The sequence below is a fragment of the Papaver somniferum genome, chromosome 2, assembly GCF_003573695.1.
Source record: "Papaver somniferum cultivar HN1 chromosome 2, ASM357369v1, whole genome shotgun sequence".
NCBI lineage: Eukaryota > Viridiplantae > Streptophyta > Magnoliopsida > Ranunculales > Papaveraceae > Papaver > Papaver somniferum.
The window spans coordinates 38,280,911-38,339,114 of record NC_039359.1 but is presented as its reverse complement, the minus strand read 5'-3'; the positions used below and the strand labels follow the sequence as shown (position 1 = coordinate 38,339,114).

Below are 58,204 nucleotides of genomic sequence, written 5' to 3'. Positions count from 1 at the left end.
AGCCTAACAAGCTAAACCCAGATATAATTAACCTCATTCCCACTTTCATCTCCCCTTAAGACAACCATACCCTAAACTAGATACCAAACATGCAAGAAATCAAGACTACTTTATTCAGTATGGTGGGTGATAATGCCCCTGGCCCTGATGGATTCCACCAAACTTCTTTCAGGATAACTGGGATATTGTTGGAAATGATATTGTTAGTATGGTCTGGATATATGCTAAAAGAAATGAACTCCACCTTCATCTCTTTAATACCCAAAATTGATGATCCCTCTTCCCCAAGTCACTTCAGACCCATAACCCTTTGCAACAGAACCTACAAAATCATGTCCAAACTAATATCCCAAAGAATGAAATTATTCCTCAATAAGATCATCTCTCCTTATCAATCTGCGTTTATCCCTGACAGACAAATCTTAGACAACATAACTATTGCCTATGAAATCATACATACAATGAGATCCAAAAGTGGAAAGAAAGGTGCTAATGGAAACCTGGCTATTAAAATTTATATGGCAAAGGATTTTGACAGGGTTGATTGGGAATTCCTGTTAGGCATTATGAAGAAGATTGGCTTCAATGACCAATAATGCAGTAAAATATATTAATTTATATCTATTACTACTTTAGCTGTCCTTATAAATGGATCCCCTGATACTTTCTTCAAACCTTCTAGAGGGATCAGACAGGGTGATCCTTTATCACCTTACCTATTTCTATTTTTCATGGAAGCTCTATCAAGGACCCTAATCCACTCAGATATATGATCTCATTTCTAGTATCAAAATTTGCAAAAGAGCCCCCTCTATCAACTACCTTCTATTTGCTGATGATTATATGGTCTTGTATAAAACCAACAAAGTGGGAATCCAGAACCTCATGGACAATTTCAGAATCTTTAATACCACCTCAGGCCAACCAATAAACTTCAACAGATTTGGAGTCTTTTTCAGCAACAATGATGATGTCAGTATCTGCAACCAAATCAGTACCTGCATGTGAGTTCAAGTTCTTGAATTAAATGATAAGTATGTGGGTTCACCTTTGTTCACTCACAGAATAAACATTCTCTCCTTCAAGGCCTTGTGTGGACAAAGTCAAGATAAGATTGGCTAGTTGGAAGAATGGTCCCTTAAATCCTGTAGGAAGACAAATTCTCATTAGTTATATAAATTCCACCACCAACATCCACCAAATGAACTGCTTCAAGTTCCCAAAATAAACTTATCAAGATCTAAACAAGATTCAAATAGATTTTTTCTGGGGCAAGGATATTGAATCTAAAAGGTTATTACGCAAAAGCTTGGACTTCTATCTGCAAACCAAAAGATTTGGGTGGTCTTGGTTTTATCAACATGGAATCAAAAGTGCACTGATCATCAAGATAGGTTGGAGGATTGAAACACATAAAGACTCTTTCTCGTATAAGCTTATGGATGCTAAGTATCTCCTAGGCAGATATGTTCTCAACAAGGACCTAAAGCCAAAAGGTGGGGACTCTTGGATTTGGAAATGATCTTGGAGGGAATCAACAACATCCAAAATCACAGTCAATTGAGATTTGGTGATGGAAAAATAATCAACATTTGGGAAGATATTTGGACGGACTCCATCAACACCTATCTGACCAAACCTGAAATTATCCCACTGATCTTCATCTGGTTGAACATCTTCTTCAAGAAAATGGTGACTGGAATACTCCTATGATCCATACCTGGTTCAACTCTACTGAAGCTCAAGCCATCATTGACACAGCCACCGACCCTGGTAAGGAAAACTAGATTCAATGGAATCTGACTGATTCAGGTAACTTCTCTATCAAATCTCTCAACATACTTAAGATGGATGCCCTTTATGGAGATGATATCCAAACCAGCAATTGGATGACTATTTGGCAAATGGATATTTCTCCAGTGATATAGATTTTTCTCTAGAAATGTGCTCATGAAATCCTCCACACTAATGCAAAGCTAACATCTTTCATTACATTGATCCAATATGCAAGTTGTGCAATAATGGGGAAGAAACTATGACTCACATCTTCTTAAATTATCCTGCTACAGTTTCAGTTGGGCACCAACTCCTTGGACCAAACCATGGGCCCCTTTACCACAAAGTTCCATGATTGGTTAAACTCTTGGTTTGACAGAGAAGCAACCACTTCCCACTTCAGCAACAACATTCTGGATACTGCTTGCTGGTTCATTTGGAAATCTATATATGAATTTGTATTTAAGCAAATCCAGCCAAATGCTAGTCTCACTTCTTGAAGCATTAAGCAACATCTATGCTCTCAAAATAGAATCCATCATATGAATGGCCACAATCTCAATAAAATTAATTCCCAAGTAGAGGAAAATGTGATTTTTGGATAATAATTTATAGCCTCCAAAATCTACAGACCAAAGATTGGACTTCGGAATTACCATAAAAATATGTACTCTGCAAGACCCTAAAAATTTAAATTTCTTTACTGCACAGTCTGCACTGATTGCTACTGACTTTACAGGAAACACCATTGGGACTCGAGGACATCCTTGATACCATGGAGAATGGGGAGCAGATATAGATTTTCACTAGGCAAAGATTATACAACACACCAACATATAAATCCAATCCGAAAACATCGATACTCTTGTTCGTTTCACTATGCTATACCACAATGCAGTCCAAGATCCATCTCAGTTACCATGAAATAAGTAGGAGAGAAAATGATGATGAAGGAACCAACAACATCATTTCTTTTGTTTTAGTAGATCTTTGAATCATTCAATGAACTCAGAATCTTGAAGCTTTTAATTTAACTATGGCCTGTGAAAACTCTAACTTTATGGGTAGCGGTAACTATTATGTCGTTATCTCTAGTGTTGTTTACACGTGTATCACTTAAACTTATCCAACATTCCTCAATACACTTTTTATTATCATAGGATAACACATTGTAATCAAATATTTATTAAATCCAAAAGGTCCACAATAAATTAAAGACACATTTTCTCACCCGTTCATCTTTTTCCTTAAGTTTTTCTCTTGTCAAAAATGGTTTGGATCGTGGGAAATAATATGACAGACGAAGGATTTAATCATTTTTTCGAAAAATGAAAATAAACTCTTGAAGTTTATTTTCCATTAGATCAGAATTATCATATCAAACAAAATTTACCTATGATTCAAAACCATTATTTAACGGATCTGGATCTTCGTAGAAACATGTTTACAAGAGAGATTCTTGTTGAGATTGGGACCTTGAACAAATATTTTTAAGAGACAAATAGATTCGATTTATTATACCAAAAAGTAATTGCAAATTCGGATAAGAATCCATATATCTAAAAGTGTTGGTAAACAAAATCCCTAATTTACTTTGTAAAATTGAAACAACGTTACACAGAAACGTACGGATACAATTTCCTAGGTACATATGTTAGACTTTTCACAGATTTGTAGGTAGTCAAAGTTTGAAACATACTATTATCAAAGTTTGATACCACATACAAACGTGAAATTTTAATAACCATAAAAGGACTAGGGAATTTTATACCTTATAAATTCCACTAGAACGAGGAATATGAATTGTATCTTCACGAATCCGAAACTTTCCAAGTCGAAGGTAATGCTCAGAATCCCATGGGATTATGATATTGGACCTTTAGTCCCCTTATTCTGATCATCTATCAAAAATTGGGGAAAAAGGGATTATCATAATAAGGTAAAAAACATTATGAATGACATCAAGAAGTAACAATTTACCAATAGAAACATGACGATCGGGGACAACAGAAACAAGTTTACTACTTAACTAAGGATATCAAGGAAGGAAACATAAAAATAAAGCTACAAAAAATTAAGACTGAAGACGATGGGAAAACATTTATACACGACACGACCTATACAACAAAAGATAATTCCACCCTCAACTACCGAAAAGACACAATGCATCAATGATTCTGGTCGTCCGCACCAACGTAACAACATTACCCATGTCGAGAACCAGTACCCGTGTCCAGACCAACTAACTTTGTATTAATACTCTCTTATGGAGCACCATATCAGTATGTGCTTCCTGAAGCTTATAAATATGTAATTTTGGCCTCAAAGATAAGTCCCCAACTTGAATATTCTATCAATAAAGTACAAGTTCTTTCTATTATGTTTTTTTTAATTTGTGTGTTAGCTTGTAGTGATTTTATCTCTATTTGGGATTAGTTATTAACTTATTAGCAATTACAATTACACATAGTGACATGAGTATATCAACATTTTGGTTGTTCTTATATGTGATGCTAATCTTCTTGGCATGTTTAGCCTCATAACTAGTACAACAATAATTATTCTTATGTTTTACATAGTTCATTGCACATTCTCATGGTGCTTGTAAAATTATCTTTTAAGAGATTTCAAGACCAAATGGGTCTTATTGAATCTCTTGGGGAAAAAAAGTTGTTATTGCCCAAAAATTACTTTTTGGCAAAACATATGCACCGCTGTGGTACTTTCTTTTAGGTTTGAAAATCAAAATTGAACACTACAATCCTAAACCACGAAAATAGCTGTTCCGTCCTGTTTCGGTCACGATGAGAGAAGATGGTTTGATCTTAGAGGAGGGGAGCAGAGAAAGTTAGAGAAGTTGTAGTGGTATTGAATTCTGTATTTGGGTATTGAACTATGAAGAATAGCAGATCTTTTGGATATGGAAAGCTTTTTCTGTTTCTATATAGGCTAAGCGGCCTATTTATAGTAGTTACAATACATACTGCTTTTCTCGTAGGTAGTGGACGTTGTGAGGTTGTGGAGAGATGGGAAATATGGAGATAATGGAGGTAATGTGAGATACTTTAGGGAAGTTTCTGGGAAACCCCTTTTACCGTATTTCATTATCTCTCAAACTACTACAACTGTCACGATTACTTGTAACCTCTCATCATGGGGTGTTTCCACGCCACATGTTACTATAAACCACCATACTAATACCTCATGAAGAATCCCCCATGTGACGTATTTGATATTTCGTAGGAATTAGTGGAATCATGGACTACATCTTTATTTGGTTTAATCATAGACGTTTATATGCCACATGTCTTTTATAAACATGTTGATCGACTTTTATTGAGTTGTTGTAAAAACAACTTGGCCACGGCCAACTAGGGTACCAAGAAAGTAATGTGGCATATTCTCAACCTACTAAGTTGCTAGAAATTAGTGTGTCACGTTAGTGGCTTGTGATAATGCTATCAGTTAACATGGCATGCTACTAGCATAAAAATATCATGATATGCTCGTGGCTTAAAAGGTGCTAGGGTTAGCATAATATATTTGTTCCCAACTACTTGGAGAAGAAGCTTTCATCGCATGGCGTGGCCTAATGTGGCGTTATGGTTAGCATGCCATGGCCTAAAATAACACTAAAGTTAACATGGCAGGTTGCAACCTAAAATGTCATTAAAACTAGCATAGCAAGTTGAGACCCAAAAAAGCTGGAGTCATTGCAGTACAGTGGTAAAGTAATTGGGTGATGATATCAGCGATCATGAGTTCGAAACTCACTAGCACCAAATCTTTTTCTGGATTTACCAAAAAAGAAAGAAAATTTGAGACCCAAAAGGTAACCTAATTATTTTCATCTCAACTACTGTAGTTGAGATGAAAATAATTAGGTCATAACTTGGCCGCGGGTGTAGCACGACGTGGCGTGGCCTAAAATAGCGCTAGGGTTGCCATGGTCTATAATGGCACTAAAGCTATCATGGTAGGTTGTGGCCTAAAATAACGCTAAAGCTAGCTGGGAAAGATGCGACTCAAAAAAGTCGCCTAATATGTTTATTCTCAACTACATTAGTTGAGATGGAAATTGTCGTGCCCCAAAAACGTAGCGTGGCATGGTGTGGCCTAATATGGCGCTAAAATCATCTTGACAAGCTGTGGCCTAAAAGGTGGCCTAATATGCTCAGGGCCACACAAGGTGGTTGAGACCGAGATAATGGGATCACAACTTGGACATGGTGTTCTAGGGAACATGTATACCATCATGTAATATTAGTGGACAACTATTACAGTCCAGGCTAGTGTTGCATAATGATTGCGCGTTACAGCTTAGCCGGCCAAGTATGTGATGCGCAAAGGTTGCACGTTACTGCATAGACTGTCTAGTGTTAAGATGACATGACCATGTAGGTCCAGTGAAGCGCAAATGTGGCGCTACACTGTAAGAACATTGGCCAAGTAATGAAGCTTGTTGTCCGACACAATGAAGCTTCATTGAGGTAAAGGCAAGGCAAGGACAAAGTGACAAGATGCAGCATGCGATGTTGGCATTGATGCATATCCGCGGAATTGAGTTGGCCCAAACTCAAGGATGATGCAAGAGTGTAGAATAGGCCAAGAGTGGTCTATGCATTAGTTTAAGGCTGGCCAAAGCTTGAACAGTGCAAGCAAGCTAGTAATGCAAGAGTAGCATTGCTATTGTCAAGAAAATTGGCTAAGTGAAGCATATGATGCATGAATAATCAGAATGAGCTTAAGGAGTTGGACTTGATGATTGAAGCACAAGGATTGATCGTGCATTGGATTACAACAAGAATATTACAGGGCCAAGATGGGCGTGCATTAGATGAAGGTCAAGTTCAGAAATGCGCAACAGTGGTGCAATATGGCTTAGGTGGCGGTTATAAGTTGGTTATTGGCTTCACAAGCGTGCCAAAGGTGTGAGAAAAGTTGGAAGGGTTATAAAATGAGTTTATAACCTCATTAGAGTGTCCAAAACCGTTTGGGACAAGTGCAACATCAATTGGCTAGACAACATAAAATTTAACAGTTGAAAAGCAATGTTGGCGGTTATGGAACTACCTTATAGGACACATGGATATTACATGTGTGTGCAAGTGTTGTGCACAGTGTTTTTCCCTTGTAACCACTATATAAATAGTGTAGAGACATTAGAAAATCAGTAGGTTCACATAGAGAGAGTTTTGTAGACATGTATATCTACATTAGAAGTTTGTAATCTTTATTTAGTGCAATAAAATGGGTTTGTTGCAGTATATCATTCTGTTATTATGTTGTTGATTTGTTGTGAAGTTGTCAATTGGATTGATGCATGGCAAACCTCTTATGCTTATGGGGCATAAAGAGTTAGAGATAAAGAACAAAAGATTTTCGTTGTGTAAAACCTTAAGAGTGAAGGAAGATGCATACTTTGATGCAAGTATGCAAGGCTGAGTACTTGTGGGTGAAGTTGATTCACTGAACCACAAAGTATTACTGGTCATGTGACAGCAGGTATCAGAGCGGTGTTTGGGGACATTGTTCTTGATTTTTCTCTCTTTTACTCAAGTTGGTATCATTTGTTTGTCCAATTCGGTGAAGAATCGTTTGGGTTTCATTAGTATGGAGACTAGAAAAAGTTGGTCTTGAGTGGAAAGATCAATTGGAAGAAATTTAAAGCTTGAAGTAGCAACATGCCAAGAAATTTCATGGCAAAGATGCCTGAATTCCAGCCGAAAGTGTTAGATGAACGTACAAAAGTTATTGGAAACCGGGTTTCAAGTGATTGCATGACAAAACTCAAGAGTATGCTGACATCTATGGTGCAACTCAGATGTTTAAGTAAATGTTTCTCATAAGGATGCGAAGATTATGCATTTGGAATGCATTCTTTCGTAGTGATATCAGTACCATGTACATTACATGAGGTAATGGGAATTTTGTGAAAATTCCTGAGTGCAAAGATGGTGTTTGCCTTTGTAGTGGCAAAGATAATTGAGAACCTTTGTATGCGATAAAATTTAAGGTGTCTCATTGTAGCCAATTTGATGGAAGATTAAAGTTATGTCTCTCAAATGCATATACCTTGGTGGTAATGCAAAGTCTGGTTGTGAAACATCATTTTGGTGGCGATATGATGCCATAAAAGAAGAATTGGATGGCCAACTCTTATCTAGCATAAACTTATGGAAAAGCTGAAGAAAAAAGCGCAAGTTAGAGAAAAGCAGATACACCACGGTCTTGTGTTTATAAAGAGTTCTTCATTGATATTAGATGCACATAAGGAGTGTGTTTGCTCTTGGTTTATGAGTGGGATCAATATTGTTGGACAAGGGTGTCCAAAGACCTGCATTTGATCAAAACCACAAGCGGATATTCTTGTCGACTGCAAATCAACAATTGTTTCTACTGAAGTTGATTTTAGAGGAGGGGAAAGACAAGAGTAACCAGATGTACATGGGCAGTAAAAAAATGAATTCCAAGTTTAAAGAAGAATGCGGCATTCTTGATTCATGTAACGTAGGCAATGGGTGTCTCATTTTCAAGGATTATTTTCCTTGTTCGCAACTATCCAAGAGAATTTTCCATCAAAGTCATTGATTAATATGACTTGCTGAGATCTATAGTGATGCTCAGAATCACCAAGTTATGTCCGTTCCAATTGTGCAAAGGTGCAAAAGTTTGTTTCAAGAATTTGGGCATTGACTGGCATGGCAGATATACAACAATATCATGTTACAAATAGTATTTTGGGCATGGCCAAGATACAAGATGCGGTTGGAGATGCAAGTTAGGCGAATTGTGGATGCAAGGAGAAGGAATGACAAAGTAGTGGTGATGCATAAGAATGGTATGTGGTCATTCTTGAAAAAAATCATGAAACCTAAAGCAACATGATAGCCTCAGTTTGAAGGAGTATTCATCGAAGTATCAATTATACCTTTGTTATGGGAGTTGCAAAAGAACGTTGATAGTTGGAAGAATGCATGTGTCATATTGAATTGCCACATTGGGGAAAATAGGTGATGTATCGCTTCCTTGTTTGCTGTTATAAGAGAAAATGAAGTCAGTATTGCAAGACTTGTTAGGTATTACAAGTTGCAATCAGTTGGTGTGAGTATTTTCTCAAGTTTAGGTACACTTTCAGTTTAGGTCGTGTGTACCTTGGTGTTGGGAATCGTCTCTTTATGTAAGTGTTGATGGTGGTTTTTAGCTTAGGGTTAAAATCGTAAAACCTTACATCTGACATGACGTCACTACAACCACTAGCGCATTTATTGAATCATTCAAGATACCTACATAAGAATTACCAGGGTACCTTTTTTTTATATACATGTGTCATGTTCCACGGCAGAACCCTTAGTATTGACAGACATCATCTTCGTACATACCAAATCCTAATTCTCATGCTACCGCGCCAAGGCATGCCAGCCATGCCAGCCGCACCACTGTGCCAATGGAAAACCATGCCAGCCACAACTCTGCGCCAAGGCATGCCAACCATGCCAGCCTCACCACTGTGCCAATGGAAAACCATGCCAGCCACATCTCCGTGCCAAGGCATGCCAACCATGCCAGCCACATCTCCGCACCAAGGCATGCCAACCATGACAGCCGCACCACTGTGCCAATGGCAAACCATGCCAGCCACATATCCGCGCCAAGGCATGCCAATCATGCCAGCCGCACCACTGTGACAATGGCAAACCATTCCATCCACATCTCCGCGCCAAGGCATGCCAACCATGCAAACTGCGCCTTGCCTTGGCCCCAACCATGCTAGACGCACCATGCGCCAAGGGCATGCCAAACCCTTGGCCCCACCATGCCAAGCCAACCGCACCTTGCCTTTTCCCCAACCATGCTAGCCGCACCATGCGCCAAAGGCATGCCAAACCCTTGGCCCCACCATGCCAAGCCAACCGCACCTTGCCTTGGCCCCAACCATGCTAGCCGCACCATGCGCTAATGGCATGCCAAACCCTTGGCCCCACCATGCCAATCCAACTGCACCTTGCCTTGGCCCCACCATGCCAAGCCGTCCGTACCAAACCCTTGGCCCCACTATGCCAAGCCATCCGCGCCATTGGCCTTGGCCCCACCATGCCGACCTTCCCTATGCGGCTACCAAAACGAAGGCGTGCGAAAATTAACGGCCATCCTTCCATCCTGGATGCAAATCCTAGCCGTCCAAGGTCGCCAAACAACGCATGGTAACCTTTGGCCCAAAACTCTAGTTTTGGCTACATGTGCCAGTGGCATGCCAACTACCTTGTCGTTCCAAACCATGCCGTACTTCCCTATGCGGCTACCAAAATGAAGGCGTGCGACGATCAACGGCTACCCTTCCATCCTAGATGCAAATCCTAGCCGTCCAAGGTCGCCAAACAACGCATGGTAACCTTTGTCCCAAAACCCTAGTTTTGGCCACGCCAAACCGCGCCAAGGCATGCCATGCCACATGTGCCAATGGCATGCCAACCACCTTTCCGCGCCATACCATGCCGGCCTTCCCCATGCGGCTACCAAAACGAAGGCGTGCGACGATCAACGACCACCATTCCGTCCTAGATGCAAATCCTATCCGTCCAAGATCGCCAAACAACGCATGGTAACCTTTGGCCCAAAACCTTAGTTTTGGCCACGCCAAACCGCGCCAAGGCATGCCATGTCGCATGTGCCAATGTCATGCCAACCACCTTTCCGCGCCATACCATGCCGGCCTTCCCTATGCGGCTACCAAAACGAAGGCCTGCAACAATCAACGACCACTTTTTCATCTAAGATGCAGATCTTAGCCGTCCAAGGTTACCAGCTAACGCATGGCAACCTTTGTCCCTAGTTTGGTCGCGCCCAAACAAAACCAAAATCCTAACTTTTGGTCGCGCCTAAACTGGGTCATATTAAATCCATACTGATCATACTTTCATGCCACTGGCTACCAAACGAAAGGTTTCAATAATCAACGGCTACCTTCCTCTTAAGATGCAAAATCTCGACCGTTGAAGGTCACCACCGAGCCGGAAATTCTCCCAAGCTCAATTTTCCAGAAAACAACAACATGCTACATGTTTTCCACGAAAACACTCGAGACATCAACACATGTCACAAACTGGGGGATGCTCATTGGGTATTGGTTTGGAGGTTTACAGCGTGCAACGTACACTACGCTCGTTATTAGAAAGTGTCATAAGTATGAGGCGGTTAGTAAATACATGGAGTAATGGTGAAACTCTTTCTTTTATGGAACATCAATTCCAAGCGTTACCGGTTACCACATCCTCCCATTTAGTCACCCGTTTTCCATTTCTTAATGAGAGCAGAGTACGTTTCACTTCGACTTGTATAAATAGGCATTACCTATTTCCACCCAACAACAAGTTCTGGTCAGGAGCGTACAACACTCAGAAAACGTATGCTAGCTTTCCCATCTGTTAGCTTCCCACTTTCTGATACAAGTCACAAAACAACTACTCTTCCAGAATCAACTATTCTGGTATCAACACTCTCTTCGCTTCCCTCCCCAAAACCAACCCTTCTCCTCCACTTTGTGACCGAAGCAAGTCTGGAACGACCATTTCTTGGTTTAGTCCGGACTTATACAGATTGATCTCTCGAATCTAAAGTACTCCTTTGCAGTACATTGTTTAGGGTTTAGATTTGTTTCTCACCCACATTAAACGAAATTACCGAAACCAGCTGAAACTGTTTTCACCCTCAAACAATTTGGCGATCACAGTGGCAGATTGGTCTTTCGGTTACAATGTCAATTTTCAATCCTCGATCTCATACTTTGACCCAGACGTCAGGACGGTAGAGGCAAACGATCCGATCAGGGATCGACGACTCAGCTACCATACGTCCCGATACGATCCGTTCAGGGATCGACGATTCAGCTACCAGACGACCCGATTACCAGTCATGACACGGCAAGGGGAGACTGGGGACTTCCCAGAGGTTAAAAGCAAACGATCCGCCCAGGGATTGACGACTCGATTATCAAGTGACTCAGGGACGACTGGGACTTTCCACAATTCCGGTGCTTCTCACAAAACTCGGACTTGCACCTGACTCATTTTTCATTAGCAGATCCAAAAAACGGAGTAAGTCTTGCCTAGACAAAATACATGGTTTACTATTTCAAGTTTTCATGGAAATGATAAAACCGATAGCCATGTTATGTTTCATCCCATGTCATCTACCGACAAGCAACGTTCACGGTTCCATATCTTCCCTGGGATGTTTGTGTCACTTACAATCATAACCAAAAACGACATAATCCTAAAACAGTTCATCCCGGATAATAATCCAAAACCCTCCTACGTAACACTTGTCTATCAACCCAAAAATCCAGAAAATCAAAACCATAAAGCCAGGTGTTTCATTTTCCTTTCAAAAAAAAAGAAAACGAAACAGAAGAATTTCAGAAGACAGAAGTGCATTCAAAAGAAGCCATTCAAAGGTTTTTTCTCTTCTCGAAGAAGGCGTCCTTCGTCATTTGGAGGACCGCCTGTTTTAGCTCCAACTCTTTGGACAGCCTTTCGACCTCCGCTTCTTGTTGTTTGACCACGTCCGCAGAAGGACCTTCGGTCACCTTGTCCTGCAACTTTTGGATCTCAGAGAAACCCTAACTCCCAGTTCCTCGTGGAATCACTCACCTACCCGTACGTACCTACTTTGCATAATAACGATTACTAGTCACTATTCATGAGGTAGCCGACACTACTACAGTGATATTCGAAGAGAAGAACAATATTTCTACAGATTCATAGAAGGCATACCTATGGCTAGGATTTTCCCCAAAACAAGAAAACAAATTGAAAGAGAAACGATGGAGTACATAGATGGAATACGCTTTCCCACTTTATTGCTACCGCGCTACCGCTAACACCAGGACATGAGAACAAAGATACGAGATAAAAAGGATAGCCAACCCCTTTCATACGCATAACACTTTTGGAATTTGAATAAGGAAATGATTTCCTATTTGAGCTACGTATGGAAAGAGGCAATTGGGCCCGCAAGAACAAGTCCGCGCCACGCCAAGCCAGCGCTGTGCCAAGCCAACAGTTCGTGCCATGCCCAGCCAACAGTCTTCACCATACCAAATCCAAGCCAGCATCCACGCCAAGCCAGCGCCTATTCCAAGCCGATCCAGCGCTAACAACTTGCATCTTTCCAGCGCCAGCAGCTTGCATCCTTCCAGCGTTGCCTTTTGAACGCCCAATAGAAGGGAATCATCAATCTAATTTCATCACACGTAAAGATCAGGAACGACTTCTCCAAAATCGAAGCAAAGAAAATCAACAACCCCCCTGAGTTCACAAAGAATCTCTTCCTGTCAGGAGCTGCATGATTTCCGGGGACTTCGCCCACAAAATCGTGTAGTCTATGATGAAACACTTATCTGAGATTTTGTAGGCGCAGCGTTAAGACATGTTCGCAGCCCTTAACCGCACTGCATCAGGGAAGCAGCTGTTTCCAACCAGAGAAGTCGTTCCCAAACCCCAACCTCTCCTGGAAAGCACGATTGATAGATGGAACTGGGGACTCCTAACCATTGTTCGCTTGAAGGGTGTCCAGTTTGACATCATACTGATTAACGTAGCCGCTCCGCTTCAATATTCGCTCCAACAGCCGCTTCACTTCAACGTCCTCCAGCAGCGGCTCCGCTTCAACGTTCGCTCTGATAGCCGCTCCGCTTCAACGCTCTCTCAAGCATCCGCTCCGCTTCAGCGTTCTCTCCATAAGATGCTTCAGAATCCGAAGCCGAAGCTTCAGCGTTTGGCTCCTTAAGTTTCAACATCCTTTCCAAGAGACGAAGCTTCTTCAACACCGTTTCTTCCTGCAAAGGGTCGTACCACCACGCTCCCCATGTCAAGGATCATGATCACAGCCAGCCAACCTTCGTAGTCATGACCGTCTTTTGATCCATCTCGCCAAAACTCGTGATCATTGACAGTTTGCTCGCTTACGCGTCCAGCCAATCCTTTTACTTCCATGGATGCCCATACAATTCCAGCCAACCTACTTTGTTACCATGACAATGTAGTCTCCTCTGATTACATCTGCTACCAAGAATTGTTGCCGCTCATTTGTTGATACTAGCCAGAGCTTCACCACAACAGTAATCACTACAAAAGTAACCTGTACTCCTCCACATTTTAAGTTCCATATGGAAGAAGTAAAAAATTCACCAGTACAAACGCACGATGGTGATGTCTTTATCATGGTCAACCCACTGACCATACAAGATGGAAACATGTAAACCATACTTGGGGACTGGGGATATAACAGAATCCCTTCACTGTCAAAGCTCAGAAGACGCGTTCAACCAAAAGGTCATATCCATAACAAAGTCATCTACTCTTCAAGGGTGCAGCGCAAGAAAATCATAACCTATCTGTCCAGAAGACGCCTTCAACACTTTACAAGGCCACGGAGGATCCCAAGCCTGCTCAGAGGAAAAAAACTTCAGAAACTGAAGAAAAATGCGATTGGGACTGCTCATCGCAGTCCATCCCGACGACCATCAAAGATTCATGAGATAACTCCAGAGACGCGGATGAAACATTTTCTTGAAGAAACATAGGGATCCATGATAAACAACATAAATCTCTCATTCCTACCACTTCACTATCCAGGATATTTCATCATGTGATATTCTGATCACCCCAGCGTCACATCCAGAAGAGTACGATAAGCTTATATCAAATCACGTGGACGTGGATTCAAGGCGATGCAATGAAAGTAGGCTACACATGGGGACTACCAACATGGTATGCTTTCACTCCCCTCAACCAGGTTATTTCTAATTTCAACATCATCACTGTCGAAGTTTTACGATCCGCAGGAATTTCTCAGTATGAAGCCGTACATGTGCACCGAAGACTCCAAATGCATGCCACAAAGATACATTCACATATTCGGCCAAGCCATCGGATCTAACAGAAGCATAACTGGGGACTGCTCACCACATCCCATTCCACACGATAGTCCAAGATTCGGAAGATGGTTCGAAGGATGCCACTTGGAACCAAGTCCTTGAAGACTTGATAGTAGCACATCGCCAACGAAACGTCTCCCAACTCATCTTTTTCATCCAGTGTCTCCGGAAGATTTCGACCAATACAAGCATCCACAACATATTGTCATCGCGATCAGAGGATCCATGCACTGAACAACCTACACTAGTGGAAAATAGAAATAAAACTACTGTCAGGACAAGAAGTTATATCGCTAAAAACGACTGTGTCCATCTGTTGTAATTTTGAAGTGGTTTTCCTCAAAACGACTGTGTCTGGCAAAGGTTGAATTCTTTAAAAGAACGACTTTTCTCGACAGTGGACCAACAAGTACTAATAGACACAGTAGTTTTTATTGATGATATTTTATTAAAAAAATAATAATATTGATTCAACTGAATCAACTGAATCAAAAACTAAAATCTGAATCACAATTAAATTAATAATGACTTCAAAACTGAATTTCACAAAATTAAATTTATAATGGCTATAAAGTCAATTTGTACTGACAACAACTCAATTTGTACTAAGTTGGACTTAACCTATATTCATATTGCAAGCTTAAGATAATGAATTGGCTCGACTCAGGAGCAAGGTTCTACCATCAGTTCATCATTGAGAATCCTCCTCTGACAACCAAAATGCTCAAACCCAGCTTAAAACTTCGCAGCTATTCACCATGACTCTTTTTAGCTTGTCTTGCAGCAAGCTTTGGTTTCTGTACCAATTCTATTGTTCTTTCTGTTGTAGCTCCACAACTCAGTTCAGTTGAAGCAAATTTTCAGAACCTACACATTTTCAGCTTAATATTTATGAACAACATACACAATTTTCAGAGTTTAAAGGATTTAAGGTTAATGTTCGTAGATACATGTTTATGAGCTAATCCAAGATATATGCTTAGGAACTAAACATGAGGCACTCTTTTTTTAGTAATTCCTTGTGGGTCTTTATGCTAAAACTACCAGTGAACACGATAACTTTAGTATCAGGCGAGGTAAGTGTTGAACCGCTCAAACTCGTGCCAGATCTAAGGTTTAGATATAAACATCAACAGAAAATGATAAAAATCTTCATTACTAGAAGAAAAAAAAGGGTTTGTGATATGAAAGTTTAGCATGAATGCAAACCTGGTAAGACAACTCTGGCATGTGAACACAAAAGTAGAACAACAACTTGCCTAGCCACATGCTCAATTTGCTGCATTGTCAAGAAGCCAGAGATAACAATTTTCCCCATCCCAGATCTTGCTTGACAGATAACATCCATAACCAAAAATAGTTTGAGCAATGCATTCATGTTGAACTGTTGACGGCTTGGCCCATATAGTCTTCCTATGTTTGTAAATCATGTCAGAACTTGTTTAGAAATTTTTCAACAAACTTATCTTATTAAAAGTATGAACTTAAAGAACCATGTTCACCCACCTTCGTGTAGCGATTGTCCAAATTAATGGCTCCCTTCGCTCAGGAGTCTTTGCTTATAAAAAAAAAAGAGTGCAACGGATAACATTCTGCTTCCAATCTGCAGAAGAAAAACAATTTCAATATTAACAGTATCCTCTACCACAACAATATAACTAATAACAAATATTTTACAGCAGTTAATCTGATGTCCAGCTTTGCTCAATGAATTCGCATACTTTTCTGTTGTAGTCCCGCTTGTTATCACTAAACATTCTTGCAGCTTCAGAATTAGCAGGAGAATTTGGGTTCGGGTCATATTAATTAGAATATATCACAACAATGAGTATCAAATTTCAGCATCATAAATTTTTTCTAAAACTGGAAAGTAAAATTACAAGCTACACACTGCTAACCAGAACGTTTATGTTATATGTTAAAGTTATTCTCTGAGCAAGATATGACCAGGAAGAAAGAAAAAAACATCAAATTACCTGGATAAAATTTAGAATAGAAGCTACATCATAAATAGCTAGGACTCCACGGGTTCTATAAGATATCCAAGCAAATACTTACATCCGCATAGTCTGGCACAACCGGACAAATGAATACGTTAGGAATGTGACAAAGTAACCCATCAGTTAGCAACAAATCCAAATTGACTTGTCATGCAAGGCTGTAACCATACTAAATCCATTTTCGACCAATTGAGAGAAAAAAGCAGATAAATTTTCACAGTTCAATGGAACACCCGTGAAACAAACCGAACTATTGGGGGCTTATTTGGATAGTCCTCCGAAAACTGCAGAGACAACTTAAAGGTACCTAAAGGATTTAAAACAATAATATAATTTTACTGTTATAAATAGAAGCACTGCAAAACAAATGGCAGATAAACCAACTCCCCAATGAAACATTTCTATATAAAAAGTAAGCAGTCCAATTTCAAAAGGTTTTGGATGGAGATCAGTCATAACAGTCAAAAGATGATATAAATAAGTATACCAGGGATATGTAAGTAAAATAATGGATGAACGATCTGCAAGACAAACTAATACTCCATATTCTTGATATGGAATTTAGCAACAAACTCACCTCCATCCCAAGGAGTATCATCTGGGCTGCAAATAAAACCAATTGAAGTTGTAAGAGTGATTTTTTCAAAACTCTGTCCAAATAGAATCAGCAGAGACAAAAGTCCACAAGCAAAAGAGAAGGTGGTTCCATCCTTTCCTTACGAAAATATAACAACATCCCATAGCATTATGTTATTGTCTTGTGGCGCACCGCTGATGCTTGCTGTAGGATCCTGTTGCAATCTCTTGAAATCCCACATCAACCTCTTCCTTGAAGGGTCGACATCCTCACAGCCTAAGAATAACCAAATAAGAAGCCAATAATATAATCAGTAAAATTCTCCGACACCAACAACCTGATTAAAAATTGATCCTGACTTTTTCCATGTATCAAAATTATGTGAACCTAAAGAAAAAAGCTGCTCAGGAAGTTTAAGTAAGAAAGTGCACATACTGAAAATATTCTCACATGTCATACTTGCTTCTAAAATTCTAATTTATAACAAATTTAGGTCAAAGCCTGAACAGGAAGAGCTCTTGGCTATCTCGAACTCATAAGATGACAATCCCATCAAGTTTATGTCCTTTCGATAAATATTGAGCTCTCATCATTGCACATTGCTTACGATAGATAATGATAAAAGAATCACCAGAGGTGAATTGTAGGGTGCAACTTTTGAAACACCAACACACAACAGAAATGACAATCTATGTTATCATAATGAATTCACGGCACCTGTCATTTTCATCAGCTGATCTTAATCGCTGAGTTATATTATATGTTGCTCAGGTAACCGCTCAGATCAACATTGTGCTGGTCAGCACCACGTTGACATCACATCAAGTATATTTACTTTCGTTAATATTGACCTCTCATCATTGCAACACAACCACCAAACATACTTTTAACAAATATTCACTCAGGGTACTTTTCTCATCATTTTGAAGAAAAATAACAAATACTGTTATAACAAATATAACAGTATCCTCTGTCGTATTGTAACATATCACTACATCTCTCTGCGGAGAAAAACTTTTTACAAGCTAAAGGAATAGCTGCGAATTTGCACGCTATCATGGACCCTGATGAAAACATACAACCCGAGACATGTTTAAGACGAATCCCTAATATTAGACGCCCAAAAGTAAATCTAACACACTGAAATATGATGGAGAAGTCTTTACTTACCCATGGGAATGATCAAAAGCATGAATCGGAATGATCCATTAATGCCAATGCATACTTGTCCATATCGATGTCCTGTATCAACAATCCCATTAAACAATTTTTTTCAAAACTGTAACAAAAAATGCATCAAAATCACACTTTATTTCTATTTATATTAGCATCGAGACTCACAGAGGCCGATCATCCTCATCACGAGATTTTTCTATTCAACTTCCAACCAATCAGAAAACATACGAAAAATGGTGAATATGCCAACCACGAAACAGTAGGAGAGCGGTGAACTAAAGATTGCTATAACTGATGCAACTCAAAAACCCCATTTTTAAAAAAATTGTAACAACATATACTTCCAACACAAGAACCCTAATCTAGTAACAAAGAAAACCCCATATTTATCCAATAGAAAAGGCATCATATTTACTAAATCAGCTGAAGTAATGATCTTACAAAGCAAACCACAGATTAAACCTAGCTTGATTAAACAAGAGCATGTTGTTAACCTTATCCTTTTGCTTTCCTTTGCTCCAATTCTGTACAAATCACAAGACAAAACAACTCATTATAAAGTAAAGAACTTAAATTCAACATAAAAGAATAAACCAAATATAGAGTTAATCATGAACTGATCTTCTTCTTTTGTTCACCACCACCAGATTTAGCTGGATTTGAAGATGTGGTGGAGCTTTCTACTTCTTTGATGGCTAAATGAAAAGAGAATAACACAATCAATAAAAGAAAACTAAGAAAACAAACATATAAATAAACAAAAATAAGCAAATGTACAAACTGGCAATGAATCAAAAAAGAGAGTTGATATGAAATCAAAGCTTTTAAGTTTACAAACTTCAAAAATAATTTCTTCCGAAATTCAATTAAACTTGGATAAGTTAATCGATTGAACTAAAACGATAAAGAGAGATGATATTTATCTTTTGATTAAGTTGCTACAGATGAATCTTTGATTTTAGTTGTTGTTGATCTTCATCGCCTCTTTTTCACCGATTCAGGACAAACTTTCAAGAGATGATGTTCTTATAATAGAGGAAAAGAGGAGGCAAACCCTAATAAGATTCAGTAGATTCAAAAACAGGTTGATACAGAAAAGATTAAGAGAATCAAAGTGTGTGTTGAGAGAGAGAAGTGAAGGAATAGGGTGCAGACGATAGGGATAAGGTTTGGTTTATTTTCCTCTTTCCGTAGAAAATTCTAACCCTCTCAGTGGTTCTTCAATCTAGGAGTTTTTACAAAAATGCCCTTATAGAAAACTACTGTGAATGGAACAAGTTTAATTTTTTCGAATTTTTTCCCGATAAAACAACTGTGAGTCACGGCAATATGCTTAACTACAACCCAATAACAGTGGTTTTACTAAAGCCCAGGAAGTGGTTTAAAACCCATTTTCCACTAGTGCTAAAATCAAGGATGGACCGAAAATGCAACCACATCCATCCGTCCCAAGAATGCAATGGAGTTTTATAAATTTTGGAATCCATTGGAGAGACACTGCAGACGAAAGCATGGATCCGGACGAGCAACAGAAAACAAAAGAAGTTCAATATCTATTTTCATGCGGACGGAGTTTCTAGAGTTTGTACAAAATAAAGATTCCTTATTGCTCCATGAAACAGATGACTGGGCGCGACTATGCCACCTCGGGCCCGCAACATCCCTCCTGTGTTCTTCCTGAATTTTACTGTCAAGCTGTTTTCACCTCCCTAATGAGCTCAAAACGTAAATATTCCCACGTAGGGAGATAGGAAATTCTTTTCCGTTCAGAATGGAGGGGAGGATCGTCAAAATACGAGTTCATACGAGAATTCTACAACGATTCTAGTAAAGGCTCTAATTAGGGTTTTGGCATGCCAAACCCTAATTCGGACAAAGTTTCCGTCATCCCATGAAACTGAAGCTGGTCGTCATCCTTCCACGGAACTGAAGCCAGTCGTTATCCTTCCAAGGAACTCAAGCTAGCTCCACTCCAAGCCGAGAAACGCAAGCAGCTCCATTTCAAGACGACCAATGCTGACGGCTCCCATTCCAAGCCGACCAATGCCTGCGGCTCCCATTCCAAGCCGACCAATGTCTGCGGCTCCCATTCCAAGCCGACCAAAGCCTGCGGCTCCCATTCCAAGCCGGCCAATGCCTGCGGCTCCCATTCCAAGCCGACCAACACCAGCGGCTCCGCTCAAGCCGCACCAACACCGAAAACTCGCTAATCCAGCACCTCCGCGTTCCCTAGCCCGGCCAAGATGACGCATGACCAAGCCAAGCCGACAGTCTGCATCTCAACCAGCAACCTCCTCTACCATTTCAAGGTCTAGCCAGCAACACCACGAGTAGAATTTGCGCAAGGCCGCCAACACAAGAATCACGAATTCTCCTTACTTCTCGAAAAAGGTTAGCCGGGTCTTCCTGACCATCTTTTCATGACTTGCCATTTCGATTTTGTCTTGGCCTGTCACCATCTTATGCTTACCTCGCAGCAATGATCCTGTTCCGAGCTAAGCAGGGGACTTAATGTTGATGGTGGTTTTTAGCTTAGGGTTAAAATCGTAAAACCTTATATCTGACATGACGTCACTACAACCACTAGCGCATTTATTGAATCATTCAACATACCGACGTAAGAATTACCAGGGTACCTTTTTTTTATATACATGTGTCATGTTCCACGGCAGAACCCTAAGTATTGACCGACATCATCTTCGTACATACAAAACCCTAATTCTCATGCTACCGCGCCAAGGAATGCCAACCATGCCAGCCGCACCACTGTGCCAATGGCAAACCATGCCAGCCACATCTTCGGCCAAGGCATGCCAACCATGCCAGCCGCACCACTATACCAATGGCAAACCATGCCAGCCACATCTCCGCGCCAAGGCCTGCCAACCATGCCAGCCGCACCACTGTTCCAATGGAAAACCATGCTAGCCACATCTCCGCGCCAAGGCATGCCAACCATGCCAGCCGCACCACTGTGCCAATGGAAAACCATGCCAGCCACATCTCTGCGCCAAGGCATGCCAACCATGCCATCCGCACCGCTGTGCTAATGGAAAACCATGCCAGCCATATCTCCGCGCCAAGGCATGCCAACCATGCCATCCACATCTTCGCGCCAAGGCATGCAAACCATGCCATCCGCACCACTGTGCCAATAGCAAACCATGCCAGCCACATCTCCACGCCAAGGCATGCCAGCATCTCCACTGTGCCAATGGTAAACCATGCCATCCACGTCTACCGCGCCAAGGCATGCCAACCATGCTAGCCGCACCATGCGCCAATGACATGCCAAACCCTTGGCCCCACCATGCCAAGCCAACCGCAGCTTGCCTTGGCCCCAACCATGCTAGCCGCACCATGCGCCAATGGCATGCCAAACCCTTGGCCCCACCATGCCAAGCCAACCGCGCCTTGCCTTGGCTCCAACCATGCTAGCCGCACCATGCGCCAATGGCATTCCAAACCCTTGGCCCCACCATGCCAATCCAACCGCACCTTGCCTTGTCCCCAAGCATGCTAGCCGCACCATGCGCCAATGGCATGCCAAACCCTTGGCCCCACCATGCCAAGCCAACCGCACCTGCCTTGGCCCACCATGCCAAGCCGTCCGTACCAAACCCTTCTCCCCACGATGCCAAGCCATTCATGCCATTGGCCTTGGCCCCACCATGCCGGCCTTCCCTATGGGGTTACCAAAACGAAGGCGTGCGACTATCAACGGCCACCCTTCCATCCTGGATGCAAATCATATCCGTCCAAGGTCGCCAAATAACGCATGGTAACCTTTGGCCCAAAACCCTAGTTTTGGCCACGCCAAACCGCGCCAAGGCATGCCATGCCATATGTGCCAGTGGCATGCCAACCACCTTACCGCGCCACACCATGCCGTACTTCCCTATGCGACTACCAAAACGAAGGCGTGCGACGATCAACGACCACCTTTCCATCCTAGATGAAAATCCTAGCCGTCCAAGGTCGCCAAATAACGCATGGTAACCTTTGGCCAAAACCCTAGTTTTGGCCACGCCAAACCGTGCCAAGGCATGCCATGCCACATGTGCCAATGGCATTCCAACCACCTTGTCGCGCCATATCATGCCGGCCTTCCCCATGCGGCTACCAAAAGGAAGGCGTGCGACGATCAACGGCTATCCTTCCATCCTAGATGCAAATCCTAGCCGTCCAAGGTCACCAAACAACGCATGGTAACCTTTGCCCAAAACCCTAGTTTTGGCCACGCCAAACCGCGCCAAGGCATGCCATGCCACATGTGCCAATGGCATGCCAACCACCTTGCCGCGCCATACCATGTCGGCCTTCCCTATGCGGCTACCAAAATGAAGGCCTGCAACAATCAACGGCCAATTTTTCATCTAAGATGTAGATCTTAGCCGTCCAAGGTTACCAGCTAACGCATGGCAACCTTTGGCCCTAGTTTGGTCGCGCCTAAACAAAGCCAAAACCCTAACTTTTGGCCGCGCCTAAATTGGGCCATATTAAAGCCATATTGATCATACTTTCATGCCACTGGATACCAAACGAAAGGTTGCAATAATCAACGGCTACCTTCCTCTTAAGATACAAAATCTCGACCGTTGAAGGTCACCACCGAGCCGGAAAGTCTCCCAAGCTCAACTTTCCAGACAACAACAACATGCTACATGTTTTCCACGAAAATACTCGAGACATCAACACATGTCACAAACTGGGGGATGCTCATTGGGTATTGGTTTGGTGGTTTACAGCGTGTGGCGTACACTACGCTCGTTATTAGAAAGTGTCATAAGGATGAGGCGGTTAGTAAATACAGAGAGTAATGGTGAAACACTTTCTTTTGTAGAACATCAATTCCAAGCGTTAACAGTTACCACCTCCTCCTATTTACTCACCCTTTTCCATTTCTTAATGAGAGCAGAGTACGTTTCACTTCGACTTGTATAAATAGGCATTACCTATTTCCACCGAACAACAAGTTCTGGTCAGGAGCATACAACACTCAGAAAATGTTTGCTAGCTTTCCCATCTGTTAGATTCCCACTTTCTGATACAAGTCACAAAACAACTACTCTTCCAGAATCAACTATTCTGGTCTCAATACTCTCTTCGTTTCCCTCCCCAAAACCAACCCTTCTCCTCCACTTTGTGACCGAAGCAAGTCTGGAACGACCATTTCTTGGTTTAGGCCGGACTTGTACAAATTGATCTCTCGAATCTAAAGTACTCCCTTGTAGTACATTGTTTAGGGTTTAGATTTGTTTCTCACCCACATCATACGAAATTAACGAAACCATCATACTCTGTTTTCACCCTCAAATAGTAAGGTAGTAGTGAATGAAGGTATTTGAGATGAGAGTTCTTGTCTCTTTCTGAAAATACGAGGGTACCTATAAGTCCTATACCGAAAGTGATTGTCTATGGACCGAGTCGAGACAATACAACAAATCGGTTCACACTTCGTGTGATCGTTTATGGATACGAGATCGAGACAATACAACAACAAGATAACTTGTGTGATTGACTATGGATACAAGATCGAGATAATACAACAATGAAGTATGATACTTGATTATAGGTTCGGACTTAACTAAACTCTATAGGATCACTATCAAGTATATCGGAGTTAACGTTTGTGTAATTTACTTTAAATTATATAAACAAATATAATTACGAAAAATAAAAGTAAATCACACAACAAGATTTTGTTAAAGAGGAAATTGCAAATGCAGAAAAACTCCGGGACCTAGTCCAGAAATGAATACTCTCAGAATTAAGCCGCTATACAAAATCTACACCAACTTCGTATAGTTGAGACCAAGCAGCTACCCCTAGTTCGCTTAGTTTCCTTAGTATCCCTACGCTTCCAACTTCAATGAGTGCACGCACTGGAACAATTCCTTTGGATCGTATTCCAAACAATAAAGGAACTACAAATCTGTTTGGTAACAAATCTTTCGATTCTTTCAAGATAAAGATATCTCAAGTCATACGCAAAGGCTCTTCCATTTAAAATAATAAACACCTTTGCCTTGTTAGATGAATTTATCCAATAACTACCAAAGTAGTCAAGTTTAGATTCACACTCAATCAAAATAAATCTCAAAGAGATATATTGAGAATGTCGATCTCACGTAACTAATCAATCGAATAAATATGATTCTAGTTGGATCCCAGCCGATCAAGGTTTGTGCACACACAAAGATATGAGAACTAAATAAGAAATATTATTCGTCTTCAAATCTTCTTTAATCTTCAACCTGTACAACACCACTTGAATCTCTTGTGATCAATCACACAAAGAACGGAGTCTGTTAACAATGGATTATCACAAGATATCTTTAGATCTACAAAAAGTTCTAGAGATCATGTCGATACTTCGATCTAGTTTGAGTGAATCTTATATCAGAAGAGAAGATTCTCAAGAATAAATAAACTAGGTGCAACCAAAGTTTTAGCAACCGTTAGTCAATCAAGTCAATTGAAAACTAATAACACTGCAATTATCTAGTTTCCCACCAACGGTACTCGTTGAGCTTCTTGATCCCCACAAAAGTCTTTAAACGAGCGGTCGTAAGAGATTTTACCTAATTATGATACTTTCCTCTCCGAATAGACGGCTTCACCAGAAACAACACGACTAAAGTTTTCCTGGCTCTTAAGATAGTTTGCTAAAATGAAAACTTAGGTATTTATAGACCAAGGATGTTTGGACACCAGGGAATTTCCAAAACCGAAGATATTCTCAAGATATGCAATGAATAACAAAATTCGGTTTTCCTAATTCCAATAAATGCTTGTCCAAAATTTTCGAAATCTCTCAATAGGAAATATCCAATTAGTAAATGCACATTATTAATTTTTATTCTCTAGAGATATGCATTTAATTGCTGGTAATTAAAGCATATAAAACCAAAAACCTTAATTAAAAGATTCTCAATTTATTTCGGCATACTGAGTACTAAGGAATATATTTAAACAATAAATGATAAGAGTTACTGTACGTGTTCAAATTATGTTGACATTGTTTCATTGTAAATCCTTATTCATATTTACATGGATTTACATTCTTGGAATCGATTATACCACACTTCCAAACAAGTTTAGAATTGGTTCACCTGTATTCCAAGATTACTATGTGATTGATAAAATATCAAATCACATACATGGTTTTAATCGGTTCTACCAGTCACTAGGATCAGTATACCTCAATATGGAAATACTTGTGATCGGTCACAAAGTTATCAGGATCAGTTACATCAATTACCAGGATCGGTTACCATATTCTAATGGTATTGCTTGTGATCATCCCCACCAGTTACCAGGATCGGTTACACCAACTACCAGGATCAGTTACACCAATTACCAGGACCGGTTACCAATTACAAGGATCGATTACACAACACTCTGTGATCGGTCACACCAATTACAAATATTGATCATACCATCTCATGGTGATTACTTAGGATCAGGTACACCAATTAATAAAAACTAGTCATGCCAAATCATAAGTCAGGCATTGTGATTAGTTATACCAAGATACATAACAGAGTTACGATCGGGTCTACCATATCACACATATTGGTAATCCAAAGATTTGCAATGAATAACCGTACCAATAAGCCTAACGATTTCCTTTTCGATTCATAAAACAAGTTCATGAATGTACTTCCTTTAAACAAATGTAAAACATTGTTTCCTAGGATGAAATCTTCACCATAACCCATTCACATAATCATAACAACATATACAAGATTATGTCAATGTCATATCTACAAAGTTCAAAAGATAAGCGTTATACTTCGTAGTCTAATTCCCTAATACTATGATCATACAAATATGACCATGTCACATCACTAGATTATTATACAATATGTACAGTATATACAGTTTCACAGTTATGTTTTCAATATAGCACGACTTGAAATATACATTAGGGATGAAACAGTCCAAGTCAATACTACTAACTTTAAGAGGGAGGATGATGTTGTCGTTGTAGTTTGCTTCTTCTTAACATTCTTCAAGTCTTCGGAGTAATACTTGTATGTCTCAACATTCCTAGACTTTCTAGTCTAACCTAAACGAAGTTGACTCTAGTATATAATCAAGCGACTTTAGATGAGTTTTGACATATTAAAATATGACAACCAAACTTGACATACCAACGCTTGTTGAGTTCAACGACCTATGCCCTAATAATCTCCCCCTTTGTCAATTTTAGTGAGAAAACTCTTATTACATATGGATAAGCAAATTACATGATAATTCATTTCACATATGCTTGATTCCAAGTTTCAACAACACAATAACCTACATATATTCAATCAATAAACGACGTTGTTGACATTTGAATAACAAAAGCTTATACTCTCCATAAAGGTGAGCTACGTAAATATTCAATCCAAACATCTTTGTTATTCCCCTTTTGTAGTCAGAATTACTACACAACAATATGATATGTTTCTCCCCCTTAGTCAATGCTTTACTCTTTCGTTAGATATAACGTTTAAGCACAATTGTCCTTTCATTAGTGATTACAAATCACTTGTTTACTCCATATATTTCTCCCCCTTTTTGTCACAAAATGACAAAGGTTCGAGCAAATAAGGACAAACGGAAAGGATTTTACAAATCTAAAAGACTTGTAAACAACCTATAAGAGTTAATCACGAAGGATTTTACAATAAGGATAACCAATATTAAAACCAAAACTACAAGTAATTTAGTTTTAATATGTTATAAAAAAAATGCCTGAAGAAATTTTCCCTAATAGTTTAACAAATCGACTAAGAAACTTAATTCCCTGGTTAAACCGATTGCAAACATACAATCTTTTATTCCGATAAGACCAAAATAAGTATCAGAATTAACTTTATTTCTCTCATCAGGCTCTAATTATTTAGACAATAACTTAGACCTTTATCTTTAGACAAGACAAACACTAGGTTAGTCAATTATTTTTTCTTGTCAAGGCATTCTGTTAGACTTGAATAACTGAATCCTACAATTTGATAAGTGTAACTAAGATCATAATTAACTTAGTTTCTCTTATCCGGAATCGATTTGGACTAATCAAATGATCTCGTATTTCGTTAAGCTATAAACAATACATACAAACCAAAATAAATTGATTTGCACAATTATTTTCTTAACCGGAAGCAATTGAAACAAACGTAGACATTATAGCACCGCAATTGCACCGAATTTCGTTAAGCAAAAACACTTGCTACCCAACAATAAAGAAGATACCAAGCAATAAGTCAAATAAATTGACACAATTTTTCTTAAACAGAAACAATTGAATCATAAATATACATACATACATACATACATACACAATAATGGAACATATCAATTGTATCGAAATGTGGTTAAGCAAAAGAAAAATATATGCAATATAAACAGGCTTTTCTTAAATATGAAAACAATATAACTAACAAATTCGTTACCTCAGATTCCGCTGCCTCTTCTCCCCAGAAAGATATATCATTAAGCGCAAGTTCAAGTAAGAACTCTCCCCCAGTATGTTTTCATCCTCTCGCAAGAATAAAAGAACAACAACAAAACTAACGTTTATCAGAGAAAGGTTGAAACGGCTTTAACTAATGCGTGCCAATAGCAAAAGTTGAAAACCCGAAACACAAATATTATGCTAAACATAACTCATGTTAAACATAAATTGATTCAACATATTGTGACTTTTCACATATTAGTTTCAATCGGAACACCTTATGATCCTTTGATAAAGCCTACCAACATGGTCTAGAACTTAATCCCACTAAATCAAAAAGCCACACAAACCATAAGTATTACATCATATGAGATCGAATATTAAGGTTAATGAAAACCGAAATCAGACATCCCATAAACTGAATACACATAGCAAAGATATAAACATTCATTCACAAGCTATGTAATCGGTAACTATCACAAGAAAAATTATAAAGAAATAATTTTAATTATAAATAATGATAGTTTTATTCAAAATAGACCTTATACAATAATTGAACCAAATCAAACATTGATGTCTATTTTTCTGATAAGAATCTAATCTTATTCCATGAGCAACTTAATCCTTCATATCACTAGAGAAAGGAAGGTTATTACTTTCAGACTTGAGCTTGTGAATTTCTTCAAGAAGATAACCTTGTTGCTTGACCAGAATTTCTTGCAGTTGATATTTTTTCGTGAAGGACTCTGCAAGTACATGTAATTCTATCTTTGATTGAGCACATAATTGTGTCAAAATCTCAATACACTGATCTTTCTTCAGCATATTCTCTCTGTCCTTATTACTAAGCCAAACTCTCTTTTTGATCTTCCTATTAGGCTTCTTAGCATCAAGAAATGGTACAGATTTATTCTTAAAGAAATCTTTCAGATCAAGCACCTTTGCAAGAGAAGACATCGTTCGGACAAGGAATGACCAGAGAATGAGAAAGGTCATTTTATATTTGTCATACTACCGAAAATATAAGATTCCTATAAATACGAAAATCTTTAAAATATATTTTCAATTACTAGATTTTATTCCCATAATCTACACATAATGTCCCTTGATTTTTGCTTCCTCACACACACAATTGGCACACAGGGTGAGGATGCAATTCTAATACCAATTAGGTAGTATTAGTATTAGATTTTCTCTCATTATGGGATTTAGAACAATCAGGGTGTTCTTGATCTAGTATCGTATGATTTAAAAATCTTCTCTTGTTACCTCGAATCAACAAAGTTTCTTGAGATTGGTTGGAGTTGCATAAGCACTTCTTAGAAATTCTTGTTCTTGAGACAGTTTCACACTTTGTATTAATTTTCCCTTTACCATCAGATGATTTTTCAACATCGGAAGATATGTTCATTCTTAAAATGGTTAAATCACTAATGGAGAAAGAGGGAATCAAATTAACAACTAGTGCAGTATTAGCTATTTTATGTTCTTCAGAATCATATGAACCAGAGGTTTCGTCTAGAGTTACAGCTAATGCCTTGCTTCCGGTAAATTTTCTAAGATTAGGACAGTCTTTAGCATATGACCAAAACCTTTACACTTAAAGCACTGAGGCTGATATTCATCATTTTTTTCTTGATCCTTTTTGTTCTTGAAAAAAACTCGATCATGGGGTCGAGAAGATCGATGAACATATTTTATAAATCTCTTATTTCTCTTCTTTAAGAGATATCGAAACTATCTAGTGATTAATGATAATGACTGTTCAATATCATCATCAGAATCTTCTACAATCAGTTCACTAGAATCATCCAGCAATCTATTTTTCTCCATATGAGATTTTGGAAGTTTTTCATCATTAAAAGCGATTCCTTTAGCTTGAATAGATTGTGATTCATGATCAAAGATCTTTAACTTTCCATCAAGTGTGCTTCATGAAAGAGTTGAAAGATCATTTGCTTCTATGATTCCATGCTTCTTAGATTCGTATCTAGATGGCAACGATCTGAGAATTTTGCACACTATATCTTTTTTAGAAATAGTGTTTCCAAGAGAGAAAGAAGCATTAACTATCTCAGAGAGTTTAATACGAAACTCTTCAAAGGTGTTGTTGTCATCCATTCGAAGGTTTTCCCAATCAGAAGTGAGAGTTTGAAGTCTAGCTTCCTTTTCTGATGAGTTTCCTTCGAATACGATCTGAAGATTATTCCAAGCTTCCTGTGAAGTTTGGCATGTGAATACATGATGTTGTAGATCACGGCTTATAACATGCATAATGGCATTCAAACCATCTGAATTTTGCTTTGCAAAATCCTTTTCTTCGCCTGAATAATCCACTAAGCGTTTAAACTCAGTTTCTGAACCTTCTATTTTCGGGAGATTATAGCCATCAACGACTAATAGCCAAGTATTAAAGTCTCGTGATTGAAGAAAAGATCTCATAGCAGATTTCCACGAAAAATAGTTTGTTCCGTCAAATCTTGGCGGTACATTAACTGAAATCGATTCATGTGAACTCGAGTTCATATCTTATAGGTTGGATCGCACCAGACATAAATTGTTAGATATTTTCGTGTTTGCCTGCTCTGATACCAATTTAAAAGACGAGGGTACCCAAATACACCACAATCTTTTATTTATCCACCTATAAGTCCTCTACCAAAAGTGATTGTCTATGCACTGAGTCGAGACAATACAACAAATCGGTTCACACTTCATGTGATCGTCTATGGATACGAGATCGAGACAATACGACAACAAGATAAATTGTATGATTGACTATGGATACAAGATCGAGACAATACAACAACGAAGTATGATACTTGATAATAGGTTCGGACTTACCAAACTCTATAGGATCACTATCAAGTATATCGGAGTTAACATTTTTGTAATTTACTTTAAATTATATAAACAAATATAATTACGGAGAAAAAAAGTAAATCACACAAAAATATTTTATTAAGAGGAAACTGCAAATGCAGAAAAACCCCGGGACCTAGTCCGGAATTGAATACTCTCAGAATTAAGCCGTTATACAAAATCTACACCAACTTTGTATAGTTGAGACCAAGCAACTACCCCTAGTTCACTTAGTTTCCTCAGTATCCCTGCGCTTCCGACTTTAATGAGTGCACGCACTGGAACAATTCCTTTGGATCGTATTTGATGCATGTCGTGAGTGCAACAAATTAATAATCTTATTTTCACATAATTAACTGGTAATATAATGGAAGTAAGGATCGTTCCCGCGAAGAGCAGTGAGTTTTAGTTGTCAAAGTGTCACAAAGGGAGGTTTTGTTTTTAGATTGTGAACAAAGTAAATAATCAAAGGAAATAAAGTTGTATAGTAACTAATAGAGAGAGATATGATCGAGGAATCCTTCTTCGTTAATAAACCGTCAATGAGTTATTATAGTTTCCTACTCGTTGTTAATCATAGATTATCACCAACCGTAGAATAACAGCTAGATCAGTGTTATCCCCTAAATTCCTTATATCACTGGATACAGAAGTTCTCGCCTACCAGATTCTATTCAACGAACCACCAAGTAGTAGATCACTCAAAGTGTAATCCAATCAAATGCTTTATCTTTTGTGAATTTATAGGTTGATCCTACTAGTTAGACTCTTAGATGAAGGTCCACTTTTTAGTGTTGTTTATACACACAATCGCTCCACAGAATCCCTCTGTAAGGTTTTGTGTTCTCTACTTGTGTACAACTTATTCGACGATTACTTATCTCCTAACTCAATACTAGCAATAGATTGAATCAACAAACCAATTTATTTGGCCACCTAAACAATCAATCAATAAATCATAAATATTCAAATAGTATAATCAAACGATAATCATATGAAGAACTTCAAAGTAGATTAATATTATAACTCAAATCTTGTTTACAACATAGAATCCATCCTCAATCAATAGGTGTTTAGCTACTCATGGATGTAGAAACATCCATGATATACATATGAGAAAAGTAAGAGATAACGTTACGATTATAATCGCTCCGTATGATGTTTCTTCTCTCCAAACCCTAACAATTTTCGTGACCTAATGATATTATATGATTTCACATAACCTAATACCTTTTTATAGGTTTACATTGCTTGGTCTTCACGTATTTATTTTGGTTTAAGAACCCGACCCGAAATAATGAAATAACGAATCCAAACGTGCCCTTAGGTCTTCCAAAATGTGAATACACGTTTCCCATTTGCTAAGTGCGCGAACCCAGTCCGCAAACTTCAAAATCCATCAGAAATTTTCGGAATTAAGTCTGCGAACCCAGTCCGCAAACCCAGTTCGCGGACTTCACTGTCCTTGGTATTTGATAAAAACTGTTTTGGCCACAACTTCTTCATCCGAACTCGGAATGACCTCATTATTTTTGCATTATTTTTATCTTTCAATTCTCTTCAAGATGATGATGAGGAATCATTAATTTGAATGAGTTAAGATCGGTCTTTGGCCCTTCTTTTGATTATGTGTGTTTTGCTCCTTTTCGTCGCATTTCTTCCACTTCTCTTGGACTTGGACACTTGGATACTTGGAATAATTCTCTTCATATCTATTTTAAGCACTTTGTAGCTCCTTTGTGGATGATTCACCTAATAGAGGAAAGCAAGAGAAAACAAGAGTAATAATACGAAAATATGCAAGAATAATAGCTAAAACAGGTATGGAATGGACACTAAAATCATATGAATTATGCACTTATCAAATTCCTCACACTTAGCTTTTGCTAGTCCTTGAGAAAACTAAATAAAAGTAATCCTTAATACAACAACTCCATGTCGTGAGGATACGGTTACTCTTAGTATGAATAACAGGCCTTTAACCCCTAGGTGTCCCTAGTGGACGAGTTATAGTCTCGTGAGGGATTACAAGAGGTATACCCACAAAACCTACTCCAATTTCTCACCTTAGAAGAACCACTAAGGATAGACACAAATCAAAAAGCCAAATAATTAGCTTGCATAAGTTCATTAGATGCAAACATCCCACATACATTCCAATCATCACACATTAGCAATTACTTATGTGTGACATTCAACCTATTTGAAAAAATCTACTAAGATAGTCATTGTACTTGTTGCAACGTTTATCACAACACTCGCATACTGAAATCACATGGAAAGATAAGAGAATGGAAATAGAAAAGTGAAGTGTGCAAATGTTGACTTAAGTGAAAGATGTTACCCACAATACCTGTATGAATGTCGTCAAAGGATATATGTTTATAGCGCACTAGTTGAGAGAAGCACCCGTTTAACTCGACCACATGATTAGATACTCTAAGTGCATGTTCCTTTTCAGCAAGTATGTGATAGTTGCCTTGGATCCTGCACTCCACGCTTGCTTAGGCGACGGAGACAGGGACAACGTTTCACACATACTGTTATCAAAGTGTCAAGAACCTCATCAATAGTCTTTTTGACTTGCTATATAATGATGATATGGTTTTTGTTTTCATCGACTACGATTATCCGCGATTACGGACCTATCATTTATTAGTGTCGATAAATGAAGAGGAGCCTTATATATATATATACTAGGATATGACCCGTGCCTTAACGATCCGGGGTTCTGGTCATTCTAACAGTGTATTAAGATGTCGAAGGGATGGAATTTTTTATACAAAAATTCAGCAACATTAGGAAGGCATTTGATCGGCACGGGCTTTGAATTGTTGCTACCGTAGAAACTGATTTTTTAGTTATACTGGTTCAAGATATACACTCCTTCAATTCAATATGCATCTATGTCGACAATAGGAGCACAGATTTATGTGCCATTGGAATTGGGATAATATGCATCAAACGAATTTTTTCATTGTCAAATTTCATTTATGTGTCAATCCATCGTGGGGAAATGTGAATTTCAATCCATGTTTGGGCAAGGAAAGATGGATTGTTTCTAACCGTCGTACCTTTTTTGACTGCTTAAAAGAAAATTAAATTGCAATTGTTTAAAAAATCAAGCCAGGGAGTCCCAAATTCCTAGTAACTCAAAATCCTTGTGCATGAGCCAATTATCCTGTAAATGGAAAATAATGTGAACAATTAGAAAGAGCATTCCCTTAAACACAAATCCAAGTTTAAATTCACAAAATAAATGATTATAACCAAAATTATGTTGCCAGTAGAGAGAAAAATAGTCATTGTTTGAGGTTTTACCTAAGTTGGATTACGTATTGGGCGGCGGAGAGGCAAGTAGTTGTCTGTATTTCTTATCCAATTGGTAGTCCGTATTTACAATGACATATGCTTTTGGCAGATATACCCACTTCAATCAAAAGTAAAATTTTCGTAAAAACATATTTGATTACACATATGAACACCGATCACATTCAGTTAGAAATACAAAATTTTCACTTATGTACCATGCACGCATCAAAACAGAGCAGCAAATTACATAGTCAGCACATTCCTTGAAGATGGAGCTAGTATTGCGAACTACTGTAAATGCACATATGAGTGAATCAACATCTTATTCAGGAGACACAATAGTCCTTTAACGAAAATTCTATAATCAAGTAAACCAAAGCTGAATTCATTTTGAAAATAATTTGTTATAATTTCGAAACATGTACACCAAACTACTCTCATGCGCAACACAATTTCAGCGGATAAAGTATGGGCAATTTGATAGTTCGCCCACGCTCTACACCTTTTAAAGTTTGAGGCTTCCTTATTTTCTTGAACAATGGATTACAGGGTCGAAAAGAAATAAAAATTATTAATTGCAAGTATCCAAGAATTTTTTCTACAGTCCTTAATATTCTTCATAAATCCTACAGTACTGCTCTTACCCTACAGTACTTCTCTTACCTTTGCGTTCATTCGATTCGACCACCTCCTGATCTCTGCATCTAGAGTTTCTGATTATCGCTGCAATCAAAACTCAAGATTAGATCTTAAGATTAACATATTTACTTGTCAACGTTTATAGGAATTCTTAAGATTGTGAAAAGACTATTTAGTATTTACATTTCTCTCTTCTTGCTCTCTTTGGGCAAGAAGACACTGCACATTCTTTTCTATCAAAGCTTTTTTTTGGAAAGAGAACAGAAAGCATGAGAACATTTTAGTTTTGGTGAACCAACCCATACAACGTAAAAGGAAGAGTTTAGCCTTACCGCACACTCAACGCGCCTCTCTAACCTGGATTTGCTGCTTTGAACTGATTCAAATTTCAAGTCCTTGACATATTTTTCTAACATTTGATATGGCACAACGATATTAAAATAAAATGGGGAGCAGCCGAGCAGCAAAAGGAAATGAAAGCTACAAAATGAAAAGAAAAAAATGATAAGTAGTATTTGTGTACATTTCAATATGGTTTGAAGATTTAAATCACTACTACATATAATTATTCTTTTTCTCCTGGTTGGCATGTATGTAATTAAGATGTGTGAACTCACATTCTTGAGTCCTTCATTGCGGCTCTAAGTCTGGAGCTATGGTGTTCCTGCAATTCATAGATATCCATTAATAACACATTTTAACCATAAGAGATTGTTGATAAACGTATAAGATTTTAATTTCCACTCTACTCAGTAATTTACATAATGTTAAAACAGAGGCCTTAGTGTCATTCTAAGGAGAAGCAAATATTGCCAATTAGAGAGTTTAGGAGTTCGTAACCAACCCACATGTACAGAGACGTCACATTCCCCAAATCCTTGATGCTTACCATGTCTTCTATTAAGAGATTATTCGGCAGACCTCTATATATGTAGCAAATACTTGACTCTAATATGCCTTGTAATTCATTCAAATCAATAAGTTTTCTCAAAAAGTTGTGGGGGATGTATCCAGAATTAGTTAATGAAATTATCCACTTTACACTAATTGGTTCTCCAAGTTGCACATGAAAATAGCATTTGGGTACCACTGCATGTTCAATTTTTGGACCTTCATTTTATCATTAGACCTGGTGAAGGAAAACAGACCAACAACTCATTAGCAAAATTCAAATCAATAGATACAGTGAATCTAAAATTAGTTTTCCGTAACTGTTTCTTGTATTTGAAACAGATGCGACTAATTGTGCTCAGCAATACTAAGAGTACCATAACTTTAACGAATTAAAAAATCCAAATACCTACACCGAAACTCTTTGACTCCAAAGCATATTTTTGTTTCTATCATAGATCTCACCCAACTCATCTATTAACACTAACTGCTATATGTCAGACTAAACTGCTAACAGATATTTCTCTCTGCGCTAATCAAGAATTTAAGCTGATCCTACATAAAAATTTACCAAACATATATAGCCGAAATGACTATCTCGTCAGTGTTGTCACACATATCCTTATAATCTTATGCTATTTGATTAAAATCAAAATTTTCACCAGAGGTCGCTATCCCCCCTTGGAATGGAAATTTTGGTATAGGAAAGCTTCAGACTGTATCATTTCTATATGATCTGCTCTCTTCCATTAGTAAGCCAAGTAAAAAACTTATCGCTTATTTAAACTGCAGTTAAGGGACTCTTGTCGCTAGCCTACTACAATTCAACTATTTCCCGAGATAGACAGACAACCAATTGTACACCTAAAAAAACCATTTGCATAAATCCCCAGACATAATAATACTCAATTACCTAAGCATTGCTTCTACCATCTTGGTTATTGCACTGATCGCTTTTAATCGCTGTATAGATTATTGCAAGTCTTTGGTGCATGAAATAGATATAAAAGAAATGACTGACCATCACTTTCATCTTCGCTGTGAACTGATAATCTAGCAGGTAGATTACCAAACCCAATTTTGCTGCAAAAGTTCAGAGAGGTTTTTTCTGGTAGCTGGTGTGCGAACAAGGCTTATGGTTGAGATGGAGACGGTTTGGTGTTAGTAAAGTTTACCCGCCATATTAATGGTGTTAGGTAACGAAGCTGCATAAAAAAGATTGTGTTGTGAGAGTACTTCTCAACAATGTTATGTGTCTAATAAGTGTGAAGAGTAAATAAACATAATATTGTTGGTAGCTAATGCTGGGATTACACACCCAAGGCTTTGGAAAGTATGGAATGACAAAAAACATCAAATGTGCCAAGTTTGATCTCACTTTGTAGTTTTGACATCCGAAATGCACCTATTACAGGTCATGCATTCCTATATCCATTAAGCTCGGTAGAGAAAGCTATATCAAACAGCACACTTAAAACTCATATTCCATGAAGATTGGAATCAGCTACTATAGTTGTCGAAGTAGTTTGGCTAGCCGAGTCAACCTCTATCAGAGACAGACACTGAGAGGTAACCACAATCGAAAACGATGAAATAAGAAAACTAACTTCAACTTGACAATCACCACTAACTTCAAATCTAAGAAATCAAACTATGAAATTTCAAATTCAATATACTAACCTTAAAGAGAAATATATTTTAACCCACTCTGAACTTCACCGCGTAGAATTTAGTTTTCTTTGGGCATTCAACTTTAATGAAACGGAATTGCCATTTAAAATAATTTTTGCTTCTCGACTCATTTTTATTCTTTTTCTGTAAGCAAACAATTAGTATTTATAAGTAGAATCAATCTTTAATGACCGCACAAAAATTCTCTTACACTTTAGTTTACGCGACTCACGTGAGTTTTTCTAAAAAAGAAGGCGCGAGATTTATATATTTTACTAAAAGAAACTCTGATTATAATTTCTCTAAACACACTAATTTCTGGCTGACAATGTCTATGGGCTGTGTTTTTCAAAATGCCACAAAAAAATATGGACTGCGCAAAATTATAACATATCAGCAAGGGAAAAGCTTCTTAGAAGACATGTAGGATTTTACCAAACATCCTCATTCTCGTTTGCAGCTGCAGGAAAAAATGAGAGTAAAGACTTGATTCAAATGTTAGAAGCGGGAATCAATCCAATATGCATCAAAGAACAGATTAAAATGATACACATCAACAAATTCATAAGATTATCATTCAATATTATTTTTCTGGGATAGATGGTAGCTCTTTTGCCACTACACCAAAAAAAAATCTACAATTAAAGATCCAATATTAAAAAACTCAAGAAACCCAAGATCCAAATATACCAATAAGATAGTCTCTGAGTTATTTACCAATCCAATCAAACACAAATGTAAAGTGAAATTAATCTAGATTAAGATAGTAGTTACCTAGTTTCTTGAGAGAGAGTTTGCTGAAGAAAGAAACGGAGAAACCTAGGTAGATGACAACCTATCTCAAGATTTATGTAGTCTAATACTTTCAAGGGGTTCCCGTTTCGTAAGAAATTGATTATCAGGTATGAATCAAATGCTGCTAGTAATGGTTTTGGATCTGATATTTGCTTCTGTAACCGGCGAACAATGGGAGGAGAATTGGCGGAAGAAAATCCCCAAGGATTAATTGGATTTTGTAACCGAAGAGGCGTTTAAATGAGAGAAACGATCTCGGACGTCGGATTAGGGCGTAAAAAGGGGCCTCATTTTCAGCCACGATTTATCTTTCCATTCCAAGAAGAATAGTAGCCATCCATGCCTCAGAAAGGCACATTTACAACCATTAGATGGTTAAGAAACCATTTGTTTTTGTAAGATAGATATTTTTTTTTTCCGTTCATTCTTTATGAGTGTAAGACAATTGTCTTATGGGGCTTTTATATAAACTCAACCAATGATTACCTTGTTACAACATCCGCGACAGTATCAGGATCCCACCAAATCATTTTAGAGAAACATATAATGCAAAAAGAAAAAAAAAAGTGATTCAGTAATGATTAATAGCGAGGATGAATCTTTCAAACAACTACCATAGCTTAGTTTCGCATTCAATTATGAACGTATATATTTAAGGATTAAAATAAATGGAACTTAATCTATAACTTGAAGAACTGTTTCAACCTTAAAAGGTTTAGAGTGTCATCCTAAATAGCTCATAATTAACTCCAAAAGATGAAGTCTCAAGAATGCAAGAAATCAAAGAGTATTATTTATTTATGTGTGTATGCAAATTGTAGATACTAAATGCTCCCCCACACTTAAACTGTGTACACATATATCTCACTATCAGACACGTGTATATAAAGAGGCACGTGGAAAGCATGCAGGCCAAAAACATCGAAACATGATGGGTCACGAAACACCAAATAAACCCCGAGGAGTTACTTTATCTCATCCCCAAAAGAGAAGCCAAGATCAACGGTGGAGAGAAAGTTAGCTGACACGGACTGACAGGGGCAGAAGACACTTGTCTGACACGAGCAGACCCCTCAACTACCCACATTAAACACTCCGAGCAGTGTACGTGTCGACCAACCTGTGGAACGAGCGAGGATGCCTCTGCGGGATCAAGGGGGAAACGCAGACCTCCGCGCGATGGACGCAAGGACACAAGAAGATAAGGTTCCAACGGTCTTCAGAGATGGGACCCACGTTCTAACCTTATAAATACCCAATCTCCACCAAGAGGAAAAGGGGATCGAAAAAACATCAGGAAGGGAAGGAGAGAGAGAGAGAGAAATAGCAAAGGTAGGTTAATCCCTGAGAGGAGAGAAACATGTAAACCCCAAAAATCATTCAACTGTTCGTGTAACCGTGAAGAACATAGTAGAACAACAAATCCCGTGGATGTAGGCCTTAGTGCTGAACCACGTAAACCTTGGTCTTATTTACATTTCAGCACTTTACATTCATTTAGCTCCACACGTGTTTGCTTATGTGTTTTGTTTTCCTTAATACTTATATCCCAGGCACAAACGCCACGCCTGGAGTGGTTGGAGGAGGCCATGATAAACCCGAAGGTTTTGAGCCAATGAATCAACACCAGGGTACCATCATCGTAATCTCCTTAGATGTTAAAGATTGATTGTGAGCGTTCGGACACGCACGTGGTTCGTGTGCTCACAATTTGGCGCTAGAAACAGGGACTTCGTCCCGGTAAAAGATTTATCTTGTCCTGTGATTTCATTTTAATTTGGCATATGATTGCTCTGATTTTATCAGCTCGGATCGTATAGATCATTCGTCAACTGTATTATGTTCAAAAACCCACCTTTGGTCTTCGATAAGAGTTATTGTTCTAAGCGGGTTATTGTTCTAATCCATCGGATTTACAATTTTCGTAGTTTTTATACTAAGGATCGCTTTTAATAAAACTCTAACCCGTAGTTTATAGCCTGCGGGTATTAATTCCCTCTTGAAAAATTGTATTTCGCCAACTAACCCGCTTCACACGGATATTCCCGTTTCTGTTGTTTGAAATAACTTATGCAGAGAGAACGTGTTGTGAGTAAAGAAGGCAAGTTTACGCGAGATTTCAGTATCAACAAAAGGGCACGTGATGGAAAAGACGCAGGAAGCAGGAAAATCCAAAGCTTTGTCAAAAGAAACGCCCAGGACAACCCCGATCATCACCCGAAGCAAGCAGAAAGGAGATAAAGCTAAAGTGACCAATCGAAGGCAAGATACTGCAGAAATCACTTCACCCATGAACGCTAATTCAGTTGCAGCGGCGGCTCTCAGAGCATCAACGATAAAATACGGGGAGGCTGCGGTAGTTCCGAAGGCTGCGGAGGCTAGCAATACCTTCACCATGAGTCAACTTAATCAACCAAGAGAAAGGGTGGATGAATCCCGAACATTCCAACCCGCGCACCTGCTAACCTTTGGAATGCCGCTAACAAATAATCAGAATCAAACCATACCGGCTGCTCTGGCACCGCAGAGGGGCGCTCACTCCAATTTGGAAACACCAGCAACCGAAGCTGAACCCCTGCCACCTTTAGTACAAACCATGGAGGAGGGCGGTACCACGGCTGTAGCGGCACGCGCTGGGACTCCCAATCATGGGTCCAACCAATCACACCGACTAATGGCTGAGCTTGAGGAACTGAGGAAGAACCAGCAGGTTTACGCAGAAGCTGTAGCTCTGTTGGCCAGAGAAAATCAAGATTTAAAGGAGCGGATTGCTCTAAGCATGAAGACCAGCCAACAACTTGATGAAGCAAGCTCCAAAGCACCAGAGCCAAACCAAGACTGTAGAGTCGTCCTAGCGGCTAATGAAGACGTGACAAGGAGACGTAGCGTATCCGACCCGGATTATGACGATGGAGAGTCAGACGGTGATGAGCGGAAGAATTTAGAGCACCAACGCGCAATGGAGGAACTACGAGATGAGATGATGGCAGAGATCAGGCAATTAAAAAATAAACAAGGTGGGGGAAGGTTAGAGGAGGTCATGAGAGAAGCTAACTCCACGCCCCTAACGCATCGCTTGGCCAACACCCCTATTCCACTGAAATGCCCTGTCCCGACGTTCGAATGCTATGATGGATCCAGCGACCCTGCTGCACATATTCGGTACTACAACCGTGTCTTAGCTAGATGGGGTCAGAACGACGCCGTACTCTGTAGATACTTCCCGTCAAGCTTGAAGGGATCAGCGTTATCATGGTTTGATAATCTGCCACCAAACTCCATCCACTCATATGACCAACTCGCAGAGAAATTCTTAAGAACATACATGTACAACAAGACTGTAAACACCGGGATGGATAAGCTCTTTTCACTAGCAATTGGCTACAAGGAAACCACGAGGGAATACACAAATAGATGGCATAAGATCTGCCAAGCCATAGGGAGCGTGGACCCAGTGGTAAGCATCAACTGCTATAAATGGGGCTTAGACCGAATGAGTCCCCTATTTGTTGAAATTCACGGGAGCGTGCCCAAGACAGAAGGAGATCTCCGAATAATTATCGAGAAGCACGCTCGACTTGAAGAAATTCAACGGGAAAACCCGAGGGCATATCCGCAGAGGTCTCACCGCACCAATTCAGCGGAACAAACCAATGGGGCCAAAAGGGGTTGCTCAGATGAGAGACCTCACGAAGATAGGAAGGAACGGAGGGATGAACGAAGTACAGGCGACCGAAAATTCGAAGATCAAGTTTACACGAAACTCAACGCTAGCTATGCTCGTATCCTACGAGAAATCAAAGGGAGGGAAAACTTAGAGTGGCCATGGTCTAAGGGAAAGCAGCCCCTGAGATCCGAGAAGTCTAAAGATTACTGTGAGTATCACTGTTTCAAACGGACACCAGACCGAAAAATGCAAGAACCTTAAAATAATGATCCAAAAATTAATTATGCGGGAGAGCTCAAACATTACATACGAAAGGAGGTTACCGAGGACAGATCCAAACGAACCAAACCAGTCCAACTTCCGGAAGAAAACCGAACAATCAACACCATCTCGTGTTCCGAAGCCACAGGACCCTCACTCACAGCGCAGATTGGAAAAAGGTTACGGAAGCAATTCGAAGACCGCTGCGAGTTATATAAGGTCGATGGGATAGCAGTGGACGAACACGAAGAATGGATGGAATCTCCTGTCATCTTCGATGCCGAGGATATCGAAGAAGATATGGAAGACCATAACGATCCCTTGGTCCTAACATTACCAGTAGCTGGATGTAACCTCAAAAAGATCCTCATAGACGGGGGAAGCTCTGTAAATGTCCTATTCTATGATGCATTCAAACGGATGAAGCTCCAGATGAACAGTTGATGACCTCTTATCACACCATCTACGGATTCAATGGAGCAGCCACGAAGCCCTTGGGAGACATCGTGTTACAGGTCAACGCAGGGCCCATGAAACTGGATACCCGATTCAGTGTGGTGGACACCCCTTCCCCCTACAACGCCATTATTGGACGACAATGGGTACACAAGCTCAAAGGATTGCGGCAACATACCACCAATACCTCAGATTTCCAACACCTGAGGGAATAATGGAGATCAAGGGAGATCGAATCGCTACGCGAGAATGCCAGGCCACTCAGGATCATATCAACAATGAGCAAGAAGAGCGAAAAATCCGAAGAGTAAGAAATCAAGAAACCGCGAAAGAAAGACCGTAGACCTATTCCTTAAGGAAACTACAGGAAAAGGCTTGACGAAAGATCGTAATGACCAAGGCTCGGAAACAAGTACCTCAACAAACAGCGAGCAGAAACACGCTAAATAGCAATTAAAGAGCGCCCCAGTCTCGGAAACCCGAAGCCTGTGTTCACGCCAGTAGAACCCATAAAGGAAATCAACATAGGAACGGAAGAAGACCCGAAGATGGTCAAAATTGGGACCATCATGACGAAGGAAAGAACATTCCTTAACCAAATTACTTAAGGAATATGCGGATGTGTTCGCCTGGAAGTTAGGAGATATGCCGGGGATTGACCCAAAAGTAATCCAACATGAACTACGCATCAAACCGGGCACACCCCCGTTCAGGCAGAAAATACGAAAAGTGGCTCCAGAATATCATAGGCGGTAGAAACAGAACTTCGGAAGCTACTAGATGCAGGATTTATCAAGGAAGTCAAATACCCTACCTGGATCTCCAACATGGTCATTGTTCCTAAGAAAAATGGAGGGGTTAGAATATGCATCGACTTTACTAATCTCAACAAGGCATGTCCAAAGGACAGCTATCCCCTGCCGAGCATAGATCAACTGGTTGAAGCAGTTGAAGGGTACGAAGAGCTGTCATTCATGGACGGATATTCTGGTTACAACCAAGTAGCCCTGGCAGAAGAAGATCAGCCACACAGCGTTCTATACCCCACATGGCCTTTATTGCTATACCAGAATGCCTTTCGGGCTCCGAAACGCAGGGGCAACATACCAAAGGATGGTCGATGCTATCTTCAAGCCATGGATTGGAGGAACCCTAGAAGTCTACGTGGACGACATGCTCGTCAAAAGCAAGCTGCGTAAAAATCACCACCAGGACCTGAGGAATATCTTCGAAGCAATGAGACAGCATCACATGAAAGTGAATCCGGAGAAATGTACTTTCGGTGTCACCTCGGGGAAGTTCCTCGGGTATCTGGTGACGAAAAGGGGCATCGAGGTAGACCCAGCTAAGATTCAAGCCATAGTAGAGATGCCGTCACCAAAGAATCTGAAGGAAGTGCAGAAGCTCAATGGGTCCATAGCAGCGTTGGGCAAGATTTATTGCACGGTCCTCGGACAAATGCAAACATTTCTTCAATATTCTTAAAAAAGGGAGCAGGTTCGAATGGACCGCTGAATGCGAGGAAGCATTCCAAAAAATCAAAGAACATCTAGCTTCAATCCCAATCCTGCAGAAACCAGACCCTGATGAAGTTTTGGCACTGTACATAGCAGCAACAGAGGACGCAGTCAGCGCGGTATTAGTCAAGACCAATACAAAGGTAGAACAGCCTATCTATACGTCAGCAAGACACTCAATTCCGCGGAAAGAAATTATACTAAGATTGAACAACTCATCCTCGCACTGGTATGGGCTACCCAAAAACTGAGAACATACTTCCTAACTCACCTCGTCAGGGTACCATGCAAAGCACCATTGGAAGCAGTCCTCAAAAGCACGGGAAAAGTGGGCCGAATAGCCAAATGGAATACCCATCTGGACCAATTCAACATCATTCATGAAATTCAACATTCTCAGAAGTCCCAAGTGCTGGCAGATTTCTTAGCAGACCTCCCCCTAGACAACGACGAAGAGATTAAGGGACTACCAGAAGCCGAGGAAGAAATCAATGATCCAATGGATATCCTCGAACCTGCGAGTCATAGACAATGGGAAGTCTTTGTCGACGGATCTAAAAATAAGGAAGGAGCAGGAATAGGTATTGTCATTATCACCCCAACTGGAGAAAAGATTATACAGGCACTTAGATTGGAATTCAAAGAGCATACCAATAACATTGTTGAATACGAAGCTGTCGTACATGCCCTACGTATAATAATAGAGATGGGGGTAACCGATGTAAGGCTGACAAGTGATTCGAAGCGGAAGCTACCAACAATAGAGATGGGGGTATACGAAGCGGAAGCTACCAACAAGAGATGGGGGTATACGAAGCGGAAGCTACCGATGTAAGGCCCTACGTATAATAATAGAGATGGGGGTATACGAAGCGGAAGCTACCAACAAGACCCTCGCCCTTATACTCAAAAAATAATTAGACGAGCATAAGGGAAGATGGTGCGAACAACTGCACAATGTCTTATGGGCATACAAGACAACACGAAGATCCGCTACCGGGGAATCCCCGTTTCTTCTAACTTATGGAGCTGAAGCAGTCATACCTACGGAAATCCTCATGCCAACCACGAAGACCGAAGCTTGGGAGAAAAACCTCACAACAGATATGATGTTAGAAAGGTTGGACGACTTGGAAAGAAGAAGGGAAGTAGCATTGCAAAAGATGGAAAATTATCAACGAAGACTAGCAAGGGAGTACAACAAAAATGTAAAGCTACGGAATTTTGTAGAGGGACAGTATGTGTTGAGAACAATCCCACGACATTGCGGGTAACGGTTCCTACTACCTTCGTAATCTAAAAGGCGAGGTCCTCCGGCATCCTTGGAATGCTAAATGGCTCAAACCATACTTCCCATAGAAGCAACGCAGATTTGAATCTGCTTGGAGTGTACCAGAAGAAGAAGGGAGCCTGACCGCTCCACATGTTTCTATCTCTGGAAGAGGGATTTCAGACCTCAACTTATCAATCAAACAAGCTTTCAAATTATCAAGTCAGTGGAATCTACCTACAATATTGGGGAAAGTAGTTAATCTACAATCTCTCAGGGCTCCCCCATCAGTGTCCATAAGTGTAAGACCAGGGGGAAGGCACCCAGCAGAAAGAGATACCCAACCAATCTTAAGGCAACGGGTCGACGGAATGGGTGCGTAAATATTTTAATCCCATATCCTAGAACGTTTCCCGGCCCCCACCGTCTGGGAATCCTCTGGCCCAGGATTCGCCAGCGGGGTGACAGGTCTCAAGACGATCACGAAGGTACCTTCCTTCAGTATCGCACTCAAAAAACTTAAAAACTTTTGTTTTGATTTTTCACAATACTTAAAATAAAAACAAAACACATTGTAGGTATATCAAGAGAGGATTCATTTCATAAAGGGTGATTACAAGAAGTGAAAGCCAAAGCAAGGATACACAATCAAAAAATATTCCTTTTACAGGATCATCAGCAAAAAATATCCTTGTTACATGATTACAAAAAGTATAATGATGCCGCGGATCCTACAAAACGCTGCGATCTCTACTAAGTGGCGGCCCCATCGGCAGGATTATTCCGAAGACTTGATGGGACGCTCCCACCAGAAGAAGGGCCCGAGGAGCTGGGCAAGGCAGAAGGAACGGGACGACGAGGATAGTTCTTCACGAGACCATGTTCATTCCTTAGGCCAAGTTCTATCCTCTCCAGCATCTTGTTCGTCTCCTCAGCCAATTGACAACGAGCCTGTGTTTAATAACTGTTGTCCGCTGTTGGGCTTGGGATAATAACGAAGATAGCCGATTCACCTCTCCAGAAGCAGCACCAACGGCCTCCTCGCGGGTTGCTGCTAAATTCTTGAAGTGATTGGTCTGTTCTTCCTGCTGCGCTAAGGACGATTGAGCCTTTTCAAGTTTTTCATTTGTGACGCGAAGGCGTCCCTCGAGCTCTGAAAAAGACAACACCACGGAGTTAGCGTAGAAAAACAAGGTCACACTCGATGAAATGGGATTATACCTTCGACACAAGCCGAAGCCTCTTCATACTCATTAACAACCGCATCTCGCGCTTCATCAAGATGATCATATTCCGCGGATAATTTCTTATAGTCTAGTTGAAGGTTGGTGAGAGTAAATTGACAGGCATCTAATTCTACCTGCTTCATCGAGTCCATATGACGAAGGTGGTCGACCTCTTTATTTATCTCTGAGACCCCTTTGCTGAGTCTGTACATGCACACTTCGAGATTCCTCTCAGACTCAGCATGACGAGCTACGTCGGAACGAGACGCGGAAAGAGCATTGCTGAGAGCGTAGACTTCAGCACGAGCGTCATCTCTTTCTCTGACAAGACAGAGCATATTATCCTGGACCCCTGAAAGAGGAATGGATCGAGCCGTAATTCTTAATTCTCTTCCAACCGCTGAATCCTAGATTCCAACAAGGAAGTGCGCTCACGGGCTTCCCGCAGACTATCACGGGTCCACAGCAGTGTGCCATTAAATAAAGCACGATCATGGTTGTACAGATTTTGCATGTCGACCATCTGAACATGCCGCCGCGCCATACCTCAGCCCGAGCATCCCATTTCTTAGCTTCACTCTTAATTTTCTCAACCAAATCTCTAATACGAGATTTTTGCCGAACTCTTTCGTTTCGAAGCCATATCAGCTCGGGGACGCCACCCACTGGAGATAGGGTGGGGAGACTCAGACAGAACAACTAAGAGATAAAAGAATGACGACATACGGCGAGGGAAAAGAACCAAACCTGTGAAAGCGGAAACTTGGCTACGAGTTTGCTCTAACTCCGCGCGCACTGCAACAAGTTCTGACGAAGATCAGCCTCTGCTTCACCCAGCTTTTCTTTTCCTTAAGGCTTTTCTTCAGCTCTTCAATTTCCACCTCAGCCGCAGATAATTCCTTTTCTCGATGACGAAGCTTAGCCTCGAGCTTCAGAGATTTCGCTTTGAAGAACTGATACAGCACGTGGTTACAATGCTCGCTCCTCATCATCTACACATCAAGATACAACATTATTTCACCGAAGCGTCTGATCGTCACGTAGAAGTGGTACGAAAATTTACCTCAAGCACACGCTGCTGCGGAAAGCCATATTGATACCCGTCGGCGATGGCCATCATATCGGCAACGGAAGTAGGAGGCTCCGGCACGAGGGTAGCTTCGGGAACAGTCAACCTTTTTCCCCAGGCTTCAGACACCTGCGCCTTTGAAGACATCTCCATCATGCGACGGGTATACGCGGTGATTCCTTTTCCCCAGCGACCAGGAGCGGGATGAGAGACAAACAGAAGATTCTTTTCCTTAAACCAATCCATGATGGCGTCCTCACCCTCAGACGTCGGCGACTGGGGAAGACTATCGGCGGGCGCGTCAATGACAGATTTTCCTTCTCTGACTCGACCCCCCAGCATGCTCCTCCGCGCCTACATGCACAGCAGGCTCCTCCGCACCAACATCTTCTACAGTAGCATCCCCATTACCATCACCACCAAGAACATCCCAATCATCATTGGGGGAAAGTAAAGAGAAGTCCTCGGGAAAATCGAGGGCTTCGTCAAAAACTCCCCCGTGGAATACATCCGATCAAAAGAAAATTCTTGAGAAGTGGGAAGGGTATCCGCGACATCACCAGCAGGGACGGAAACATCCCCGATGACAACGTCATCAGCCATCACAACTTTGTTCCTTCCTTCATCACCAGCGTGACCAGCGAAGACCTCTTCTCCGACATTGATAGGGGAGTACCAGTACGTTCCTCCCCATCTGTAATCTCGTCCTCAGCAAACTCTTCGTTCACTGGACTAGTAACTTCTTCTTGGGCCTCAACCTCGCCCATCACCGTAGTAGAAGACTGCTTCGGCCTAATCTTTTTCTTCTTCAATACCTGAAACCAACACCACAAAAAGAATTATTTTTCCCGTCTGATGGAAGTTCTAAAAAAGAAGCGCAGCTAGAATCTGCGTACCTGAGCAGCTGAGATATTCTTCGGTGGGAGTATAGCACCGGAACCATCCTCCTCGTCTCCCTCTATGACGTCCAGGGCATAAGGAAAATTCATGCCCGCAAAGTTCAGACGCCAGGGGCAGAAATCTCCATAGCGAACAGGAGGAGATTCGCGCGGCTTACTATTCTCGGTAGGCCGCCAACCGCGGGGACCGGGAATCCAACCGTAAGCCCACGGACCAACTATCTCGATAACGGTGGCGTGCCACTCGTAATCATGATCGCGCTTGATCCTCTCTCGCGCGGGGAAGAGTTTCCGACGACTGGACGCCTCCGTGCCAGGAACATACTTCAGCTTGGCATCGCTGACCTCATTTAACAGACGAATCTCGCCTCGAGGAGCAGGGAGATTCCGAAGGCTGACACTCCACGGCTTGATTCCTACTATTGACGTAATCCCCAAAGGAGTTATTGAAATTCTCAGGAGTATACCATTCCTTCTCCATGGGATTGGGAACGTAACAAGTCATCGACGTTTCCCCCTTACTCCGCAGATAGCATTCCTTCAGGGCGCGGAGATAATTCCCCGATAGTTGGGATACGGAACGGCTATGAGTATTGGTGGAAGAACCCTCACGACTAGCGAGCACGTCGTAGTAGAAGGAATCACCGGATTTGTACAACGGCAGCATCAGACCAGCCTCGAATGCCCCAACCGTCGTTAACAAATGAAACTCATCGAATTCGTACTTGGAGATAAGCTCATACGTAATATCATCCTCAGGGGCATAGAAACGAACCCCGAAGGCTTGAAGCTCATGCTTTTCCTTGAATATTTCAAGATCGATATGCTTGAAGGTTACTTTTTTCCTGCTAACAGAGACACTGCGTATCAAGGGAGCAGCCTCATCCTCCTCGGGGCCGGATGAACTAACGAACGCTTCCGAAGCTTTTCTCTTCACGGGGGGATTCTTTGAAGATTCAACCCTAGGAGCTACGCTCTTCGTATTCTTCCCTTTAAAAGTTGGAGAAGACCGTAGATGATGCTCGGGCACTAACGAACGTAGAGGAGGAATGTCAAAAGCAACAGCGCGGGGCGGAGCCTGCGTACTCCTAGTATCATCACGAGGACGAGCCACTGAGCGATCAAAGACTCTTCGAGAACCAGACGGAATTATCGGGGAATATCTTCCCTAGAGGACGAGGCTTTCGCTCCAGAAGAAACTCGACTCCGACGAACATCATCTTGAGACTCTCGACGCGGAGGAGATCTCGATAACCCAGAATCCGGAGTCTGATAAGTAGGCCGCGGACGGTCAGACATGGCTGCGGAAAGAATAAAATCAAGAACAAGTTACACACCAAAATCACCAAAATCAAAAAACACATCCATAGTAATACAACCACGATAACGTAGCAACCCTAAAAGTAGTATACATGCTCAATATTTCACCCTCGAAGTAATGGCTTCCTTAATTTAAGATGAAGAACAGGGGCAAACTAGTATGCAAGCATCAGAAGAAGTTCTTCATCACAAACAAGGAACAACAGTAGCACAAAATTCACAAGTCAACACAGCATAAAACGGTGGAAATAAAGAAAAGGAAAACTTACCGGCAAAAACAGCAGTAGAAGAAACAAACAGGAGAAGCGGGCGTGGTTAATGCTAAGGTGGAGAGAATTTAAGATCACAGGGGTAATGAAGACTGACAGAAAATTTAAGATCACAAGTGCAATGAAGACTGACAGAGAATTTAAGGTCACAGGTTCAATGAAGACAGACAGAAAATTTAAAGGAAGAATGAAAACTGAGAGAGTGTTTAGGAAGAATGAAATTAAATTTTCCTTCTATCCTTAAAATACCCGAAAGAAAGAGAAGGAAATTAAGGGAGTAATGGGAAAACGTGCCCGTTACATAAGCAGTTAATGCACGAATAAAAGACGTGCCCAAGTATCTAGGAGAAGTTATTAGGAGTGAGAAGAATATGCGACGATAGTTTTTCTTCAAGGCACCCATTAGTCATTCAAGCCCGAAGAAAAGGGGCAAATTGTGTACACATATATATCACTATCAGACACGTGTATATAAAGAGGCACGTGGAAAGCATGCAGGCCAAAAACATCGAAACATGATGGGTCACGAAACACCAAATAAACCCCGAGGAGTTACTTTATCTCATCCCCAAAAGAGAAGCCAAGATCAACGGTGGAGAGAAAGTTAGCTGACACGGACTGACAGGGGCAGAAGACACTTGTCTGACACGAGCATACCCCTCAAACTACCCACATTAAACACTCCGAGCAGTGTACGTGTCGACCAACCTGTGGAACGAGCGAGGATGCCTCTGCGGGATCAAGGGGGAAACGCAGACCTCCGCGCGATGGACGCAAGGACACAAGAAGATAAGGTTCCAACGGTCTTCAGAGATGGGACCCACGTTCTAACCTTATAAATACCCAATCTCCACCAAGAGGAAAAGGGGATCGAAAAAACATCAGGAAGGGAAGGAGAGAGAGAGAGAGAAATAGCAAAGGTAGGTTAATCCCTGAGAGGAGAGAAACATGTAAACCCCAAAAATCATTCAACTGTTCGTGTAACCGTGAAGAACATAGTAGAACAACAAATCCCGTGGATGTAGGCCTTAGTGCTGAACCACGTAAACCTTGGTCTTATTTACATTTCAGCACTTTACATTCATTTAGCTCCACACGTGTTTGCTTATGTGTTTTGTTTTCCTTAATACTTATATCCCAGGCACAAACGCCACGCCTGGAGTGGTTGGAGGAGGCCATGATAAACCCGAAGGTTTTGAGCCAATGAATCAACACCAGGGTACCATCATCGTAATCTCCTTAGATGTTAAAGATTGATTGTGAGCGTTCGGACACGCACGTGGTTCGTGTGCTCACATAAACTCAACATTGTCTTCAATGTTCCAAACCGAAAATTCTGATTTCTGACATAACAGCCCTTAAAAGCTTGAAAACTGTACAAATGGGTAGAGAACTAGGGAAAACATCCTAAATGAAAGTTGTTCGCCTACGTCTTTTCTATCAGGTTTCAAAAGGGAACAATGTTTCGATAAATGGTCTGACTTTTATGGCCTACGGACTGACTGACATGCAATCTGAAAAAGTTCTGGAAAAATACCGAAACTCAAATGTCCAGGCCTATCGCTCCAACTTAACAGACTCCAAATTCAGATTTTTTTTTTAAAAGAAAGGTATGTCTGTCCTGTTTAAAAGTTTGGGTCAACTACTCAAATCGGACTCCGTATGAAGTCTCGAGAGCTATTTTCTTGACAAGTGCGCAGTCATAATTTTCTGACGAGAATTCGTCAAAACTTTCATTATAGATATAGGACTTGTAAAATCTAAGATGGGAATGCAAGATATGATATCCAAAACTAAGAAAATTAAAAACAAAAGGGATATAGATACAAAACCGATGGTTTGCCTCCCGTTTAGCGCTTAGTTTAATGTCCTCAGCCCGACTTGGCATTCCGTCAATTACTCCTCCAGAGGGAGATAATCATGAAATATTTGCACATCCATATCCACATAACCAATGCTGTCATAATATGGCTTCAATCTATGGTCGTTCACCTTTAAATTTGTTACATCTCTAAGACTAGAAATTTCAACTGCGCCATGAGAATAAACATTAGTAACAACATACGGTCCAATCCATCTGGACCTTAGCTTACCAGGAAATAGTTTAAGACGAGAATAAAATAAAAGAACTTTTTGACCCACAACAAAACTCTTCCGAGAAATCATCTTGTCATGGAAAAGTTTTGTCTTTTCCTTGTATATACAAGAAATCTCGTAAGCATCATTACGTATCTCCTCTAGCTCATTGAGTTGTAGCTTCCTTTGTTTCCCCGCATTGTCATAATCCATGTTGCACATATTTATCGCCCAATATGCCTTGTGTTCAAGTTCAACCGGAATATGACAAGCTTTTCCATAAACCAACCGATATGGAGACATACCAATCGGTGTTTTGTACGACGTTCTATACGCCCAAAGCGCATCGTTAATCCTATAACTCCAATCTTTCCGTGTAGTATTCACGGTTTTCTCAAGAATGGATTTAATCTCACGGTTCGAGATCTCGGCTTGCCCACTAGTTTGTGGGTGATACGGAGTACCAACCTTGTGTGTTATGTTGTACTTCTTGAGTAGAGCATGGAAGGATTTCTGAAAATGTGAGCCTTCATCACTGATAACCACTCTTGGTGTAACATGTCTAGAAAAAATATATTCCTTCACAAACTCACAAACAACTTGAGAATCATTAGTAAGGGTGGCTTTAGCTTCCACCCATTTAGAAACATAATCCACATCAAGAAGTATATAAAATTTTCCATTAGAATTGACAAAAGGACCCATAAAATCAATTCCCCATACATCAAATACTTCAACAGCAAGAATTGGTGTGAGTGGCATTTGATTTCGAGCACCTAGATTGCCCGTTCTTTGACATCTATCACAAGATTTGCAAAAAATATATGCATCCTCAAATAGGGTAGGCCAATAAAATCCTCTTTCAAGTACTTTGAAAGCGGTACGTTTAGAACCAAAGTGACCACCACATGCATAAGTATGACAAAAAGTAAGAATAGATTGAAATTCAGAATTAGGTACGCACTTGCAGATGATTTGATCAGAACCGTATTTCCACAAGTAGGTCTCATCCCACACATACTGCTTGGATATTTTCTTAAGCTTAAGCTTTTGAAAATTAGACATTATACTAGGTATTTGTCTTGTAACCAAGTAGTTCACTATCTCCGCGTACCAAGGTGTTGAATCTTCAATTGAGAAAAGTTGTTCGTCTGGAAAACGATCTTGTAAAGGAAGTTCTTCTTCGGAAACAAAAAGTCTACTAAGATGATCCACAACGGTATTTCCAACACCTCTTTTATCCTTTATTTCATAATCAAATTATTTCAATAGTAGAATCCACCTTATAAGTCTTGGCTTAGCTTCTTTCTTCTTTAATAGGTACCGAAGTGCTGCATGATCAGAATATACAATCACTTTTGTACCCACCAAATATGATCTAAATTTTTCTAATGCAAACACTATAGCCAAAAATTCTTTTTAGGTAGTAGAATAGTTGATTTGTGCATTGTTTAGGGTCCTAGATGCATAATAAATCACATGAGACAGCTTGTCTACTCTTTGACCCAAAAAGGCTCCAACTGCATAGTCACTTGCATCACACATTAATTCAAATGGCAAACTCAAATCCGGTGACTTGATAATTGGTGCAGTTGTCAACAATTCTTTCAATTTATCAAAGGCATCCTTGCACTCCTTGTTGAAGTCAAAAATAATCTCTTTTTGCAATAATCTGCACATTGGCATTGAGATTTTGGAGAAATCCTTGATAAACCTCCTGTAAAAACCTGCATGACCAAGAAAAGAACGAATTTTCCTCACCTAAGTGGGATATTGTAAGTTTCTTATTAAGTCTATATTTGCTTTGTCAACTTCAAGCCCTCGAGAGGACACAATGTGTCCGAGAACTATTCCATGGTTTACCATGAAGTGGCATTTCTCCCAATTTAAAACAAGATTAGTGTATATGCATCTTTTAAGCACAAGTTCAAGATTTTGTAAAAAAATATCAAATGAATCACCATAAACACTAAAATCATCTATAAATACCTCAATGATGCGTTCCACATAGTCAGAAAATATATTAACCATACACCTCTGAAAAGTGGCAGGCGCATTGCAAAGACCAAACAACATTCACCTATAAGCAAACGTACCAAAAGGACAAGTGAAAGTAGTCTTCTCTTGATCTTATGGTGCAATGACAATCTGATTGTACCCCGAATAACCGTACAAAAAGTAATAATATGAGCGCCCCGTTAACCTTTCTAACATCTGATTAATGAAAGGCAAAGGAAAGTGATCCTTTCGGGTTGCGGCATTAATCTTTCTGTAGTCTATGCACACTCTCCATCTAGTTTGAACTCTTGTAGGAACAAGTTCATCATCTTGATTTCTAACAACAGTGACGCCTGCTTTCTTAGGTACCACCTGTACCGGACTAACCCATTTGCTGTCAGAAATTGGTAAATCACCCCCACACTTAGTAATTTGAGGATCTCTTTCTTCACGACTTCCATCATTTGGGGGGTTAATCCTACGCTTAGCATCACGTACATGCTTAAAATCATCTTCCATTAGGATTCTATGCATGCACATGGATGGACTAATGCCTTTGATATCAACAATTGTCCACCTAATAGCCGTTTTGTGCTCTTTCAGAACCCTAAGTAGACGTTCTTCTTGTATTGGGGTGAGATTATTTGCAACAATCACCGGAAGTTCTTCTTTGTCACCCAAGTAAACGTACTTTAGGTGGTCCGGAAATGGCTTCGATTCTAGTTTCGGTGCCTGCACAATAGAAGGTAATGGAACCTCATTAGTTATGGGTAACAAAATATAAGAAATATTACCCGTTTTTTCTTCTTGTATTGCTGTTAAGGCACCACACATCTCTACTAGCTCTTTGGCTAAGTAAACGTCCAGGTTCGGCTGTCCGTTAACGTCCAAATAAATACTGTTTCGCAAAACAACTCCAAGTTCATCTTCATTATTCAAATAAAACATTTGTTGCGCTAACGAACCAATAACATCAATAGATAAAGCTGAGTGAACATCACCAGGATAGCGCATGGTTTCAAAAATATTGAACCGTATGATCTCTTTATCAAATTCCATAGTGAGTGCACCACTATCAACATCAATCTTCGTCTTTGCAGTTTTCATGAACGGTCTCTCAAGAATTAACGAAGTAGGTGAACAATTATCTCCATTGTGCATATCCACAATGTAAAAATCAACGGGAAAGATTAACTGATTCACTTTCACTAACACGTCCTCCACGACTCCCTTAGGATATATATTGGACTTGTTAGCTAATTGAATAGTAATCTTTGCCTCTTTTAAAGGTCCAAAATTCAAAGAATCATAAACATCGGCTGACATAACACTTATGGAAGCTCCCAAATCAAGCAAAGCACGCTCAAATCGTCAGTTACCAATGGTAACGGGAACTGTGAAGCCGCCAGGATCTTCACACTTTGTAGGCATATTCTTTAGTAACATAGCCGTAGAGCTTTTGCCCACTTGAGTAATCTCATTAGAAATCAACCTATCATTCCTAGTATACAAATCCTTCAAAAACTTGGTATACCTGGGTACAGTTCTGATGGCCTCAATAAATGGAATATTGATGTGTATCTTGCTGAAAATGTCCATGATTTCCTTGTCTTGAGCTTGCTTCTTCGACTTGGCAAAACGACTAGGGAAAGGAGATGGTATGGTAAAAGTGGGAACCGTATCCTTAGGTTGTCCGTTTGAGGTTGGTTTTTCCTTTGGGACGGTTTCTTCTTCTACTTCCTTTTCGATGTCGTTACTAACCGCTTTTTGTTGATGTGGCTCTTCAGTTTGTCTCACACTTCTTACAGTTACTGCATTAATGTGCTCTCTTGGATTCACAAAAGGTTGAGATGGGAGTGTTGTAGATGCATGAGCCTTCATAAGATTCGTATCCGTTGCCAATTTCCAAATCTGAGTATGCAAATCTTTAATATCAGCATCGTTCTTTTGTTGATTTTTCATTACTGTTTCCTTAAGACCCTCATTAGAAGAAGCAAAACTCTGCATAGTTCGCAAGATGCTATTGAGCTTATCGTATACAGATAAATCTGTATTTTGTGCTTGATGCTGTTGTGGTTGCTGAAACTGTTGTTGAAAACCACCCTGTCTTGCATATGGATTAGGAGCTGCAGCTTGCTTGTTAGCATAACTGAAATTAGGATGATCTTTCCAACCAGGATTATAAGTACTAGAATATGGATCATACGTGGGCCTCTGATTAGGAAATATAGCATTTACCTCAGCTTCGTCTTCATATGAAGGAATGATCACTGTTGCCATCCTTTGTATTACCTTCTCCATGTTGTTCATTCGTTGCTCTGATTGCGAAGTTTCTTCCATCTTGATAACTCTTCTGAAATTTGAGTCATGTCTGGTGTAAATTGTTGAGCATTCGAAGCCATACTCTCGATCAAACTAGTCGCCTGCGAGATTGTCTTCTCAGTAAGTGAACCACCAGCGGCTGCATTAATCAAATTTCGTTCCTCTGGAAGTAATCCTTCGTAGAAATATTGAATGATGAGTGTTGGAGATATGTTGTGGTGAGGGCAACTCGCCACCAACTTTTTGTACCTATCCCAGTATTCATAAAGAGATTCCCCAGTAATCTGAAGAATACCACTAATCTCTTTACGAACAGAGGCTGCCTTAGAAGCAGGAAAATACTTCTCTAAAAATAGCTTTTTCATCTCATTCCATGTTGTAATACTCCCTGGAGGAAGGTAATACAACCATTCTTCCGCCGAATCTATTAAAGAGAATTGAAAAGCTTGCAACAATGTTGTATCACTGTTTTCAGTACTTTTCCTAAGACTCGTCATCTTCTGTTGAAATTTACGAAGATGACGATTCGGATCTTCACTTGGAAGTCCCTTGAACTTTGGTAGATGGTGAAGAACATTCAATTTCAGCTCCACTGGGTTAGTGATTGTAATACACAGTGGTTGCGAATCTAAGCATGAAGATGTCAACTCTCGCAACTTCCTCTCCTGAGGTGGAGGAGGATCTATCTCGTCGTCTGTATTAACCATCTCTTCTATAGAGGGTTCTAGTTGCGTTTGATGACGTGCTTGTAATACTGTTCCTTTACGGGTTTGTATTCCGCACCTCTGGTATTCCCAGTCTTTTGGTGCCAGAGATTAAGTACCTGAAACAAAAATCTAGAAAAAAAATTAAAAACTAAAAAGAAATTCCAAAAACAAGATCAAAACTAATAAAAATAAAAACTAAATCTACCGACTGCTCCCCGGCAGTGGCGCCAAAATTTGATGCGTGTCGTGAGTGCAACAAATTAATAATCTTATTTCCACACAATTAACTGGTAATATGATGGAAGTAAGGATCGTTCCCACGAAGAGCAGTGAGTTTTAGTTATCAAAGTGTCACAAAGGGGGGTTTTGTTGATCCTACTAGTTAGACTCTTAGATCAAGGTTCACTTTTTAGTGTTGTTTATACACACAATCTCTCCAAAGAATCCCTCTGTAAGGTTTTGTGTTCTCTACTTGTGTACAACTTATTCGACGATTACTTATATCCTAACTCAATGCTAGCAATAGATTGAATCAACAAATCAATTTAGTTGACCACCTAAACAATCTATCAATCAATCATAAATATTCAAACAGTATAATCAAACGATAATCATATGAAGAACTTCAAAGTAGATTAATATAATAACTCAAATCTTGTTTACAACTTAGAATTCATCCTTAATCAATAGGTGTTTAGCTACTCATGGATGTATAAACATCCATGATATACATACGAGAAAAGTAAAGAGATAACGTTACGATTGATAATCGCTCCGTATGATGTTTCTTCTCTCCAAACCCTAACAATTTTCGTGACCTAATGATATGATATGATTTCAGATAACCTAATACCTTTTTATAGGTTTACATTGCTTGGTATTCACGTATTTAGTTTGGTTTAAGAACCCGACCCGAAATAACGAATCCAAACGTTCCCTTAGGTCTTCCAAAGTGTGAATACATGTTTCCCATTTGCTAAGTGCGTGAACCTAGTCCGCGAACTTCACCGTCCTCAGTATTTGATAAAAACTGTTTTGGCCTCCGAACTCGGAATGACCTCAT

General features: G+C 40.1%; 1 long non-coding RNA gene and 2 pseudogenes across 9 annotated transcripts; all 3 read right to left on the bottom strand.

Annotated features, from left to right (window-relative positions):
- Nucleotides 1-16,395: 16,395 nt before the first annotated feature.
- On the bottom strand, nucleotides 16,396-28,871 carry LOC113350855 (annotated as a pseudogene).
- Nucleotides 18,054-18,156, bottom strand: LOC113354895 (annotated as a pseudogene).
- A 4,861-nt stretch (nucleotides 28,872-33,732) lies between the features above and the next one.
- Nucleotides 33,733-38,276, bottom strand: LOC113347399. Of its 9 annotated transcripts, XR_003358972.1 has the most exons (11): nucleotides 38,064-38,276; nucleotides 37,299-37,433; nucleotides 36,937-37,180; nucleotides 36,532-36,823; nucleotides 35,576-35,856; nucleotides 35,345-35,391; nucleotides 35,060-35,207; nucleotides 34,752-34,811; nucleotides 34,304-34,379; nucleotides 34,098-34,206; nucleotides 33,733-33,957 (listed from the first exon to the last, which is right to left on the bottom strand). It is a non-coding gene; the product is annotated as an uncharacterized LOC113347399 (long non-coding RNA). The 9 variants fall into 9 exon arrangements; XR_003358967.1 differs by having other exon boundaries at nucleotides 34,304-34,811; XR_003358970.1 differs by having other exon boundaries at nucleotides 34,098-34,379.
- Nucleotides 38,277-58,204: the final 19,928 nt, after the last annotated feature.